Below are 72,089 nucleotides of genomic sequence, written 5' to 3'. Positions count from 1 at the left end.
ATCGTCAGATAAAATTTTACCGGAGGAGCCTTAGGGATTCGTCAAACCCGTTGGAGTTGCCTGAGGAATTGTAAGTTGGAATTGATTATTTGCAGTAGAATATCGAAAACTCTACTAGCGGAAAGCGTTTGTTATTTCATGTTGGGCGTAATTTATATAATTTTACAAGTAATGCTCATTATAGCGAATTACTGCGCTTTTATGTTACATACTAAGTGATAATTACGTTGCGCGCAAGAAGTTATTATAGTTTTCTAGTGCAGTGACAATTTTTATTATTAATAAGGAACGAATATGGTTCCAGGAACGACAGCAAAGTAAACATTCTTTGAAAGCCGTTCTAAAAATCAATCGATCAGAATAATCTAATGATAGGCATATTCTCCTATTCCAGATTTTTAAGACGTTATAGAGTAAATAAAGAAGTGTTTGTATATCTCCATACTCAGCTCCATTTGCCTAATGGAGCTAGATGTACTTTTATTCCTCCCATCCTACAATTGGCAACGACATTACAACTACTGGGCGGTGGATCATACCAGTGGCAAGTTGGAGTAGATTTTGTCGCTCCAATGAGTCAAAGTACCGTACATTATGTTACTACATCTGTTATTAAAGAAATGGAGAGCGCATTTTGCAAGAAATGGATTCGATTTAAAATTTCGAACGTAACTAAGCAATTTTTTTATGCGAAATATCGTATACCAAGCGGTAAGTATTGTTAATTTCTTTCTGGATATTGCTCGCAGGTTTAAAATGTATGTCTTAAATACTGTACTATTCCGGTTCATTTATTTACTCTGTGCGATATAATAAAATAATCCATTGTTATTCTATATCAACAGTTATCGGTTGTATTGACGGTACACACATTATGATGCTACGCCCCCAACAAAACGAGCATATGTTTTTCAATCGCAAGGGAAAGCATAGCATAAATGCTATGATTGTAAGTAAATCTTTCGTTTATAAGTCGTATAACTCATAATTGAATCCTTTTTTTTCTATAGATTTGTAATGAAACGCTGGAAATTATGTCTGTGAACGCTAAATATGGAGGCTGTGCTCATGACAGTTTTGTTTGGCAACAGAGTAAGGAGCGTGCTATGTTGGAAACTGAATACGATAAAGGAATGCGAAATTTTTGGCTTCTAGGTATGATCAAATGTTTACTCTGATAATTCGAAACTATTGATGAATATTTTCCAGGAGATAGTGGATATAAGCTGGAAAATTATTTACTTACGCCGTACCGGGTGTCTGAAGAAAACTCACCTGAACACGAATTTAACAAAACGCATTCGAAAGCTAGAAGCATCGTTGAACGAAGCATTGGTGTCTGGAAAAGTATTTCTCTAATGTTTAAAATTATTTGTTTCTAGAATTTCAAAATGTCTCTTTTAGGTCGATGGCGTATTGTACTGGAAGAAAGAAAATGCCGCTATACACCCCAGAAGTTAGCAACAATTATATACGTGACAGCAGCTCTGCACAACATATGTTGCCATTATCGCGTTGCTTTGCCAGAAAGAATAACCGAAAATACGGAGGAACGGTGGAATAATATTCCCATAACGCAGAACGCAGAATCTCAGACCGCGACATCGATTAGAGATCGAATTAGAGATGGATTGCTAGGGTTAAACTAGATAAATTAGACCTTTTTTTGTCTATTTAAGCATCATCGTTGGTACATTCGTTGGCTATTCTGGATAATAAAATTACCATGTAAGCAGTGTTTAAAATTTGTTTAAAGATTGAGTTCAAATATGTATTAACCATAGTCGACTACACCAACGTTCGAGAGGCAGCATCACAGACAAACAAACATAACACTGAGGAAAATCTTTAAAAAACTATCGATCCGCCAATTTAGTTAATACACTGCTCCACCTTTTATACACGAAACACTCATTTGCAAGAGTCTTATTCCTCATGCTCGGGAACAATTTTTCACTAGTGGCCTACTTACGTATATGTCTCGTGTATGCGACCACAGTACCAGCTAAAAATTTATCGATAATGGCCATTAGAGCAGACGAAAAATTATCTTCGAGTGTTATATCTGTTAGTCTGTGACAGTATGACGACAAGTTTGAGTCAAGAGTTCCGATATTATTTTTGCGTCATAAAATCCGAAAATGATACTGCATAATAACGTCGTGCAGCACAATAACCGTAATGTACCCTCTTTGGACCTCACGTTAACACCACAGTTCTTATATGTTATAATATCTGCGACTGAGTGCTCAATTCATCACGGAGTTTTTGTCACATCTCTGTGAGTAGTACATCATTCGGATGTTAGGACACAAGAATCATTTCAAATCTTTTTTGTATGTAATGTAATACCTCTTGTACGTTATATTTCCGACTTTGTGACGCACACTGCTTTGGCATTTTATGGCGTAGATCATATGCTACATAATATTCATGAGTGCATCAATGTCCTTAATCTATTGCGACAAAATATATCGAATGTGCATCGAAAGCCCCCTAGGACGCACCCCTATTTAAATATTGTAGGGCATGACGCGGTGTCGATTGCTCCTGATCCTCCAGTTGGCTAAAGTACCATTTTACACAAAATATTGCTTGTGAGTCTTCGCAGACCTAGTCACAGAAACAATCCTTCATGTACATAGTCATACGCACAAAAAACACAAGAAAATTAGCAATATTCACAGCTGCTTAATACAAAGTATAGCCAAACGTTGTTTTTCTATATTATTTCTATTCACAGTACATTTTAAGCCGTTTCTGTACCTATCTTAAGGCGCTTCAGCTCATTTGCAGCTTGTAGCACTTCAATGTTTATTTTTTGTAATTCCAATTTTCTTTTTGTTAACTCAAAGTTTTGTTGTTTCTCGTTTTCCAGCATATTGAGCTTCCTTTCTAGCAGCTTATTTCTCTCTGCTAGCAATACATTTTCCTTTTTCTTATTTCCGTTGAAATCGCGTAACTCGTACTTGATAGATTTCAGTTGCCTTTGCTGTTCCAGGGATGTGGACATGATAGAAGTTTGAAACATTTTCGTTTGTTCCATCATTTCCTTAGAGGCGTTAACGAATTGCTCAGTCAACTGCACCTGACGTCTTAACATCTGTGGTTGCGAAACTCTTCTTAACGATGTAACCGGTGTTACTAGAGGCGTTGGGTTTTCTGACTCATGAGTTACTGGAAATGCATTTCCAATCACATCTTCACATCCGAAGTGTTCCAAGCCAGCCGGTGGGTCATTTTCAATATCCATCTCAGATTCAGATCCATATTGATCAACACCGTATGAACCAACGTCGGAAATCCCAGATACAGTAGCTTCAAATCCACATGCGTCAATTACTGTTTCTTCGGCGGTTGTGAGCTGCTGAATATCATATGGACCGCCGCCAGTTTGCCGTATGGACCGTTTGTTTTCCGACAACTTTTTTTTGGCCTTGTACTTTCGAGTAGTCCAAACCTTTAACAAAAAATGAATTAATTGTCAGAATAAAGCCAAATTTACACCTTTCCGATCCATTTCAATGACGGTTCAGTACCGTGTACGGACACCAACATTCTTTCATACAATTCAAATGGGAAGTGTGAATACTCACATTTGATTTGCATGAAAGAATATTTGTGTCCGTGCACGGAACTGAACCGGCACTGAAACGGATCGGATAGGTGTAAATAGAGCGTAAAAGTACACAGATTTACTTACTCTTTTCCATTCTGCTACGGTTTTAATCGGTGGCCCAGCAGCATTAAGTTTTGCTTTAAGTTCCACCCAAAGTTTAGCGGCACAATCCCGACCATTTGCTGCTTTTAAAAATGATCCCTTGGCCAATGCACTATGTTTGGACATAAACTCGTCCAGCAGGTGCAATTGTGCCTGCGACGCATTATTACAAGCGCTGAAAGCAAATACATAATTTATAATAGTGAATAATTATTATAGATGAAAATTTTACGAAAACAAACCTTTTTTGCTTGCTAGCCATTTTTTCGCAACAAACGTTTAATGAACACGGCACCAAAGTGATAGCTTTTTTGTTGTCACCGATAAATTTGACAGCTTGGTGACGATAAGCGGTGACAATCACCTTATATGATTTCAATGTTGAGAGGGTGATAATTTGTTGGTGACAATCACCTTACGCGATTCCACTCCTGATCTGTAACTGATCTATTGGTCTTGATCTCACAGTTGTCTAATAACATCAATATCAAATACCTGCCTAAAAACATTCCAATAGAAACTCATTTCAGAGTTCTGAAATCAAACATATTCCTCAGATTTCCTATCATATTGAGTTCAGTTTTGAAAGGATGTACTGTAATATGGATTAGGGTCTTTTTTAATAGAAAGCGAAATTGGAATTGATTTAACCCATTATATCCTAGCGTATTTCATACGCAAAAACAACACATTTCAGGATCATACTTGTTATACGATAAAGGCGTTTTCAAACTTCTGGTCTTCTGAGAACGTTAATTAATACCCTATAGTTTATAATGTGTATGCTCAATAATCTATTTTATTAAAATTCCATTGTGTTTTCGAGTGTCAAAGTTGAACTAAATTCAAACCAAAATCTGAACAATACATATTATTAATTTTATCTTCTAAATCTCTAATTCTTGTTTCAGATTGTGAACGAATGGCCATGAGAGTTGTGAAAGATGTGGCTCAGTGCGAAAAAATGGAAGAAATTGGTGAAACAATTGCGAAAATTCTGCTGGTAGTTCAAGGTATGAAATTTCATACGCTAGGCTGAACCGATATCTTTTTTCCCAAGGCAAAATTATTTCCTCTTTAGGACCAGGAGGGGATTCACAACTTTCTCGCTGATTTTAACGTTGAATCAGTGCATTCAAGGCTAACAAATGCTTAATACGTAGCAAATCATACCTGGTTCCACCCAGAATATTTTTTATGTAAATTCTCGTAAGAAAATTATCTTTTTTCTTAAAATAATTACAAATTTTGAGGGAAAGGTGATTTGCACGAGAGAGGAGAAAAGTGTTAAAATCATTCAAAAAAGCTGCTAAATGAATGATCTCGCAAGGTTGAAGATATTATTCGATTTTATGCTGAATATAAAGATTTTAGCCAAATTTTCTATGTAATGATTTTTTGATACCCTATCAGCCCAGCGTATGAAATTTCATACGTTAGTTTTTTTCGCAACAGAAAGTTCCAAAGTGGATATTTTATTTTTCCCATACTTAATTCGCCATAATATGAGGGCTCACGAAGTATTTTATAAATTACCAAAAGTTTTAACATAGCTGGGTTATAATGGGTTAATGTCTACGAAACTTAGAACTGCTCACCAAAAAATTGGATAACTTTCAACATTTGCTGAAAATGTTTTTATTTTGGGAATGCGTCGAGTTGAGACAAAAACGTAATAGAATTAATAACGAGAATAACACTTTCCAAAAGTAGGGGAATTTATTAAAAATGGCGTTTTCCATTCGACTCTGGCAGGTGCTGATCGATTTTTGTTAACATTTGATTTTTGTTGTATAACCAGTCATATGAATAGGTAAAATAAATGTTCGAAAACAATAATTTAAGGTTAAGATCACATTATTTTGAAACCGCCAATTTCGCAGGTTAGTATCTGTTGCGTCCGCAAGATGAAAACTAGCATCCATGCTCATTCGATTCACCTTTCCGCCCACTAGCCATGTGAACGACACGCATGCCACGCCAAAAAGAAACAAATGGGGTTTTCGATTGATTGATACCGTTGTAGTGGAGTGCACTGAAACTGCACCGTTTTTGCACTTTCTATCAGAAGTGCAGAAAACTGGGTCCATTGACACTTCTGCTAGAAAGTGCAAAACCAGTGCAATCCACTACACCGGTGTCAATCAATCGAAAATCCCAGAAATAACATTTCCAATCCCCGCTAGCCATAGCGCTGCTGACCGAGTGAATGAGAGAGAGCGAAAGATTGCGAGACAGCGAGAATAAACAAGCGCACCGTCGCTACCGATGAGCACCCGACGTCATTACCATCATCAACATCATCACACGCACTGAATGATGACCGCGTGAGTTGCCGTGACACCAGTTTTGTGGAATATTCAGGAATGTTCCAATCAGAGTTAAAAATAATCGAAGTTCTTTTGTGACGGCTGAAAATGAACCTGTTGCGACTCGTGGTGAATAGAAAAAATATTCATTCAAATATCCATCTTATTCATTCAGTTGAATATCGTACAATATATTCATTACACTAGTTATCTAGGAAAATGTTCTCAAATGCCGATAAAGCATATGAAACAACAATCATCATCGCTTTCATTGTACCAGGGCCTACTTTGATGCGTTTGATTCGTTGCGGGACGGTCGCTTCGTGTAATAATCGGAGCCGAATGAAAATCTGCATGGATGAATGGCCGGTTTGTTCGTTTGACATTTTCAGCTGCGTCACTGAATATTGAAAATGAATGCGGCTGAATATGATCAATTTTCATTCAATGATTTTGAATATTTTTAACTCTGGTTCCAATTTTTGTCGTGCAACATTTTTCAGCGCTATATAAGAAATCGACTTCGGTTGATGGAAACAGTTTGTTTGAAGTTCCGATCTGGTAAAAGATCAAACGCTAAAAGTGAAGTGTTATCCGACAGTAGTGATTACGATACGATTGAAGTGTTATCCTACAGTAGTGATCCCGATTACGATTCCTCTCCGACGGTGTTACTACGAGGATTTTACTATTCCGACAGTGAAAGGAAAACAGCCGCACCGAACAACCGAAACAAGTGACAGTTAGGAATCCGTCCTGTACAGTTCAACCCAACAAAGTGCTTTTTAACCGAACAGTATCTCAGATGAATTTTACAAACGTTAACCTTCCCGAAATCGCGCTAGTGCACTGAGTGCACGCTGGTCCAAAGATCTAGCGAAAACGTCTTATGGCACTAGTGGCTGCTCGTTCAGTGGGCCATAAGCGCGACTTCTGGAGGGTTAAACAGCACATCATCTGATAAAATAATTTTATATCCTCCAAGAAGTATTTATGGAGAATTTACTCTTCGAACAAATCTATGACAAGTGGAGGAAAACAAACTGTTGAACACACTAATACCACAGATAACAGACATTTAGGCTAGAACAATTTTTTTTCAAAAACCTGTGTAAACTTTCAAATTGATAAACGTTGGAAATCTGTGTTTCACTATTGCCATCTGCGCAACTGTTTGCTATACGTGTTTGACAGCTGCACTCTAACTGCATTGTATCGATCACTGCGCCATCTACAAACGTTTGCCAAACGTGTTTCAGACGTCTGATTTATTCGGAATCTCAGTAGCGGGTATTTACACATGATTCAAATCGAGCATAAACGTCTGTTATCTGTGCTAATACAGTTACAGATTGTCAAGTACTCTATAAAGGGGTTCCATGAGAAACCGGCAGATCGCAAAATATGACCATCGTCGATTCCAACGAAACTTTACATTTGTGGTTTTCTCTGGTAATTCCATGGTTTTCTCTGGTAATTGCAGTATTCTAATACAAGGGCAATTTTTCAAAAGGGCGTAGACGTTTCTACGTGCAATCATTTCAAAATTTTTTGTGCGATTACACTATTTTATGCAGTAAAACTATCTGAGAACGAGTAACAAAGGAATGAATACTTGTGTACGAAAAAATATACACTAAAAAAATGTCATTTTTCACAAAAACAAAAATTTATGATAAAAATTCAAATTGCAAAAAAACGATTTTTTCTAATTTTTATATTTTGTCAACAAAAACCTAAGGAGAAAAGAAACATTTTGAATGTAATTTCATGATGGAGAAATTATCAGAAAAAAGTTTTTCTAGCAATAACTTTATACAGGTTTTTAAGTTTCATACTAATAGACATACAAAATTGTAATTTTATTATAGAATATAATTCTAAGTATCATTTTAAATCAAAATGCATTTAACAAATATCTTCCAAAATGCGATAGTTTTCGAGATATTTGGAATTTTGCTTCAACAAGAACAAATAATTCATGTAATTATTTCTTTTTTAAAAGTTATTCGCGTTACCCCATCATAAATTGTCAAAAGTCTAATGTTTATCGTTTTACAGACATAAAAGAAGCTTTTTCAATGTATTTGGATCATGGAGAAGCTTCAAATAAAAAAGTTTTCCTAGCAACAACTTTTGACAAATTTTCATAATTCATACTATTTGCAGTCAAAAGTAGAATTTTATTTTGAATATGATTCCAAACGCCATTTTAAATCGAAATTCTTATAACAAAATTTTTCTGAAATGTAGTTCCCGAGATATTTTAAATTTTGTTTTAACAACCCAATTATTTTGTTTTATTACCACCTTTTCAGAAGTTATTTGCATTTCTCCATCAACAGCAATTAGTTTTTCGTAAGGCCCATAACATTTCCTGTAACTTTCACATTGGCATGAGGGCGATATTGTAAACCATTTGAATGCTACATGAAAACAACCCGTAGTTTCATTCATCCCGTTCAATTTTACAAATCAAAAAGTGGACGAGTTCCTGGATCCAAAAAACCAAAAATTGTCCAAATCGGATAAAGGAAGCCATAGTTACGAGCATTTCAATTTGTGGGTACCCACGTTGGCCTGTTAAAGGTATTTTTTTTTGTTGGACACATAACAGTTAAAGGCGGTACGTTTAAGGAAGCTCAAGATGGTATGACCTCTAAATATTGACTATATTTAAATAAATTAGATAAATAAAAATTAATGTGATTTTTTTACTTCTCGGAAATTGAAAAACAAAAGTTGTACAGTATTTACGCATTACTAACTTCTTCTAAGAATTAAAAAATAGGCATTTTTACATTTTTAAGAAAGTAAAAACTATACATTTAACTTTGCAGGCATGAATATAAATTACCCATTTGATACTTTGTTGAAAGAAACTATGCATTTTTTACTTTGTTGTGTGGAGTAGAAAGTCTGCAGATTTTGACATGTACGTCTGTTTACACAAAAGAGAGTAAAAATAATATATTCATTTTGTGGGTAGTCCCAGTTTCCCATACGGTAATTACAACAAACTTTATTATAACTATGAAGTACGCATTCATTTTGATGGGAAATGCCTTTTCAGGGTTAAGAACACATGTGCCATGGTTTTGAATCGGACCCAGGTGAGCTGTGCTCAAAGCAAACAATTTACAAACTACGATATGACCGCGACTTTCAACAGATTTCGCAACAGACATTCAGTATATAGAACAATTACTACACATCGAAATGCGAAACACCAACTACGCTGCTGATAGTCCGATTTTAGCGATGGTTCGTCGCTTCAACGAGCTTGCCAACCACTTTGACCTCAATTATAATTCATCACAATTTCGTCACCGTACACCGTACATTTGTACCCCAGTGTACGGTTGCCGTTAGTGTTTCGTCAGGTTTTGTACTGTCAGTGGAAATGTGATTCGTGACAATACCAGTTTAAATACTGATTGTTTTACTACATAAGTAACAATTAGTATTATATAATCGTTTTTAATCATTTATTCAATTAATTTAAATTAATTTTGAAGCGGAACAAAAAATCGTTCTCTTTTTTGCTGATTTTTATTGTTGTATTGTTTATTTTTTTATAGTTTTTCAAAGCAATGCCTCGCAAGTATAATTTGCGCACAATTACTGCTGTAACAGTAACGTTGCGTTTTACCAATGCATTACTGGTCAGATATATTTTTTTCATTTCAATTTCCACCCCATTTCGTGGTATTTTCCAAAACCTGATTTTTAAACTTTCACTCTTTCAAATAATTGCACTTTTTTAAAAACATCGAGATTCCATTTTATAGCGTTTTAAGACCATTCTTTCAACTTTTAAAATCATTTGATTTTTTTCAAATCGATTGAAAATTCGCAGTTATAGTAATGTTTATGAAAAAAGACAAAACTGCGATTTTTTCAACTTTTATTTTGTTCAAACCAATTTATGTATCATTGATTTAATAAATTCCGTACTTTCACTTACACAGCTGTTTTCGCAATTAAAAAACCAAGAAAATGATGTATTATACATTTCCTGAATTGGGCTTCTGATTTGATGAAAACCGGTAATGTTACGGTTCTTGAAAGCTTCATATCTCCGGCCACAGTTGCGTGCGGTGAACAAATTTAATAGCGTCTTGATTTTTTGAGTTTTTCATAGCTTTTAATGTAAAACTCCTTATAGTTTTGCTGCGGCTTCTGAACTGGGCCTCTGATTCGATGGAAACCGGTAATGCTCCAGATTTTCAGATTATCTCCGGCCACAGTCGTTCGCGGTTAATATATGTCATTGAATATTATTTTTCAAAAAAATCAGCAACTTTTGGTACAGCAAATGTACAATATATTGTTATACCTTTCTAGTGGCTTCCAATTAAATGCCTTTTTGGTCGGATTTCTTCCACTTGTGTATTGTGTGACTGGAAGCGATTGTCAACTTGTGTTGAGAGATATTTGATATGGTACCAATATAACTGATATCACGGGTACCTCACTACATGAAACAAACGAAAGAAATATTTTTGCCTGACGTTGATATTTCCATGAACGCGTTGTAAAGAACGAGACCTGACTGCACAGGTCTATTTGTTTACAACAAACAACGTTAACGTACAAGACGAATGAAATGTCTCAGCTGTAGCAGCATATATTTAACGTTTCTCATATTTTATTCCAGGCTCTGTGGCGCCTTCCACGGGGATGCAAGATCAGCATTATAGCCCTATTCTTGCCCCAGTTATACTGGTTCCGCCTTATGATCAGAGGAGCGATAAAGGTAACAGTCGTAACGTAATTAGTTGCTACAAATAAATATATAATTACTTTACACTTTGTAGGTTTTTATTTCCAGCAAAAAATCACCTGTAAAAGGCGCAATGTCGAACGGCACAACGGGTAATGGAGTCGGGTTGAAACCAATACAATCCAAAGATAGCGAAATAAGATCGCTTATGTAAGCAGAAAAGTCCAGTGCTTTTTGTGTTTATTTTTATATATTTCATTATATTTCAACTTTGATGTCTCTGCAAAGTTTTAAGATGCAAAGTCAGGGTGAATGTTACGGCACAAGAGTCAGTCCCACCCTCCCTACTTCCGGTAGTTTCGTCGAAATTAATTTGCTTTAGAGAGAAAATTGCAGAATAATCCTCTAACGTCACATTATAAACATTACATTCTAGTTCACTTTTTAGTTCCCTTTTCACTCGCTAGTCATAGTTAGTATCGTGAAAAACCCTGCCTTTGGAAACCTTTTTCTGCATGTGACATAGTTTTATGAGCTTCTATAAAGAGCTAACGAATGCATAGAAATCAAGTTATGCTCGGAAGTTACAACCACAATAACCGTCCAGGTTTTATGAGTCACTTGAATGAGGAAGATCCTATAAACTCCGAAAGTGAACAACAAAACCTGAACTGTTATATTAGATGAAGTTTTCCAAGAACACTAGGTTTCCCATCTAGAGAAAAAGATAATTTAAGTTTCAGACGTGTAGCGGGCTAGTGGCGTAACTGTGAACAATCAGTATTCATGGGAAAATATAAAATTGATAATGCACATAATCTTATTGGTTGAGGATGTTGAAAGGTTTTTCAAACCTCTCACAAACAACCTTGGTTTTGGGTTTTTTTCATAAAATTTAACGCATCTATGTCGCGGTGATCATTGGTTCATTTACAAATAAAGAAAGGTGGGAATGTTAGGAACATAACAGAAGTGACGTAGAATACTCCTCATTCAAAGATTTTTTTTAAAAAATAGCACAAAAACTTTTGTTTGCATTGAAAAGGCTGCAAGCGACAGTAAAAGGTTTGCGTCAACTGTTGACGTAAGACTAAACTACTAAAATGTAAGCAATCATTCGGTAGTTGGGCGCTCGTTAACTGGTCTGCTTTTTAACTGGGCGTTCGGCAACTTGGCTGTAGCCCAGATAAAAAGTAGAAACAAGCCAAAGTATGAACGTCAAATGTAATTTGACATTTTGATGCTAAAACTAATCTAGGACAAGCAAATAGAAAATAATTTTGGTAAATAAATAACAGTAATATCAATTTAAATCGCATGTTAGTAAAGGAGTTATTGAGAAGCGTAATCAGTTGAATACATTTAAAAATTGGTTTAGGTAATAGTAAAGTTTTACCAGCTCATGTATTCAAAAACTAATTGTGTATTCTTCTCTCCTTCTAAATTGAAATATTATTGAAAAATGCTGAAATATCCATGAATTTCGAAAAAGACCAATAAGCCGACTTCTAAAGTACATTTGAGGGGGTATTGTGCAAAAATACATCCTGCTTCATTCTTGAAAACTTGAATTAGCCCTTGCTTGTTAGGTGTTCGTATTTACCCCTTCGCTGTTCGCTGAGCAAAAGTTGAAAAGTATTTGTCGATATTTTTCGGTAATCTATTAATTGACTACGTGACCATAACAATATTCTTTCAATAGCATCGATATCGCCCCTGGTGATTTTTACCATTTGACAGGGGGTGGCATTCGCTTACTGGGCTGCAGACTTAGCCCAGTTACCGAACAGTTGCTGTCTTCGGATTAATAATAAACGAAAAATATACTCAATTCGTTAATAAGAATCCCAATTGGTCGGTGTTAAGTCAGACCGGACTAAGCCACAAAACAAAAAAAATGAGATAATCACCCTTATTCTTGTTTACGACGAATGCGAGATTCGTTCGAAAGTGATTCGAACGAATAGTAAGCCCATTTGATTTTGCTGTCCTAAACGGGAATACAAACCACTTTCGAACGAATCTCACATTCGTCGTAAACAAGAATAAGGGCGAATTATAGCATTGGATAAAGAATTTCGTCGGCTATATTTCGACTCTTGCCAGATTTGAAATATGCAACAATAAACAAGAATTACGGCAAAAATTAATTTCCAATAATAATGTAAAGGATGCTGCGATTCAAACCTTAAACTCGTTTTTCTCGAAATCAATATTTTGTCACTTAGTCCGGTCTGACTTAACACCGACCAATTAGTGTAGGAAATTAATTTAATTACCAACAAAAACGGATGCGCATGGAGTTGAGGTTTATGGTTATCGCACAATTTTTCAACCAAATTGCTTTGACGCCGATAGATGAATTTGCATTCCTAAGAATTGCGGTACAACTCATCCACGATTCCCATACTATTTTAGGTGAAAATTAATTGGATGTTTTCCGCATCGCGATGCGTGCTTCTCAACAAACATGCCTCAATTTCAGACATGGAGTGGCGTTTCCACCACTCTTAGTTGCTATTTCCGACTAATAGTGCTACGCCAATTTCGCGGTTATGTCCCTGGCATTACTCACCTGTCTCTTCTAGTTTCTATTTTCGCGTAGTCGTAAGTAAATAATTTGATACAAAAAATATTGTTCAAAATCTTCGTAGTTACGTTGCCAGTTCGCTTATCGTCTCAATTCTTACTTCCATTATGCAGTGCATACTAAATAAATATGGCAAGAATGTATATTTCCTGCGGTACTAATATTTACAATGCAATAGGTGATAGATTTATTAAGCTTAAATACTGACACGAATCAAAGGTGTAGAAAGTTGGCAGGATGGCTAACTTAGACAAAACTGTTGCTAATTTGTTGAACAGCAAACTTGAAACACTGCTAGAAACAGTTGATAACATTCAAATGTTAGTTCAAGATGGTATGTGGCATCGGTTGGAATTTTTCAATCGAAAAAATATATATAAATGTCATGAGCTTTCATTTTTAGAAAATATACACGTATACAAAATGTTTGGAAATATTTTTAATCGTAAGTGTGCCACTTGAAACATGTTTCTTGCATATGATCATTATACTGAACGAAAAATAGAGTTGAATGTAGCCGTGAGTTGTACACATATTCAAAATCATGCTAGCCGTTGAACAAAACTTAATGCTATGAGAGGTAATCAAAGCCAAAAGACTATAGATATTTAGGTAATTGGAGTTCGTAACGTTACCGAAACTATGCAGTTATTGACAAAAAAGACACTTCTACGCTTGTAACGAAAAACACAAATTTGCAAAGTACGTACATGCTGTTCTTCATTGTTTAAAATATATTCATTGTTTGATGTTTCTTCCCAATGAGGTGAAATACGTGTGATATCCGGTCAACATAAGGTAAATTACAAACTGTAAAATGTGTTGCATAATGTGAATGTTTAACCGGAGCTCCGCAATGTTAAGCGTAAATTGCAAAGAAAATATAATAATGTAATATTTTGGATTTTTCAACAGGTTTAGTGATTATTGATGCGACACAAATGATAGTTGAAAGAGTGAAAAATCAAAACAACCCCGATGTTATGTGTAATACGCTGAAATTCGGCAATAAAACAAGCTTTCACAAATAAACAGTGTATATCAATTCTATATCCCTATAGTTTCCTTAAAGTATATTTGAGGTGTTGTTTGAAGTTTGAACTAGGTCGAATGAGCGCACGACCTTAACCTTTCTCGATTTGAACAAGGACTGTTTGCCGCTATAAGCATAATTGTCCCATGTGCTATGGGATTTCCTATACACATGGGACAGTTATGCGTATAGCGGCAGTGTATCGAAATTAAGTTATCCACACATTTCCAATCATTAAAACGATTTCTCCAAACTTAATTGATTGAACATTATGAAGACTAGATGAAAGTAATATTATTCCTGCGTGATAAGGTCATATTGACATATGTGAAGCAAAATTTTTTATTTACCGATTGGTGAGATCGCCATGGTCTGAATACAAGCGATTCACCGAATAGTAGGGGGAACTGGGCCAATTCGGACCTAGTACGGGTTTATGAGCTATAGAGCTGGAACGTGTCAACCGAATCGCATATGTTTTTTCCTAAAAGCCTGATCAATTGCGCACATTTTTTCTAAGGCGACTTTTTCCGATGTTCCACCGTATTGTGTATAAACGGTTCTGCGCAAAAGTATATGAAAGGTCCGAATTACCCCAAACCTGTTCCAATTCGGACCACCCATTTCTTATCGATTTCTTGCAATAGAAATGAATTCCTATTTTGGATTAAGTTATACCAGAGGGATTCCATGAGAAACCGGCCGACCGCAAAATATGACCATCGTCGATTCGAACGAAACTTTGCAGGTGTGTTCGCTGTATGAATCTCCATGATATTCTCTGGCAATTGGAATATTTTGATACAAGAGTAATTTTTCAAAACGGCGTACACGTTTCTATGTGTATGAATTTCAATTTTTTTTGTTCGATTACTGTATTTTATACAGCAAAACTATCTGAGAACAAGTTACAGGGAATGAATACTTCTGTCTGAAAAAAATATACACTGAAAAAAACGTTGCGTCATTTTTCAAAAAAACAAAAATTTATAATAAAAATTTAAATTGCGAAAAAACCCATTTTTTTAAATTTTTTATATTTTGTTACCAAAAACCTAAAGAGAAAAGAAATATTTTGATTGTGATTGCATGATGGAAAAAAAATCGGTAAAAAAGTTTTTCTAACAATAACTTCGTACATGTTTTTAAATTTCATACTAATTGACATACAAAATTGTAATTTTATTACAGAATATAATTCTAAGCACCATTTAAAATCAAAATGCATTTAACAAAAATCTTCCAAAATGCGATAGTTTTCGAGATATTTGAAATTTTGCTACTTCAAAAACAATTTTTAGTATTTAGTCTTGCATGACGGTGAAACGTGTAAAGTTTCATTGGAATCTAAGATGGTCGGTCACGATTTTGAAGATTTTCGGACGGATCTTCGTGGAATTCCTCACCAGTAGGGTGGATGTACCAATAGTCGCATGCTTAAGGAAAACTTTTGATAATTAATAGTTAATACATTAAACGAAAGCTTTCAGTCCCTACTTCATAGGAAAATATAAAGATGGCTTAGTAACCAATTTATGTATTCAAAACCGCTTGTACCACTATAGGAACACATGTACCAATACCCAGTTAAGCTCAGCCGGAATTGAACTGGAATTCTGGCTGGTTTCAGTTCGTACACGGGCTCCAGTGACACAACCGATTCTAACTAGAATCGGTTGTGTCACTGGAGCCGGAATGCGAACTGGAACCAGCCAGAATTCCGGTTCATTTCCGGCTGAGCTTAACAGGGTAGTGGTGCAATCGCTAATTTCGGTTCCTATTGTTGCAAATCCCATTGCTTTCTTATGGGACTTGCAACTATAGGTACACTACATCAACTATAGGTGCAAGGGAGCTCAAAATTCTAAGAAAATATTTTTTTTCAATAGTTATTTGAGCAAATTTCAAGGATAACAGTTTTATTGTCGCATAATTTTAGTGCGATGAATCGATAAAATATTTGTTGATGGTTGGTATCTTAGTTAGGCGTATAACCCACTACTGCAACTATTGGTACACCTCAACTATAGGAGCACCCACCCTAGTAGTTGATAGTCTGGCCCAAAATATTATATAAATAAAAGATATTATCTGGCAGATCAAAAATCACGATAATGCACTTACGCGGTTTTTCACGAGGTTTCTTTTACGCGGAAAATCCAATTAACGCGGTTTTTCCAAATAACGCAGTTTTTGCAAAAATATTCTAAGCCCTTTTGATTGCAAAAGACTTAGAAGATTTTCGGAAAGATGGAAGAGACGGGTCTGGAAGACTCCTTATGGCCCGCACCTCAACAACATGGGTATTTTCGGAATGGACTTGACGAGTAGCTGCCAGAAATAGATTTTTGACTCCATTTTGAAATGCAAGATGGCGAGTTCCGGTTTAGCGAAATTCGTTATAACCCAATCTATATGGGTATTTTCGGAATAGTCTTGAAGAGTTGGTGCCAGAAATTGATTTTTGACGCCATTTTGAAATCCAATATGGTGACTTCCGGTTTAGTGAAATCGCTATAGCCCAATCAATATGGGTATTTTCGGAATGGTGTTGAAGACTAGGTGCCAGAAATAGATTTTTGACGCCATTTTGAAATCATAGATGGAGACTTCCGGTTTAGTCAAACATGATGTCCCGTCCGAGCAGAAGTTCTGTTTATGCCGATAAGACACAGTGAAGCCGAAACTTGTCTTGGCTTAGTAGGCCTATGCGAAAGCACTATGCTGATTTTATTCTCCTTAGGGTGAAATATAGCATAGTAATAAATTTTTGTCAAACTTGTCTGAAAAACACATCCATTCCTCGGGGTTCATGTCTAAGCCCCCTACTCTACAATTTTTACGTGAATGATATTGATGAATGTTTTGTCAATTCCTGCACGCTAAGGCACCTTGCAGATAGCGGTGTGATCTCTATTCCAGATCCCAAAGCTGTCGATTGGAAAGGACCATTGAAAGATATTTTGAACAATTTGCTGGGTATCGAATTCTCCACGGCGAAAACTGAGCTAATCGTTTTTTCACGGAAATGTGAACCAGCACAACTGCAATTACAATTAAAGGGTCAAACTATAGCTCAGGTTTCAATATTCAAATATCTCGGGGTATGGTTCGAGTCGAAAGGAAATTGGGGAGGTCACATTAGGTATCCGAAATAGAAGTGCCTTGAAAGGATATTACTTTCTCCGCACACTAACTGGAACATGGTGAAATAGGTATTAAATATTCTTTTTCCAAGATTGCACTTGTTTTAACTCTTGCCAGCTAGATGTTCTCAGTGGCAAACACCAACACATTTGCAGTTGGATTTTGCTGTTGTTTATGTAGTTTATTATTGAAAACCATCGGATTGCGCTGGTGTTACTCCTCAGATCGTAGTTGAAAATGAGACACATCCAATGACCTGCTTTTGAGTCGAAATTGAGTGCTGTTCACGACAATGTAGTCTGGTTCGGAGCCGTGCGCAGGACACCGATGTTCTGTCGTGTCATCTGAGTGTGTGTGTGTGGAAGTATATGCTACCATTCGTGTTGCACGCGGAAGGAAAGGGGGGGGGGGCAAGTCATGCTTTGGGGTCCACTTACACGATCCGTCGGTCTCCTGCCACTGGTGCGATACGTTAACGGAAAGTCAAGATTGGTGGTACACGGTTCCTGTGGAGACGTTCGCGCGCACTATCGATGGGTGTTTAATGCATAAATTGTATTTATTATAGACATTGTTTGTTTATTGTATGCGGAGGTTACCAGCTATTTTTGAATTCATGCGTAGTAGTCTTAAGACTACAATTTGAATGTAACAAAGTTTTGGACTTTTGAATAATCGATTTTTAGATGAGGCAAAATGTTGTAAACGGGTGAGGATTAACTTGAATGAAGCTTACCGCTAGAATGTTTTAAGACCATAAAATATATGTATGAGTCTGTCAACTCTTCTTGCTGATTTTCATCGAGGTCGCGCAAAAAACTTTCAGATTTATGGACATTATAAAATGCTCCAGACTCGCACAAACAGACAAGGCATTTTCTTTCGCAACAAAAGTGCAATTTTGTACGTTTCTCAAATTTGTGTATTCTGATGAACATAATTTGATTAGTTATAGTTCGTATCTGTAATATTTCCGTTCCATTTTTCAAACAAACGAATATGCTTCTCCAGTGTTACTTGGTAGCAGTCTACGCCTAAGCGCATGTAATTTATACGCATCAGTAAATAAACTAAGAAATATAAATTCAGACAATTTATGGATTATACAAAGGATGAAAATATGCTGTGAAAGATTTTCTCGTGATATTGATCCCTCGAAGACGTTTCAAAATTCATAATAAAGATACATATTTAAATCAAAGCACTCAGCAGGGTTTGTCTTAACCAATAATGCTGCAAAAACGGAATAATACCAAATGGCCGTGGAATTGCGATTGGTTACTCTTAAAATTGACCGGGTTGTTCTATTCGGATCTATTTTCAGGCCGAAACTACTGCATTCAAATTTCTCTGGATGCTTCTTTAACGTTAGTGGTTTTGCTCTACATATTTTGATTGGTTTCTATAGTATTAAGCATCTGCTGTATTTGCAGTAATTTATTTGGTTTGTAGTTGAATTTATGGGTAAACGATAACATTTTAATTATTACAATTTTGAGTAGGGAATTAGCTGGTTTGATTGTGTATCATTTTATGCATTTAGATATCATCAATGTTGAGATCATCACCATCCTCTTCTTCGTCTGCTAGTTTAGTTGTTTTCTTCAACTCCGGTTTGGTCGGTTCTTTGCGCAGCGAGTCTGTTTTGGCACGGTCATCATACTCAATCTCCACTTCGGAATCATCTTCGTCCTCAGAGGATTCTTCTTCTTCCGCTTCCTGGAGCCATTTGACAAATGGATTGGCTTTCTCGTGAATTTGTGTAGCAACGTCTTTGGAAACGTATTTCTTGCTCACCTTCTGAGACCACTCCAGGATAGCTTTCTCCTCGAGAATGTCAGTGTCATAGAACAACTTCAGAATACCAGGAACCTTATCCATAAGCTTATCGGCGTGCAGAGAAATAATCTGTTCCAAACCACCAATAAAGTACTTTTGGGCTTTGACATCGTTGTGTGTGAAACGAAGTAATAATTTACGATGTTTGCGAGCTTCTTGAACAATGTTAGCTGTAAACAATAATTCTGCCAAAACAAGAGTAGACTTTGCTTGAATATCTAGACGACTGGCTTCAGTGGCAAGTTCCTTGTGGGTTTGTACGTTATCCAACTCGCCCGAATCACGTTTTTTCTTGACCAGCTCGTAGAAAATGTCCAAACGTTCCTTCTCGGTCTTGTCAAAGTCATCGGAAACTGTAATATTTTTTGCTCCATCGGTAAGATCTTGCATACGAGCCCGAACTGCCTCTTCCGAAGTGTCCACCGTCCAATTGACGTCATCGTCGCCATCACCTTCTCCGACCTGTGAATCGATTGTCTCATCTGCTGTACCCGTAGTATCCGCTTCGTTTACCGTACTATTATTGGCAGTTGAATCATCGCCATTTTCGCCGGCCTTCTTTGAGCGTGTTCTACGTTTTCCTTCAGTCAGTGAAGCTCCTTGACTGGCTGGGTTGACATTCGGGGGGTTCTTGATAATGAAAGTGTTTACCTTATGGTTGACCTCGAGAGGACCGTGGAATCCACACGCTTTACATCCTTGCGAGATGGTACCTTTCTTGGATGACACAAGCAATTCGGTTTCGGGATTATCACACTCTGGACACAGCACAAACTTTCGGATGAATCCGTCTAACAGGTCCTGCAGTTTATTCGCATCGTGAGAACCATTGACGATAAAGCGTTCATTCTGTAATATGTAATATACATTATAATGTAACCATGCACAACTTTATACAATTTTTACCTTATAATCGAATTGTGTTTGAGCTCCCAATTCACAACCAAAATACTTGGTCGGATACGTCGCTGGACGTCCGATAGCACGAGCAACTTCTGCCATGTTGACAATGACTGTTTTAATGCCGTTTCCCTTTCCTTCCACTTTAGCGTTGATTCTTGGCATCTTGTAACGGTAAAACACGTCGGTAACATTGCGATTCACGTTGACGGTACCCATGATGATGCTGTTATTGCTTCTCGAGCCACACAGATGAATTGACTATTGAGGAAAAAAAACTCAATTATTAATCTTATTTACAAAAGTTAAAAAATTTTGCAATCTCACATCTAATAAGAGCGCCTTCTTCTGTTTAGATTAATTGCCGTTTTAACAACTTATGAAGCGTGCGCGGATTGATTCCTCCTCGAAGTCTCAAGCACCCGTATATTCTGCTTCCTGCTAAATCACGGTCCGTCTGTCTGTCGGTCTGTTCACCGTCTAGTGATCTTAACTGTAAGCTAAATTCATCTGCTGCTGTTGGTGTGGAAGGTTCTGCGTGTGTTCCCAATGAACGCACTGTCCTTGTTTATGGTCGCAATTGTTGTGGTTTTCGATGCCGATATTGCTGGTAATTAAAACTCCGTCTTCGTTTTGTTGTGGTATCGCGGATGATATCAAAAGCATTTGTATATTGGTTATGGATTCGTGTCTTTCGCCGACGCGCAATGACGATAAGTTTGCACTCGCACAATCTACTGTGATTTGAGCGCTCCTCTTTTTAGTAGGAGTAGTATGGGTGTAATTCCGAGGAAGGATTTGGAACAATTTTAATGGTCACACTGCAGCGATGTCTGGAATCTGCATACAAGGGTGGGAAACGGGAACGAAACCAAAATAAAAAACAAAATGTGAAATGCTGATATTAAAAGATAAACTAATATTTCAAAAACATAAACAAATGAAACGAGAGAAGGTGCTGAATTAGCGAAATTATCGAATAGAAAACTTAAAAGTGAGCGACAGTTCTGGGGAAGCTAACCACGCAGTTCGCAGGTTTTAATGCTGTATACTGTGTTACAAACATACACGTACTGCTCTTTTTAGCGCAACGTGGCGCTATTAGGCAGCTGTCTAATCCACAAGCAATTTGATTGAGTTGGGTTTCAATAATGGTTGTAGCTACTACTGGTTTTTGTTGTAACAGTCGAATCAGTATGTATCAATATAATCACCTCTTGCTGAAATGCTAACGTAGACGGATATCGTTTTGGATGCTGAATTTTTAGACAAACTTTTTCGGTAAATGCAACGGGTTGTTCACGTTTCTCTAAACGGTTGCAATTTCCGATGTCTATTGCTGGAATACTTTGAAGTCCTGGAAACAGAAATAAAATAAGCAGATAATTATTTGCAGATAACCATTTGTTTCATGTTTTTTTTATTCTTTTTTACAAACCTGTGACTTATGCTACGCTGTCGAGAAATCATGCACAATGTATCACCTAAACTCCGTAAGAAGGGAGAAAGCGGTGCTCCTTTTAGTGCTGGTGTTTCTGTAACAAAAAATAAGAAATACAAATGAGTAGGAACTTGCGGTAGTTTAAAATTTATAGGAAATTTTTAGTGATTTTTCCCGGTTAAATTAAATATCGTGAGCGGATCTTCCAAGTATTTAGCTTGTACACGAGGGTGATATGCTGTCACACATATTCATAATTCACATATTCAGCCGATCGCACAGTGGTCCCAAAGAACAAAAAAGTGGTCTTTTGATTGTGACAAAATTGTTGACTTTAGCAATGTGGTGTTTCTTGGAATAAAACTCCCCTTCTTTCCGTCGTATTGGATTGATGATTAATCCCCCTAATAGTGAGTTCCGAAATTTATTTTTTTCAATAATTGATAGAAAAATACTTACTTCAACAAAGTAGTAAATAAACTCATTACAAACACTTTACCTGAAGACTTCAACTCTCTAGCTTTTATGCTTTTTGCGGATTATACGTGATTTCTCGGAATACCTTTTCCTGGAAAACCATTTTCCAGAAGGTACCATTTCTCAGAATGACATTTTCCGGAATGTATTTTTTCTTGGTAATTTTTAATACTATTGAAATCTTAAGTAAACATGGACTTAAACTTTGAGATACGTTGCACATAGAACTATTTTGAAAAAAAATAAGACATAATAAATTTTTGAAAAGGCCAATCCACGGCGATCCACCAGCCTGCTTCACCAATGTGCACAGGCTGTTGATTGACTGTTAGTTTGGGCTGGTGCGGAGTATGAAAAACATAAAAAGGCCCATAACCGCTTGCGGTCGCCCCGATGAACCACTATCGAGGCGTAATGCAATAACCATCTTAAAGCAGTTGTCTGTCAGGTGCTGCTTGATGATGTTTGCAATACCGTCAAACCCGTCAACCTAGAGGAGATATTAATAACAAGCAAATTTTCATAAATATTATCTGGGGGAGCGGGCATAGCGTAGTTGGTAAATCGATTTCTTTGTACGCAGCTCACCCGTCTTCAATTCCCAACGACGCACATAGGTTTGGAGATTATTCTAAAAATGTTTTTCTAACCCGATAAATGACGCGAATGACTCTAAGGTTAAAAAACCTCAACAATCGAAATAAAAAAATAATTAAAATCATTGTCAGTCTAGATAAATCGTTCAGCTCCCACCTTTGTGGGGGTATGGCGTGGGACCATCATTATCATCTTATTTAAACATTAAGAGTTTACATCACTGTAGAGTACGAAAAAATCTGCAAATTTCGGGGATACTTTCCTTGGCGTAGAAAAGAATCGAGATTCTGTGAAATGGGATTCAAAATACTATTTAAGAAGCAAATGAAAATAATATTTTTCAAGTATATGTTCGCGTTTTCCCACAAATTTATTTCTTAAAAATTCTAAAATGGTGTAACCACTTGGGATCAATAAAATTCCAAAAGTAAAATCAAACAACTTTTCATGTTCTAGAGTAGGTAATCTTTCAGAACGCAGTTAGCTACATAGCAGGTCTACACAAAATAAGGTTGATCTGCGAGGAATGTGGTTATTGGATTTTCCGGAATATGGACTTTCGGGAAATGATTTTTCGGGAAATTATACATACCGGGAAGCGGTTTTCCGGGAAATGGTATATTCCGGAAACTGGTACATTTCGGGAAATGGTACATTCCAGGAAATAGTTTTCCGGTAAGTGGTATTCCGGGAAATGACATACAAACCTTTTTTTATATATAAGGCATTATTTGTGAAAGGCCCCTCAAAAACAGTTTTCTTCTTGATTGTTTCCATGATATAAATGTTCTAGAACATTGTTTGGACTATTAAACTGCTTTACTTTGCCGAAGACGGAAACTCACTATCGCTAGTATGTGTATTCGGTTGTATACCATTCCCCAGAAAGCCATTTCCCAGAAAGCCAATCCCCAGAATTCCATCCCCCAGAATGTACCGTTCCCCAGAAAGACATTGCTCAGAATATACCATTCCCTAGAAAGCCATTATCCAGAATGCTCCATTCCCCAGAAAGTCATACCCCAGAATGCCCCATTCCCCAGAAAAGTTAATGTTTTTAATGATTTCTTTTTTGTGGTGAAGGGTTTGCGCATTACCAAATTCAAGGAACTGGTGCGGTGTAAAGCTGCTGAGGACATGCCGCCGAATGTGGCCGCCCCTCGCAAGCAAACCTGTTATCCACTTGTATAACCGGTTTACTCGATCATAGGGATTGGTTTCTTCTTTCAATCATGAGCAGTTTTTTGATTGTGTATGCCAAAAAATTCTTGCACGCAAATTTGTGATATTTTCCTTTGACCGGTTTATTCAATCATAGGTGTTGATTCCTTCTTTTGAACTTTCTTTGAATCTGTATTAAAGTCGAAATGAATGCTCATTTTGACAAATGGTTTGGTGTGTTTTTAAAGCATACGATTACGGCGTAAAATCCAACTGTCAAAATTCTCTTTGAAAGGAAATTCTTGACAAACCGTTATAGGCCACACACAGTTTACAGCTTTAAATGAAAGAGAAAATCTTTCTCTTTTGCTTACTACCCACATCTTTGGTTGGAGAGTAATGGTTTGTCCAGAATTTCCGCAAAAAATGAATTTTGACAGTTGGCTTTAACGCCGTAATCATATGTTTGTCGAGGTTTATCTTTCATTTGAATTGGAAATGTTTCCTATGCAAATGTACGATCTACCCGAAATACATTCGAAAATATTTTCGTAGCTTATGCCAAATGGTACTTATACCACAGACTAACAGATATCATACTCGACAACAATTCTTCGCCAATGTTAGCGGTCATTTTGAATATATTTTTAGTTGGGACAGTGATCGCATTTACGATTATAATCCATATGTGGCGCCACTGATATACGGGATAGACCACTAGTAAAAAAAGTTCCAGGGTCTGAGGGTTAACTAATTTGTAAATGAGTGGTTGGAACCGTGTATAGTGTTTGGCGGAAACACCCCAACCTTCGATCGATATTATTAAGGAATTAATCATAGTGTTATGTGTTAGGTCAAATGGCCAACTACTATATAATGTCTTATGTCAGACGATGTTGTGTCAAAAGACTTTATGCTGAACAGAATAGTCTTGCTCAAAAGTTGATCACAAGTTTGCGTGCAAGTCATTTGGCATGAAAATTCAATGAACTGCTCATATTTGAAAGAAGGAATCAATTTCTATGTTTGAGTAAATCGGGTAAGCGAATGGATAACTGGCTTACTTGCGAGGAGCCACCGCTTTCGGTAGCTCATACTCAGCAGCCATCATTTCAATTACTTCGATAAGTTTTGGTTTCACCATATAACCTTACTTACATAACAGTTTAATTTTTTTGAATCCTAGCAAGGGGCCCTACCGCTTACTATGATTGTTGCCAAATGTCTCTCAAAACACACCTGCATTAGATTTTGAAATTTGTTCTACATGTTTCTATATGACAATAGTTCTTTCTGGGGAAAACACTTCAGTGTTTTATTTTGTCTTCATCGCAATATTCAACACAACATGAATTGGCAAATAATGTCATCCTAACTTCAGGTTTCAACACAATGCAAATCATTTCAAATGTGCACGAATCGAAAGTGAAGAATGTCGTTTGATGGAAGTGGGAACAAATACAGTAGTGATTCGTTGGTTGGCCACAGTCTATGTCCAACTAAAGAATTTGATTCGTTAGTTGGACCGACCAGCGAATCACGACTGTAGCACGTTAAAAAGATCAAATCAATAAAAAAATAAAACTTCTGGGGAATAATTTTCTGGGAAATAGTGCATTCTGGGGGATGGAATTCTGGGGAATGGTACATTCTGGGAAACGACTTTCTGGGGAATAGTATATTCTGGGGGATGGTATTCTGGGGGATGGAATTCTGGGGAATGGCTTTCTGGGGAATGATTTTCGGGGGAATAGTATACAATCTGTGTATTCACGTTATCTGATTGAAAATAGATCTTTTTCCAATGTCGATAACTTTTAAACGGACATAAAGGGGAAAGCTAGAGTCTGTGGTATTATGTAGGGTGTTTGGTTCATGGTTACGAACGTCACGAGGGATGATTGACTGTCATATTTGGAGAAAAAAATTATTCTACACATACTATAAAATCTCAACCATTACTAAGTTTGTCAACAGTTGTTACGGCGTTTAATTAGCAAGGGACTGGAAGGTGAAGTATATTTTTCAATATTAAGAGCCATAGTACTCAAGAGAGAGCAAGGAGTTGAAGGGAGAAAATTTCCGACAGCATGAAGTAACAAGTTGCTTTACGCTTGTCCGGACATGCCGTAGACTCAGGCGATTCGCATTTCTAATGCCAAATGATCTAGACTCCTACGATAGCAGACAAAAAGTTTAGTTGCCGGTGAGCGAGCTCTAAGCTTGCATATATGATCCTTCCACGCTTTTCTAAACTTTCTCCCTTCAACTCCTTGCTCTCCCTAGAGTACTATGGCTCTTAATATTGAAAAATATGCTTCACCTTCCAGTCCCTTGCTTATTAAACGCCGTAACAACTGTTGACAAATTGACCCAAAAGGTCGTTAACAAAAAATGGTTAACAAAAAATGGTAAAAATAGACATTACTAAGTTATTGAACTTTTTGTGTTAAAAACTTAGTTGTCTTAAGATAGCTCTAACTCAAAAAGTAAATTTTGTATTTCATTTTTTTTTCAGATCCATTGGATTGGTGAGAAAATTTCCCATTGAATGATGTCCTCACATGTTTCAGTTAGTGAGGTTAAGTAACCTTTTAACAGAAATTTATTTAAAATTTAACAATTTTGATAGATTTTTGGTTCATTTCGCGAAAATTTTAATAGTCAACATCACCATTTTCATAATTCGGATTGTTAAGCTTGAAGAGCTGCATAATTTGTTCTTTGACATGATACACTTATCTTTTTTTTGTTTTCATGTGTTTGGGTTTTTGAACATGGATATTTTTATCTCATTTTTACTAACACTAGCTCTTATTGGAAAAATATGGCACTTATTGTACGTTATCTCATTTTTACTCGAAAGCCAGGAAAATTTTGCAGAGAAAAATGTATTAATACATTTCAGTTAAGCGAATTTGGTATTCTTTTAGAAGTTAATTAGTGTAAAGTTAATGTTATTATTAGCATCTTCGTTATTTTACTTAAAGTAGTAAATAATACACATTATTATCATGGAATAAATGCATCTCAGCAAGTTCTACAAATTTTTCTTTGACGCCATTCAATTATCTCTTTCAGTTTCGAAGCAAAATCATTTTTATCACCTCGTTATGCAAAAACAACGATTTAGAACCCACTATATTTGTGGTGAGCTCATGCTGTGTTAACTATTAAATTGCAGGGATAAAGTATCACATCCCTAGTAACAATTAAGGTTTTATGGTTGTTTTATAGCTACACATAAAACATAGATTCTATTTGTAGTGTGTTATAACACTGCAATTGTTACTTGGGATAACAAGTTATAGAGAATGTTAAGGGGCACCAAATAAACAATATTAACGATAAATTTATTTGATTAATAATTAGAATAATTACAAAACTCTCAAAAACGCTAATTTTGAGTTATTTTACTAGTAAAAAGTCATTTAGTACACGTAACTAAAAGATATTTGTACATACATCGAAAGGAAATTGTCTCAGCTTTCCAATAAAGTCTTAGAAATAATGATATAAAGCATATGTTTTAGATTAGAGTCTTCTAAGCACTTGCAAGTCGATTGCAGGAAAAGTTTCGTAATGAAATTACAAAGAAACTATAAGAGATAGGAATATGATGTTGAAGAACAAATTATGAATCGTTTTAAAATTCAACTTTTGGAGAATAGATATTGCTATAATCATAATTCATTATTTTGAGAAAATTAACAAAAACCTCATCAAAAGTACCAACTTTTAACTACTTTAAGCTAAAAGATAATTAAAACTAGTTAACTGAAAGATATGAGAACACCATTCGATAAGAAATTTTCTCACCTTTCTAATAAATCTAAAAGATTTAAAATGCAAAGCATACTTTTTGAGTTTGAAGTATTTTAAGATAAATAAGTTTTTCACACAAAAAGTTCAATAACTCTAAGATTTGATGGTATGTGTAGAACGATTTTTTCTTGAATATGACAGTCAATCACCCCTCGAAAGGTCATGAACCAAACACCCTGTAGAGTCCTGTACAGAGGAATGCGCAATACTGCCTAAAATGATGCCCTCTTCTTTGTTCCTGGCACCCACAGTTTTTGCTGTAACTTTAAGTGACTTCATACGAGTTACACAGTGGAGTGAATTGAAAACCTCCTGTTTCGTTTGCTTATAGCACTTTTTTCATAATACTGTTTCGTGTAATTTATTTTACATTGTTACAAAAAAATAAAATAAGCTGAATACAGTGTCTTGTTTAGGCAATTGAAATATTTCACCATGATCTGTACGAGCCTTTGTATAGCATAAACAACGTCTTTGGGGCAAACTACTCGGTTCGGTAAACAAATTAAATTGCAAGAAAAGCACAAAAATACTGGAAAATCCGATCTCCTCGAGGCGACCTTTTATGGAATAACTTGAGTTGAAGCTTGTCTCATTCTGTCATCAAGATGACATGACTGTGGGAATAGGGCCCATTCCCATGTACACGAACGATTGTATGTGGGACACAACTTTTTACACTAAAACTGTCATAACAAACGAAAAAATGTCAGTTGACATTATTTCATTTGATTTCAAAATATTCAGTCGATATCAATTTTTTGTGTAACATATTGACATACGGAATTGTTTTCTACTTCGAACTCTAATGTTACAGAAAAATGTTCACCCAGATGTTGACCTTAGTAGTGGATAATCTCAACTATCGGTACGCTCGTAGGAAGAGTTTGAAATCCTCAAGAAATGCACGAAAGACTTCAGTTCAAAATTACCATTTCTAGAAACTGGAAGGGAAATGCCTATGTGGTTGCACGAACTATTGACGTAGGACCACACCACTACATGTAAAATTTTCTGGTTAGTTTGTTAGTATGCTGATGTATAATGGTAAACGAATTACCAGCGACTTATAGGACTGCCTAGGACAATAGAAATAGGGAAAAATTACCTTACAAGCCAAACAGACTTGATTCTACAATGGACTTTTTTGTGCTGACCGTTTGTGGTGGTTCCCAAAGCTGAAAAATCAGTCTTCCTTTGGATAAATTTGCTCATAAAAACAAGATTTCATGTAAGCGTGCCTCAGTGTACATTAGAGTGACAAGAAAAGAAATGACCCGTATCGATCCAACCCTGAGACGATTCCTAGTACCAGCTGGAGTACTTTCTCCAAATTGGAAGCAATTCGGTCAATTCTAGCTACCAGGCCAACGTACCTGAACTTTGTATGGGATTTTTCGACAATTTACATGGAGAAAACCAACTAGCTCGCATTTGCGCCGCTAGATGGAACTGTATGCATCCAATTATTACTAGAAGTGAAGATGAAATGAAGAAAGATAATTTAATTATCTACAACTTTGTCAAATATTGACAATCCGGCTTTGTTAAAAGACTAAACTTTTATGGAGATGAAGTCTGAGTCAGTTTTGTATGGGGCCTACTGCCGCTCTACAATTATGCGTCTCATGTGTATATGGAATCGCATAGCATATGGGACAGTTCTGCGTTTTGCAGCCTACCAGTGTATGGTTTGTGTATCAGTAGTCTACTCGCATGAACTAAACAATTTTGTGAAAAAAATGGTTAAGTTTAGCTCAATAACATGTTTAGAAGAATTATAGTAAATAATAGTCATGCTTTGGTTAGAACATATTTATTTTAAAAAAAAACCTTGGTACCCCTGATTGCAAGGATAAGTTTGGTTTTTCGAGCCCCTAGTTTATCCCAGTTTTTTAAGTGAGATTCCAGTTTTTTTATGAAAACATTGTGCGACTCAAACATTGCACCCAGACATCCTTCAGCACACGGATGAAAGATACGCACACAGCAATCCACATCTACACTAGTGTGTGGAAAAAAAAGAGACAACTGGTACCACGAACCTGTGTACGTATACCTTGTACGCACATGAAGTTTGACGGTGCAAGTGAAATCGTGCATGTATTTTTGTACGAATTAGCATGTTCGAGTTTGTGTACAAAATGTGTATTTGAAACGAGCTCAGAACAAGAGAAGTATTCGATGTTTTTTTGGGAAGAGAAAGCCCCTGGATTTGCTGTTTGCACTGGTGCCGAATTTAGCGCGCAAACCCCGGTGTCAGGTACAGGTGTCGTGCTTCTGAGCAAGGTCTCACATGACAGTAGCGTTTTTATCCTTTGGAATCATATCTTAGAAGAATTTCTGAGCGCAACAAATTTCGAACATTAATTTTAAATGTCTGAATTATAAGCGTTCAAAGCCTAACCACTTTTCGTTACATATTGCATTCGTTGAATTTGCACCCTCATATCGAATACAAAGACGTCAAAAATTTGCAGCTGATCGGCAAAATATCTTTTGGACAATACCTAAAACACACATATTCACTATATACGACAATTATGCGTAGAGGGGGTGGGTATTGCGACCAAATATGACATATTGTGACATATAGTAGAGGGGAAGTAAGATAGAGCGTTACGTAACATGTTTTACTGAAGAAAATTTTTTGAAGATAATTACTATTTTGACCCAAACCAAACAAACGGACTGATTTAATTCGCAGACATAGCTTTTCCATGAAAGAACGTAACCAGATACATTTCAAATATTCCGCCAACAACCAGGGACCCAAAACAATTCTATTCCGCGAAGATACTTGATTTCCTGGAATACCATTTCCTGGAAAACCATTTCCCGGAAGGCCATTTCCCGGAATGTACCATTTCCAGGAATATCATTTTCCGGAATGTGCCATTTCCCGGAATATCGTTTCCCGGAATGTGCCATTTCCTGGAATACCATTTCCCGCAATGTATCATTTCCCGGAATGCCATTTTCTCGAAACGCATTTTTTCTCGGTAATTTGCTATATTATTGAAATCTGAAGTATTTTGAGAACATTTGTATTTAGAACTACGTTGCTTTCCTAATATTTGATTGGTTCCCTTCACAGCTTGTCTTTGTTCGGTGATCATGTTAATGATTATAAATCAATAAAATTATATATGCATGAGAATTAGGCATATGTAATTATATTTGAAATCATTATCAATCAATCAAAGGTCCAGAAAACAGATTATGCTAAAAAAAGGCGAAATCAAAGAAGGTCGTAATTTAATTTAAAATTAACAAAAATTCGAAAAAATTACCACGAAAATTTTAAAGAAGGCAAATCCATTTCATTGCATTTATTGTAATTGAATCAATGAAATTCCTTAAATTATTTCCATTGATTTGCTCTTGTTCCAAAGAAGGCTAAATCACATAGAAATTTTTAATACGAAGTGAAATATAAAATAACTGAAGGCGTTTTCAATGCACTGGCGCTGTAAAAAATATTAGTGAGAATAAAAATCAATAAACGTCCAAGAGTACTTTCAGAGAAACTTGGTATAGATTAAAATAACATTCTACAACTAATTACAAAGAAGAAAGTATATTTATAAGAAGGCAGCATCTCAGACAGATGCATTCACAATCTGTAAAATTTCAAAGGTTCCAGACAATATTAATGCCTAAATTTTAGGGAATGTTTATATTTTTTCGTTACCTTTTACTTAATCTTCATGAAAATCAATCAACGTATTCAGGGCATTTGTTAAAATGTTGCCAACGGCGTGGAAAACACTGCCTTTTCAATTTCAAAGATGGCCGCATTTCGCGGCGTTCTAAATTGAACGTTAAGGATTTACTCCATTCTATTGCTCGACATAAGCATATTTCAGAAATTTTTCTTTTCGTAATAAAGAGGTGAATGGGATTCATAATACGACTTATGCAGCACAAAAATATTAATTTCAAGTAATTTGTTCAGCATTTTCCCGCCAGCACGTTTTTTAAATCCGGGCCTGAAATCTATCTCCTGTAATGTACCAGTGCCAAAAACTCATTTTTTCCGATTCCTTAGAACGATAGCAACCGGCTTACGTAGGATTTTTTTTTCACTATTTTAATTATACGCGAAACGCTGAAATTATAATTAAAATCAACACCCCATATCCGTCTTTCAATTTCATTGCTTTCGTTTCTCTTAGCCTTAAATTTGCCAAAAATAGCCAACAAAATCGATATAGATATCATTTATTAAAAAAAAACTAAAATCTTTCATACGTCGCTGTAGAAAATAAATTTGAATATGCTGTGAATATTTCAAAATGATCAAAAAAGATTGGTTCGATGTACATTTCGGACCAGTTCGCCTTCCATTTTCTGTATCAATTTAATTTAATAACAAAATTTCGAAATCTTAAAAATTCTACAGTAGTGTATTATGCTTTTCACCGAAGATAACCACGCGACGGAATCGATTCAAAATAGTAAAAGCATTGAAAACGTACCATTTTGACTGAATCCGCAGAATTTGGAACAAATATCAGGTAAAATGTAGGGTCTGTTGGTCAAGAATTAGACATGCATGAATTTATTCACCCCTTCACTACCTGCGGTTGGAAAATTGGAAAGTATTTGTTACTATTTTAGTACCCATTTCATTTATTGATATCCCACCCATTGGGGTGCTTTTTATTCCCCACTCGATTATTTAAATCCTCCCAAGTTTCTTTTTGGTTCAAAACCAAAGCTGTTAATGATTAATTTAAATTATAATAGGTTAAATATTTAAAATGACATCATCGCAATCTTGTTCTTTGCTAATTTTCAGTAATAACCACTGTGGTTATTACTGAAAATTAACTGTGCTCTAGGAGATTTTACTTACTTTAGAACATGAAAAGTTATTTCAAAATATTTTTAAATTTATTTTGAGTGGTTACTGTAACCACTCAAAATAAATTTAAAAATATTTTGAAATAACTTTTCATGTTCTAAAGTAAGTAAAATCTCCTAGAGCACAGTTAGCTGCATATTAGGTCTTCTAACAATAATTTTGGTCGGTGAGGCACGAGTTTTTTTTATTTTCCGGGATATGGTATTTCGGAGAATGGTATTCTGGGAAATGACGTACAACCAATCAATGTTTATTAGATTTTGAATTGAGTTTGACGTTAGAAGTTTACTCTTCGCTGCGTTTTGATAGATGGTAGTCGAATCGAACGTTAGATCGCCAATAAAATAAGTCACTATAATATCGACTGTGAAGCGTAGGTATCCCAATTTATCATGAGAGCAAATGTCGACAAATATGATGGAGTTCAATGGTCGTTGTCAATACCATAATTACCGGCACTACAGATTTACTTAGCGCACCCTTTCTACGCTTTTAATTTGAACATCTTAAGTATACTAATTATACGCTAGCAGTTAATTTTGATTCTTATAGTGAATTTGATTATCGTTCATTCGGAATAACACACGAAACAACACGCTTTCAAACAATTTAGCGTGACTGGGCTCTATTTAATACTATTAGTGTCTGACACACAATCTATGCTTACGCGGCCCAAAATGGATGGATTGCACTTAAATTGGTATCAATATTTTTTGCTGTAATACTCGTCGTTTTTAAATTAAATAAAATTTATATGCGAATCAGTTCAAATTTTATCTTATTCTAACTAATGTATTCGAAGTAGTAGGATGAATATAAGAGTCTCTTATATGAACGAGGAATCAGGTATTCCAACATTTGAAAAATTGTTTTACCTCTGCAGAGGCCGGCCAATTCCGGCTGGAAAATCCCAATCATATGATATAGGGCTTCCTTGGGTGCTACCGACACGCTGAATCCTATTGTATCAACCACTAGCAAAGTAAAGAGCGCAAGCTGATTGAATCAAACTTCCACTGGAATGCTAATTGATGAAAATTTTTGCACAATTTTCGCACAAGGACAAACACGTCACCCGTCACGCAGGTAGGGAATTATTCAACTGCAGTATGATGGAGCAACGAGAAATATCACAGGTTAGCTAACGGTTTTGCTCTCGCTCCCGAAAGAAAATTTCTTATGGTGGCGAAAAGCATGACTCTCTACTAGTTATCATGAGATGAAGTAGTATGCTGCTCTCAACAAATCCTTGTACCTAAGGTGTAAGCTCCGGTGTCCTGGTTGCAAACTGTTATAAACTTTCGAATGAGCCATCCAAAAGAAAGATACAATGGTAATTTGTCACGACCAAATCTACAAAACTAAAAGTTTGCGATGTGGCACTTTTAATGTTCAGCACTGTTATGGAGAGGTAACGAAGAAAAATAGCTCGCAATGTGAATTAGTTTATAGAATTCCAAAGCAGAAGTGCACATCGAATTGCCATTGCGCAGGATCGTCAATTTCCATACGAGAGAGCTACCAAGAACTGCAGACGACGAAAAGTTTCCCTTGTCCAGCAATGAATAGCAGAAATATGCTGAGAGAGTGAATCTTCCAAAGAACCACGGAACACATTCTTACCGTGTGTTTCTTATTTTTCCGTCAACAAGAGTGACGTGTCGGCGAAGATGGGATCCTGGGTCATTGGTGTGAATTTGGTTTATTTTTAGACACATTGCACCCAGCTTCCAGTCAGTGGGTTCGGCGACATCGATCATTAGAGGAATTGTAATATAAAAACTTGTTTCCCGCTAGGCCTAATTGTCATTTGTCACATCTGTCAATCTAGTATTAAAATTTTGGATTGCACAATAATTACTTGTTGTACGTGATGAAACGTTCTATAATTTAGTATTTTCTCAGACTGATAACACATATAATACCTCACCAATCAATGTTCGATGATGGATTGATGAAAATTCGAAAAGTGAGCAACATTCGTGCAGGCGACAAATAAAAATGAAAAATGCTCGAAAAAATCATACATATGGATAATTATTTTTATAAATCTCCCGGATTATGAAAAAATAGTGACATCTTCAAATGATCCGGTTTTGAATTTTATATCACGTCCGAACATATTTAATGGACACGCAGGGGAGAATAAGGATTGATGAAACACGCGGATACTACGTCACATTCTAGTGATTTTTGTGCACACATTATTGGTGTTGCTGGCTCTTTCGGTAATCTAACCACAGACATGATTTGCGATATAGTGTCAAGGTTTGAAGTTACTTTAAAAAATATTTAAAATTTGAGCCAGTCATTTTGTACTTTATACTACAACATATGTACAAATTAAATGATATTTTGCACAGAACACAAAAAGAAATCAACAAGTTTTTTATACGTGTTCTTATAAAATCCAGGAGAATGGTTCAATTTTTCTTATGTGTTGGTTCATGTATCTCTAACCGCGAATATGCTTAAACCATTTTGACATTCATTATGTTTAAAGTAATAATTATGATAACACGTTACTTCTTATTTTGGATGGTACACCCAGGTTTTTTACGCGGGGGATACGTACCGCATAAAAACCGGGTTAATTGGAAAATCCGCGTAAAAACAACCGCGTTAATTCGAAAATCCGTGTAAAAAACTCTCAGCAAAAGACTTAGTGGCCATCGATATACCACGTGGACAATTCAGGGGAGGGTAGGGGTCACGAGAAAGTTCACGCTTGGCCATGGGGTGGGGGGTGGGGGTATGGGTCATGTCCACGAGGACTTTTTATCATATTTTCGTCTTTTATAAAAAAATGAAACAAATTTGTATTGTCATTGGTGTGAGCTTTCAAGATTTTGAAATAGTCCAAGTGCTTATAACAGCATAGTATGTGCGTGTGCATCACGTGTGAAATAGGGTATTGCAGAAAAAAAGTCTTTTTTTGAATTCTCAAGGGCCTCCCACTTATATTGTGATAAATGTCAAAGTAAGCTCAAATGCCAAATTTCACATCATTTGGACAATTCTGGACTCCCGCCCACTTCGGTTGAAATTTTTGAAACTGGTGCTATGGGAAAATAGGACGAAAAATGTATAAAATGCTATAACTTTTGAAGTAGCGATCAGAAAATTACAAATTATACTGCATTTTAAAGGAAATAACCTTAGTATTTGAATAAATATATTTCCGTTTCTATAAAAATACGGAAAAGTGGGTACTGAGTCATATTGGCTCCAAAATCCTCAATTTTTTAATAACTTCTGCTCCGTGATGCAAATCATACATATTTTGCAGTTTTTCTAATGTAAAAATATCTCAGAAATCGAGCGGAACCTTTTTGACCTTTGTCCAAATACGAGAAGTTGGGGTTATAGGACCTTTTGTCATTCATATTAAATTTTATCATTTTCTCGTACATATATCTCTATTATTCTTCATTCAATTTTAATCAACTATACCTTGATAAAGGGTGAAAATCCTTAGGAACAAAATAAAAATAGACTAGTAACCGGTAAAATTCAGAAACATCAAATTATCTGACATATAGTCTCGATTTCACATTTTTATCAAAAAATCGCACATATTAACTCTATTTAACCATAGAATTCTTATTCACTTTACTACTTTTAGTGTAAAATACGCTTAGGGATCACACGAGAAAAGTTTCATTCCTCAAAAAAATAAGTTGAGGTATTAGGACATTTAATGAAAAAAATGTGATTTGTAGAGTTAATGTAAAAAAATAATGTTTCTGAACTTTGCCGGTAACGAATCTATTTTTGTTTTGTTCCACGTTAAACAAGTTACATTTTATAAAAATTGATTGAAGAATAATAGAGATGTATGTACGAGAAAATGATAAAATTTAAAATGAATTGCTTCGCAATTAATAGCATTTAATATATTTTCCTCGCACAAATTTCCAATATTTCAAGCGAAGTGGGCGGGAGTCTAGAATTGTCAAAATGATGTAAAATTTGGCATCTAAGCTTACTTTGACATTTGTCACTATATGGTCTTTGAGAATTCAAAAAAAAATTGTAATGCCCTAGTGTGAAAATTGAAAACATCTATGACAATTATTATCAAAAAAATCTTAACAACTCGCACGAAAAAGAATTGGAGATTTTTTTTTTGTCTGAACCACTTGATGCAATCGACTGTAACTTGGTTTAATCCCATTATTTTGGCTTTCAAAGCTTGAGGTTGAAATTACGAACCAATTCAAGAATTCAAAGGTTACTTCAATTTTGTGATGAATCTTTGACGCGTAAATATAAGTCGTAGAGAAAAGAGATATCTTCATGAAAATTTCACAAACGACTAAAGATGTGTATGACATTCTGTGGCTGAAGTTTGAACGATTTTCATAAGGTACTTGTGCTTCATAGTATAGTCTCCACATTGGAAATTTTTCTAAATCCCATTTTTTTGAAAGTCCACGTATATATCGTAGGGAGGGGGTAGGGGTTTAGAAATTGTCCACGTTTGTCCACGAAGGGGGAGAAGGGGTCAGAAACGAAGATTTGTTTAGATTTCGCAATTAACACGCTTTTGCAAAAATATTCTAAGTCTTTTTGAATGCAAATATGGGCATTTTCGTTTGGATTTAGCAATAAACACGGTTTTTGCAAAAATATTCTAAGTCTTTTTGAATGCAAATATGGGCATTTTCGGAATGGTCTTGATAAGTAGGAGCTAGAAATTTATGTTTGACACCATTTTGAAATCCAAGATGGGGCCTCCGGTTTAGCGAAAATCGCTATAACCCAATCAATATGGATATTTTCTTAATAATCTTGAAGAGTAGGTGCCAGAAATTGATTATTGACGCCATTTTGAAATCAAAGATGGCGACTTCGGGTTTAGCAAAAATCGCTATAGCCCAATCAATATGGGTATTTTCGGAATGGTATTGACGAGTAGCTGCCAGAAATTTATGTTTGACGCCTGTTGCGACGTCCGGTTAGCGAAATTCGCTATAGCCCAATCAATATGCGTATTTTCGGAATGGTCCTGACGAGTAGGTGATAGAAATTTATGTTTGACGCTATTTTGAAATCCAAGTTGGCGACTTCCGGTTTAGCTTTCTGTGGTTCAACGTCTGGCTAAACAAATTGTGCATTCTCATAAAAAAATTCAAGTCAATTCGTTGATTAGTTTTTAAGTGATTGTGTTCGCAAATTTGAAAAAACGCGGTTTTGAGAAAAAACACTTTAAAAGTTATATTGAAATTTGCGTGTGTTACAGCAAATATGCGAGAGGAACGCATGGCTGTTTAAAACAAAAGAAGTTCAGTGAGGCTACCGACATAGCGGGAGACTATTCTAGAGGTTCAATACTGACAAATAGGCGAACATAAAAAGTCGATTTTTTATCCACTACACCAGACGCTCCCCTTAATCGTAAAAGGTCTAAAAAATGCTACAGTTAATAAAAAGTCGTTCGATTGGAGTTGTTGTCATTGCCACAATGGAAAAATTTGAGGAAAAAATGCATTGAATGCTATAACTTTTGAACCAGCTATCCCAAAATTATAGTTAATACCTATTTAAGGAAACGACCCTAGTATTCCATTAAAATATGATTGTAGTTGCCCTAAAGCAGTGGTTTTTAACCGGGGGTGAATTCACCCCCAGGGGTAAATTAGACTATTGTAGGGGGTAAATTATATGAGGTACGTTTAACTTTGATCCTAACGTTTCCGATATTTGTCTTTATATATTGTTGCTTATTGAGAGAGTTCAGGAACAAGTTTTTAATTGACAAAAAAATGGTTTTCATCCAATTACAAACCATTTTTTTCTTACAGGGTAATGATGGTGAGCAATTTCCCGGAAGGGATACATTATGGGCATTAATATTCGGAAAGGGAACTAAAGCGTAAAAAAATCAGGAATCAAACGGAATCTGCGATCCTAGTCATAATACAAGAAGACGGGGTCTTAGGCTATTTTGTCATTCTTATCAATTTTTATCATTTGCTTATGCATATACATATTAGTATGGGATAAAAATTAGATTCCTGCTCCGAGCAACTTTTAGGTACCATTTCGGTCCTAGAACAACTGTGCAAATTCTTAGCTCGATACCTGAAACTATATTTTTGCGCCCACTGTTTAAAGTTTACATGGGATTTTGTATGGGAAAGTTAACTTTCACAAAACAATTCCTCCAGAAGTCGCCCATTGCTTCCGAAAAATAAATCAATGTGCGGCTTTTACAGGAAATTTAACAAGGAACAAAGTCCCTAAGACCACGAAACGATCTGACGCTTGAGAAAAAAGTTATTAAGCAGAAACCGATTGATGATCTGACGATTGATTAAATATGATTTTTTTCTAGCACCACTGCTGTTGGTTGTCCAATTATAAATAATTTTGTTTTGATCTTCCCTTAATGTGTCTAAATCAATTTAATGCACCGTTTGGTCAATTCACAAGAGTTTTCAGGGATAAATTGAGGCTTCTTTTGTACAAAATAAGTGAAAGTTAAAATTTTCGTATATAATTTGACCGTCAGCAGCAGTGATGCTATGAAAATTGAAATTTTCAACAGCTTCAGAGAATCAGTCGGTTTTTGCTTAATAACTTTTTTCACAAGCGTCAAATCGTTTCACAGTTTTCGAGACTTTATTTCCTTGACAATGATTTCCTACAAAGATCAGACACCTATTTATTTTTAGGAGGTAACGGGCGACTCTTGGAAGAATTATTTTGCAAAAGATGATTTCCCTATACGAAATCCCATGTAAACTGTGAATTGTGGGTCACTTGGAGCAAAATTTTATTTTTTTCATATAACCGTGTCCCACTCTAATACATATCTCTCTATTATTCTTCAATCAATTTTATGCATTGCATTGTGCATTGTTGAAAGGATTGGTTCTTAACAAAGAAGCAAAGCTGTTGATGTAAATTTTTACGCATTCCATTGATTGTAGGCCGATAAATTAATGAATTAGTAATAGAGCTGTGCGCCGATGCATTTTTAATCGGCGGCGGCGTAAGCGACATTTTTCGCCGGCGGCGGCGGCGTCACGCCGTTGGACCCCATCGGCGGCGGCGGGCCGGTGTGTCGGCGTGACGAATATTGACGCCTAGGTAATTAAAAAAAATTCTTAACAGTACAATTCCTTTCTCAAATTTTCGGTTTCTATTGTAACAGACTTCACAGCACATACAAACAAACGTTACAGCTTAAAGAAAATCTAAAAAAATCATCGCCCACGATGTACTAGCGACATCTGTTGAACACATTGCACAAAATGTAATTCTCGCAACCATATCAAATTTTTTTTTCAGCTGAAGCTCCAATAGTGCCCACCCTGCTTATCAAACGCAACATAATAAATGAAAGGTGGAATTATTTTTACAGTTGTAAAATTTGAAGAACGAAATAGAAAAATTGTCGATGTCGCATACTACGACTTCGCATGAAATAATGATTGCAATTGACAAATGAAGAAGAATGCAGAGTAACGACTGTATTTCAATGACCCAAAATAATTATTTATTGTTCTATATTTGGGAAAATAAGCAACGGTAAAACAGTTTTTGTTTTGTTTGAGGAAATTAATTGTTGTTGTCGTTTCATTGTTCTTTGTTTCTTTGTTATCTTTACCGTAAGCCCGGGGACAATTGACAGCTCCCATATATTGAATTCATAAGCAAATTTTGGGGTGATTTGGTGATGTCATGGCGGCTCGAATGGAGCAAAATTTGAAAAAGGCGCATCTCATTTATTATTTTCCATATCTGTGGAAAATTTAAGCATTTCTACCATTTCTTTTTGCTGCAAGAATTCTGACGAAAACACAAATTTTATTCAAAACGAATTGTTAAGCTTGGTGGCGATGTACTTTCATTGGCCAAAATGTTTTTCATTTACATTTCTCGACGACGCAATACTCAACTGCATCTTTTGCCTTCCATTTGAGAATTGGTTTGAGAAAATCGGTTCAGTCATCACCGAAGAACCGATGTGACTTTAATTGTGGAATATGCCCGGAATTCCGGACTTTCGGAATCGTCGATAGTGGACAATATATTCAAAGAATGTTTGATTGGCAATCAGTGATCTAGATCTGCGATTAGAAGTAATTAAGTGACCATTTCAATAGTTTATTGTCTCCTCCATATTACGATTGTACCGGTTTTTATGGGAAATTCCAGTGTATGGTGGCCAATGTGGTCAAAGCTGCTTTAATTGATCATTAGTGATCCAGACCCGCAAACTAGAGTAATGTTACATCAATTTTAATATGTTTTACATCATTTTAACATCATGGTGGTACCAGTTTATATGGGAATTTGATGTGTGACCGCACTCTTCAACCCGTAACTCCGGAACCGGAAGTCGGATCAACTAAAAATTCAAATGCTGCCGTTCTACGCCCAATTGTCCCATGTTGCAAAACTGGCAACTGAGAAAAACGCGATTGAAGATGAAAATTGTATTAGCCATCTGGAGGGATACAGTGTAACAAATAAAGCTTTATTGTCCAAAATTACGTTCATGGCAATCGTTTTCATTATAATCAGTCCAGTTTTTTATTATAGAGATTCAATTAATGTTAGTTTTTAAGAAAAATGTTAAGTGGGACTGTTACGCCGAGAAATCGAGCGGAAACCGGAAAGTTCTACGCATATCAGTCCCATAACGATCTATGTAAATGATGCTCATAACTCATTTTTTTACAAAAGTGTATGTCGTGAGTTTTTCTGTTACTCGGGAGATTTGTGCTTTATCAAAATTGGACATAGGGTAAAGTACCTATTTTTACACTATTTAGAAGGGTACCTCACAAGATCATTAATTACTCTGCCTACACTCGATGGAGTGCATTAATTTGGCATTCACAACCTTGCTTCGTTCTTAAGAACCAATCTAATAACACAAATGGCCTAAAAACGATGAAATGCTAGTGTTTGATCGCAACTAAAGTTCCAATCGAGTGCTCCAATTGTCGCCCTACCATTTGATCCAGTTGAACAAAGATAGCAAACGCTGCACTAACCAATGGCTTCAAATGGGTAGCGTGATAATAGAAACATTGCGAAAATAGGCTCATTATCCTAGATGCGTTCGCCATGTTATGCAAGCGACGATAGTGATGAAGAGCTTTACAGGATTGTTCTCACTGCTGTGATTAATATTGCCACTGCCATTTTTAATGATCCTGTATTTTTCCATCCTTTTTTTCAGTGCCCGACATCTAGCGTAATGTACTTCTTAACTAAACGCTACGTAATTATTTTTTTTATTGCGCACTTTTTTGGGATTTTTGTTAGTGGGACAATTATGCGTAGAATATCAACAATGGGACAGACAGACTTGGTATTTTTTCACGAAGTCTTCGAACAAACTTTATGATTTGGATGTGTTTTCTGAAAATATACATCAAAAAGGACTGTTTGGTTAAAAAAAGTGAAAATGACCAAAAAGCAACATGGGACAATTATGCGTAGAACGGCAGTATGGGAGCGTTATACCTTTCAGATGAAATTAAGTTTGCGAAAATCGGTTCAGCCATCTCTGAGAAAATTGTGAGTTTAAATGACACACACACATACATACATACATACACACACAGACATTTGCCGATCTCGACGAACTGAATCGAATGGTGTATGACACTCGGCCCTCCGGGCCTCGGTTAAAAAGTCGATTTTTACAGTGATTACATAGCCTTTCTTTATATGAGAAAGGCAAAACCATACCCACATGCATACAAAATAATAAGCACAAGATTTTTAGCTTCCTCATTTTTTTTCCAAGTTATAGTGAAATTGTTTACTTTGTTTTTGATCCACAATTATTACATTTTATATTTTCTAGACTCCGACGAAAAATATGTGATGATCATCAAAGGAGATTGGAATATTCCGCAAAAAATCAGAAGCTTAAAGGCGGGCTAGAAAAAATTTCAGGATAATGCTAACGAATATATTAAGAAAGTTAATTTGGCAAACCCCTTGTTAATTTAATTAAAAGAAATTCCTTATATATAATATGTCTATACTATATTACTATTACTATAACGGTTCTATCACATTCGCCCGAATGACATTCGCCCGAAAGTCATTTACCCGAATGACGTTCGCCCGAAAACCATTTACCAGAATGGACCATTTACCCGAATGTCATTAACCCGAATGGACCATTTACCCGAATGCCATCAACCCGAATGGACTACTCGCCCGAATGTCATTAACCCGAATACCACATTCACTCAAGCATAATATAAAATCGGTAATTGTCTAGTTTAGTGACTTTAGTGAAGTCCGACTTTAATGCGGTTTTTTGCCAAAAGGATGTATTTTAACTCAATTAAACCAAATCCGTGCGGGAAATGTGAAATCTTTAACCAAAGTTTGATAAACTGAACAATAACAAGTGAGCTTATAGAGTGGAGCTAGTGTGATGCGGCTTGACCGCATATCCGAGGCCAAGGATCCGAAGCAACGCAAAGCCGTCCGTTGGACGAGGCGTTGATCCACCCATCGCCGGAGTTATAAGCAAACCTGTGATCCTCTTGTTTGCCCGGTTTACTCAAACATAGGAGCTATAGCCAGTTTAAAGCCGACTGAGCGGCAGCGAAGTCGGACAGTGCACCAGAAAGCGATGTGGCGTAGCCACATTAGTCAACCGTACACTGACCAATGTGGCTATGCGACATCGCTTTTGGGTGTACTATTCGACGTCACTGAGGTTCTGTTGCCAACGCCACAAATGCTCTTCAGGTGCAAACTGGTGCATATAAGACGCAGTTGTCAGCTCGAGCGGTGAAATCTTGTGATAAACCGGACAAAATAATAAGAAATCTTTCGGAAACACCATCGATCGAGGTAAATATATATTAAGATGTTCCGTTAACGAATTGAATCAATTAAATTAGTAATTATATCTTGCATGGTGGAAGTCCATTTGGCACAACAATGTTAGTAAATAGTAGCTCATAAATGTTATGTGGCGAAGCTAGTGTGATGCGGCTTTGCCACAATTACCGAGGTCGAGGAACTGAAGCGGAGGTCCCTACTCGGAAAACCTGTGATCCATTCGTATGCTTCGTTTACTGAAACATAGGGGTTGATTCCTTCTTTAAATATGAGCAGTTCTTTGAGTTTGTATACCAAATAGCCCTCGCAATCAAACCGGTGATCCACTCGTTTGCCCGGTTTACTCACACTTAGGGATTGATTCCTTCTTTTAAACATGAGCAGTTCTTTTCCCACAATTAGGGGTTGATTGCTTCTTTCAAACATGACACATCTTTGGATCTGCATGCCAAATAAGTTTGCAAAGAAACTGTTGATCCACTCGTCTGCCCGGTATACTCAAACATAAGGGTTGATTCCTTCTTTCAAAACAAGAGCAATTTCTTGAACCTATATACCAAATAGCTCTCTACGTAATATTGGATTTCGAGACAGGATGATTCTTCCACCTAATTCACGGATGAATCTTCCATCTAAACCAAAGAAAAATGAAACAACTTGGTCATCAGACAAAATATTCGGAAGATCACCGAATACAACTAATTTACAAACAAGTTATTGCTTTGGCTTTCTTGCCCCATCAAGGTATTCCAATGGAACTCGATGAATTGAGGAAAAGTTGTCCAAAGGCTCTCGACGATTTTTTGGATTACATTAGTAAAAATTGTATTTTTGGTAGGAAGGAAACTAATCAAAAAGTTTCTCGATAACCGTTCTTTGCCCCCCGCTTCGTGGTCAGTTTTCGAAATAGTAGACAAAGATTCCTAGAACCACCAATAATGTGGAAGACTAGCACAATAAATGGAACGGTTTGTTAACTCGTGGAAATTCTATGGTGTGTTGAAGCAGTTGCAGCTTGAAGAGAAAAATCATAGTACGTATGTTTTACGTACACTACAAGCGGTACCAACAGCTAAAAAGTCTAAAAATAACTCACGAAAGGACCTAAAACTGGAAACTTTAATTAAATCATACAAACCATTAACTATTTGACTGGTATAGCTTTAGTGTTAATTTCTTCATAGCATCAAATGTAATAAAATTTGTATTTCATCTTAATAAATTAATTTTTTTTCGATTGACATTTCGATGTTTTTCGGGTATATGGAATTCAGGCGAATGGCATTCGGGTTTATGTTGCGTTCGGGCGAATGTTTTTCGGGTGTTCGTGGCATTCGGGTGAATGACATTCGGGTTTATGTGACATTCGGGCAAATGTCTTTCGGGTAAATGGCTTTCGGGCGAATGTCATTCGGGCGAACGTGACAGAATCACTATAACTTGGTAAACAACAATGGTAATTTAAACTTGTTAGAAATTCTCAAAGCAACCATGTATATGGTAATTACGACAATTAGATTGTAGTTGGAGGTATAGTAAAGATTACCATTAATCTACCACGAAATAGTAAGAAATACCATGTCTTTATGTCGAAAAGGACATAGTACATATAACAGGAATGATATTCAAGTCAAGTATTATATATTGTCTACCAAGCCAGCCTTTTTAATTTAAACCTCTAATATAGTAGTTTTTACCATGGTACTCGTTTCAGTGTGCAAGTGCGGTGTTTCGTCTGCGTGCTTAACCCATTATAATCCAGCGTATAAAATTTCAAACACAGAAACACATGAAATTCGACTGTTTTTAAATGACAAAATTAGACAAAATGAAAATCAAAATATAAATAAAACATTTTATTAAATTTCTCTTATAAAATACTAATTCAAAACAATTGCGAAATAATTACAAAGCTTTAGGGGAAAGTTCAAGTCTAAGCTTTTATTGATGCAACAAACCTGTCATGAGACCAAACACCACGAAAGAGTGGAGTCTTAAAATATTTAAAAAAGCTTATATATGAGTGTTTTCGCAATGCTCAAGATACTATTCGATTTTATGCTAAATAGGGTAACGAGGGTATTTTGGACCAGTACCATATTTTGGACCACTTGACGATGATTTGTACTTTTTCCATTTAAAGCTCATAACAAATTGAAATATTGCTAATGTAACACTGAAATTATTATGCTAGAAAGCAACTCCCGTTGTATTCTGAGTCAGATTGTTTAATAGGAACCATTGAATTGAAAATGTTTAATCGTGTTTTCACATTTCAGCTTAACTGGTCCAAAATCAGGAGGAGGTGGCATTGTTGTCACCAACATGGAAGAGTTATTATTTATAAAGTGTATACATTTCAATCATGCAAATATCATTATTATGCTTATAAAATACATAAGAAATCGATTTTAGATTGAAAAAAGCAATCAGATGCATGAAAATTGTTTTTTGGGTATGTCCAAAATATGTTAGCTAATTCCAAAGGATAAGATATTATCGTCATGCTCCCAATTAACTCTGAAACCTCTTTGCATATCTACTCTGCATTAAAAAAAAGTTCACTTTTTGTTCCCAGAAAATCACTTCTTAGTCAATCATGTACAAATTCATTATACAAAGTAAGATAGGTGAACATTTAGATGGTCCAAAATCTGTTTCGAGATCGGTCCAAAATATGTTTACAGCAATGGTACAAAGGAAAATCGATGGTCCAAAATATGCTTTGTTTACGGTCCAAAATAAAGTTGGGGGGTCCAAAATAAGAAAAATGCGCTTTACCGATTAGTCATTTTTCCCAATTATTAAGGTTTATTTGACTATTTAGAACACTACATATCCAAAAAAAATGATAATGCCGTACATATTAGCCTATGAAATGATCCAGATTACGTAGCCAAACCGTATTTTTTCATATTTTTTCTCATGACTTCCTAAAGCGGTCCAAAATACCCCTGTTACCCTATAACCCCTAAGGCCTTATCTTCTCTGTAATGATTTTTTGATATCCTATTAGTCCATTTCATAAGTTATTTTTTCGCAACAAACATTTTAAAGTTGTTTATTTTCCCACACTTTTAGAGAATATCATGACGCTCACGAAGTATTGTCTAAATAATCAAAAAAAAAAAATACATAGCTGGGTTATAATGGGTTAAGGCAACGACTTGATCGACAAGAAAAAAGTGCACTGTCAACGTTAGTTGACCGAATAAGTTGATAGTGGCGTTGAATGCACTTCACATCCGCAACCAAATTGAGAGCCAATTGCTTGAAAGCGAATTTTCTACACATCAATGTTCTCGTAGAAACTGGACTTGCTTGGCACTAATTTTGACGTGGAAAATTATCACTTGTATAATAGTAGTATATATGCATCGTCAACTTATCCGGGAGCACGTCGTTTGGCATAAGTTCGTTTGGCATAAGTTCATTTGGCATAATGTTCATTTGGCATAACCGTAGGTGACACATACGGTCGTTTGGCATAATGTTCATTTGGCATAATGGTCATTTGGCATAATGGTCATTTGGCATAATGGTCGTTTGGCATAATGGTCATTTGGCATAATGGTCGTTTGGCATAATTTGAAATATACATTGAAATCTCTGTTATATTAGGCGTTGACGATGCCTAATGTGGCTACGCCACATCGCTTTAAACGCGGTGCTGTCCGACATCGCTCCGCTCCGTCGGACTTAAACTAGCTGATAGCCCCTATGTTTAAGTAATCCGGGCAAACGAGTGGATCACAGATTTGCTTGCAAGGGGCTGCCGTTCCGACGATGGTATACAGATTCAAAGAACTGCTCATGTTTGAAAGAAGGAGTCAACTCCTAAGTTTAAGTAATCCGGGAAAACGAGTGGATCACAGATTCCATACCCCCGTCGGAACGGCAGCCCCTTGCAAGCGAATCTGTGATCCACTCGTTTGCCCGGATTACTTAAACTTAGGAGTTGACTCCTTCTTTCAAACATGAGCAGTTCTTTGAATCTGTATACCCCCGTCGGAACGGCAGCCCCTTGCAAGCGAATCTGTGACCCACTCGTTTGCCTTGATTACTTAAACTTAGGAGTTGACTCCTTCTTTCAAACATGAGCAGTTCTTTGAATCTGTATACCCCCGTCGGAACGGCAGCCCCTTGCAAGCAAATCTGTGATCCACTCGTTTGCCCGGATTACTTAAACATAGGGGCTATCAGCTAGTTTAAGTTCGACGGAGCGGAGCGATGTCGGACAGCACCACGCTTAAAGCGATGTGGCGTAGCCACATTAGGCATCGTCAACGCCTAATATAACAGAGATTTCAATGTATATTTCAAATTATGCCAAACGACCATTATGCCAAATGACCATTATGCCAAACGACCATTATGCCAAATGACCATTATGCCAAATGAACATTATGCCAAACGACCGTATGTGTCACCTACGGTTATGCCAAATGAACATTATGCCAAATGAACTTATGCCAAATGAACTTATGCCAAACGAACTTATGCCAAACGACGTGTTCCCAACTTATCCGTCATTATTACGATTGCAAAAAGAAATCTGATGGCTGTTTTCCGGTCGCTATTAATAATTCTTTCTGCTGCTATCACATTGTCCAAGTGGCAATCAGCAACATGATTGTGTAGGTGGGCAATGGAGGTAAACTAAAAAAACTAAGGCGTAGAATGTATTTCTCGCTTTTTTGCATAAGGTAAATTTGAGTAACTTTTGATGTGCTTCTTTTTCTAAAATTACCCCTTTATCGTGTGCTGACCAATTAAAGGTGCTGGTTGAAATGATACATATTTTGTATTCAACTGCCTTTATAATTTGTTAGCAAATACATGCAAACCTACCTTGGATTCTTTCTAAAGTCATATAAAACGCTAGCGCCACTCGAGGCGATCCTTTCCTTCAATCAATGCACAGCTGTTTAACAACGATCAATATTTCAACTATACTAGATTAGAGATGAACGCTGAGTTCTGTATGTGGTATGGTTCGACTGCCAATCTTCTCTCATCAACCAATATAGTTGCCAGCTCACACTTCCGAAAACCACTCTGTAAAGGTAAAGCAATTAGAATTAAATTAGAACTACGACACAAAATATCGTTACTTTGGTATAACTCAATCATACTGACACAAAAAAACGTGGGAAACGTGCTATTTGAGACAGACGCTACTGATTCCTGAAAATTCACAATATACAGCCGCAAACATTTTTCTTGAAAAGGGCAGCCTAACAATCAGAACGGTTAGTGGGGCCCATAATTAGGCAATCCATTAGACGTTTATTTGACAATTCAGTGGTGGGTTCTGTCAACAAGTCTAATCCTGCGAACAGAAAAACTCGTCCGACAAGCATCTTTCGTTAGTCCGATTCGTTTGATGTTGGATCGAATCAACGATATTGTCGGACGTCGCACCCCTCGGAGTAACGTCAGAAGTAAACAAGAAATAATCAGCTGGTCAGAAACGTCTCATGGATTGCCTAATTTATATGCCCGCTGAGATGTTGACTTATCAGTTCAAAGCAAACGGGTTACGTGGTTCACATGGACTGAGAAAAATTCCTTGCGATTAACTACGAGGGAATCTAGTCTTCTTCTTCTTCCAATTTTGTTTATTTTCCGTCGGCCTATTTCCGCTACGAGGCCAAACACCGACGCCAGAGAGGTGACACTCCCACTATCTGGATTGGATATCGACCCATCAACTCATGGACCGGCGACCAACGGCTTTACTTCCCTTCCGAAGGAAGGCGTGACCTCAGATTTTTCTCACCTCTGAAAAATCTCAACAACCTCGACTGGGATTGAACCCAGACCAACTGGGGTGGGTGGCGGTCACGCTTACCACCCAACCATCGGGAATCTAGTCGTCCACAAAAATTTTCTAAGTCCATGTAAACAGTACTAGTGAACTGTCAAGAAAAGTAAGGTTAATTATCAGTTAAGAACCTAATAATGGTGTGAGATCCCAAACCAGAAATGATATCGACATGTAATGTTTCGATTTTGCGATTGACAGAATCGACATTGCGTGAATACGATGTCGCTTCCAAATAAAACAAATTATGAACATGAAATTATTTGAAAACAAATTGAGACTATAAAAAGTTAGCAATTTTAAGCTATGACTTTTTAACCCCTACACCTTATGCAAATTATCTGGAATCAGTTTTGTTCGTCAAATCTGACACTTTCAGCATTTTTACCCTTTGGGGCTGACCCTCGGTTTTAGGCACACCCTAGTTTTCGGCAAAAGAAACATGGCGGCGAACATTCGCGAAATAATTTGCACAATCGCATGACAAAACAGTTCAACGAAGCGCCAGTAATAAATTTATGCGAATATTATGAATATCTGCTGCATTCGAAGATATACAAATTTATTTTCAATCAACAATTGTGAACCCATAAAAGAAAAAAGTCCAGTAACCATCTTGCTTACGCAAGTGATTCTGATCATGACTGCAAGCAAATGTAGAATGAGGAACCACGTCGCATAAAAATTGAAACGTGGAAAACCATCATCGATGGTTCAAGTTTCAACATACTTTCAAAACGTTGTAGTACTTAGTACAATTAACTATGGCGGACTTACATTCCACAAGCAATCAACCGACACAAAAAAGACAAAACAGGAAAAATATCACAAAATGATTAAACTTACGATTTCCTTCTAGGAGGTGAAAAAGTCAAAAGTGAGTGTACGTACGACGTTTCTCGCGTTTTCCAATACGAATGTTTTGCTATCTCACTTTCACATCCATCATGAGGAACAGGGATGCCATCAGGCAAGACCAGAGATGCCAGGTACTGTTTTCAAATGTCTGCAGTAATAATTTTAAAAGTCTGGGAAGAACAAAAAATGTGAGGAAAGCTAGTGTAACCAAAAGCCTTTATATTCAAAAATCTGCAAATATCTGCAACCAAACTAAAAAATCTGCAAATATCTGCAACCAAACGGAAAAATCTGCAAATATCTGCGCCATCGAAAAAATCTGCAGCTTAAATTAAAAGTCTGCGAATTTGCAGACTTGTCTGCAAATCTGGCATCTCTGGGCAAGACGGTACTGGTCCCACAAGCCACCGAAAAACTACCTAAAATTGAGTACTTTTGACTAGAGCACTCTAGTTAGAGTGTGGCCAAGAGGCCACCCGGATAGAATTTTACAATAGCATTTACCCTACAAACAATCATTAAACAATAAATATTATAGTTATTACTGTTTCAACATTGTTCGATGCAAAGTTTTCACAGCAGATTTACAATAAAATTTTATGTAACAATAAATTTTACTGTTCAGCAAAAAACTGATACGGTAAATTCACATCGAATTTTACTGTTCTCGAAACAAAAATGTATGGAGAAAAATCGATTTTTTTAATGTTAAGATACATAACCACCCCCCTTTTTCACTGTAAAAGTCTATTTTACATTGTAATTTACTGTAAAAACATTAAAGTTTATTGTTTTTGTATTGTAGCATAACACTAAAACTCACTGTAAATTATTGTAAAATTACTGTACTGTCACAGTGAAAATTATGGTTTTGTTACTGTACATTTCTATTCGGGCATGACTAGAAAAACTCATAGTAAGCGAACTGCGGAGAAAAAAACAGCATTTTTGGCAACGTATGCCCCGGCATTGTATGGCCACACGTCCAATGTTATAAGGATAGGCTAGAGTCTGTATACAATATACAGAGTTTTTAATAGTAGAGTTTTTAAATTTTGGCAACCTTTTATTTTTAGTTAAATTTCAAATGACTTCACCCGAACGCTTCAGTTAGAAGTTAACTTTGTGCATTTAAAATTAAGTGTTTAGTTTTATTTTGGAAAAATCAGTACGATAGATAACATCGCATAAAGAATTTAAGCTTTTTCCGGTTCTCAACTGATCCGCAACTAAGAAGGAAATGCATTGATTTTTGCCGCTTGCCGTCTGATTGGGGTGTGACAAAAAACAGTCGAATTTGCAGCGTAAGATAAATTTGAATAAGTACATAATAAGTGGAATGCATACACAAATTTGTCAAAATTTTAGCTGCACTTTAGCTATGAGAAATACCTTCATATTTCCACTGTCGGTGGAAGATTATTAAAACTACCCAGAGCTTTTCCGGTGTTAGAAATAGTGCCAAATTTGAATATCAGTGAACATATATTTTTTAATAATTGTCATTAAGCGAAATATTCCTGGTTTTAAATCTCGACAAACATATGATTACGGCCTAAAAGCCAACTGTCAAAATCCACTTTGAATGGAAATTCCGGACAAACCGTTACTAGCTCAACACAGTTCACAACAGTTTATGAAAGAGAAAACTTTTCTCTTTCGTTTACTACCAACATCTGTGATTGGCGTGTAACGTTTTGTCCGGAATTTCCATTCAAAGTTCATTTTGACAGTTGGCTTTTAGGCCGTAATCATATGTTTGTCGAGAAATAATGTTAATATTACATCATTGAATTTTCTCATGATTATAAACACATAATGACGATACTCCCCACGCATTCGAGCATTGTTATTCTTCGTGTCCAATAGGTAGACGTTTTGAGTGTTCAATAGGTAGATTTGCTTCAGTCTTTGCGCAACTGTTCTTTATAAACTGTGACAATATAGAGTCCCGTACAGAGGAATGCGCAACACTGCGTAGAATACAGACTATTTATTTTTTTTCTGGCAACCGAAATATTTGCTGTAACTTTGAGTGACTTTGATCAAAATTTGATTTAATCACAAAATAAAATCATACTGAATGAAAAATTAAGCAACTTTATCGTGGCAAACGGAACATCCCAGCGAAAACCATTTCAAACATTATTTCATCTGATTTACTGAGTGCTATTTAATCAATGAATAACGTGTTTAAATTTATTCAAAGAATTCGAGTAAACGCAGGACTCAGATTATTTTATATCTTCATATCTGAAATTCATTCATCATCTTATAAAGAAGACGATATAAAATGGTTAATGAACTTAACCGAAGGCATCCGTAAATCAAACAAATCAAATCAGATCAGATCAAAAAGAGTACAGTGAACAGATGGAAGAAAAAGTAAACCAGGTGGCATCAAATATAGTCTTGGTCTAAAATGTCTTCCTTTTTTCAGGTGGATCTTGTGGAGTTAAAGAATTCTGAAGATTTTTGACGATAGCGTGCTCGATAACTCGGCAATGATTGGGCAGTGCGTAAGCCTCTTGTACCTGGAGGCATAAAATAGACCCCACTTGCGGTCCTTAGCTTCCTGCCCAGTAACTTCTAGCCCTGGCCTCCTCGTGGCGTCGACTGGGATACGAGTAACCTTAGTGAAGATCGGGTAACCAACCCCGGTGGGAACTTTGGTCGTATGCTGGCAGGGAAGGGGAGGTTACCCTTCTTCGGAAGGTGTAAGCCTGTCCTGGTGTCCAGGTGGGACCTTAAGCAGTCCTGGCACGATGGCCCACCGGCGAGACAGGTGGTTGGCGTAAGCCCTATAAGCCGCCCCTTAAAAAACCCACATAACGAACAATACAGAAGAGAATACGACCCAGAACAATCGGCAACGACCCAGGCGACGAATAAAGGATCACGATTGGAAACTCGGAACATGGAACTGCAGATCGCTTGGCTTCGCAGGATGTGACAGGATAATCTACGACGGCGGTCCCTTCGCAGGCTGCGTGGCTGGCGACGCGCGGCCATGGACCGAGTGGAATGGAGGAATCTTTTGTATGCGGCACAGGCCACTTCGGCCTTAATCTGTTAATAAATAAATAAGTGTTCGATAACTCAGAACGTAATCTAGTGTACCATATTGCAGGATACATTCTTAAGAGTGTCCCGAAAAACTATACTGTTTGTGGGGCATGCTTTACACCATGTATTAGTACAACCTCATTTTAAAACTATTTACAAAGTATACTATACTTATAGATTTTAGTGAAGAAAATATTTCGAGACGACACGAGTCTCGTCACTTGTAATGAAAACGTTCATCAAACCTGGCAACACTCATGAAATCACTTACCATCAGGGATGCCAAGTGTTTTTCCAACAAAGCTGTAATATTTTTTGAAAAAATCTGGAATTGTGTGGATGGCCTGAATTTTTGTGGGAGAGTTATAAATGGTGCAATTTATTAATGAATCACATTTGTATGTTATCAAATATATCGCAGCTTATTGAAAATTCGATGATTGCGCCACCAATCTGACCAATCCAAACGCTTCATTTTCAGCATAGAGCATATGGATTAAAATTGCGTCTTTGAGCCTACAGTATCTTGGATTGTTGGAACTTCTAGCTGATGAAAATTCGACAAAATTTGTCCACTTTTAGCGAAAAAACTAGGGTATGGTGTGCTTTCAGCTTTTCTATAAAATTTTGTTTTGATAAGTTGTAGCTCAAAAGGAGGTTCAAGAATCAACTATGCGTTCTTGTAACTTATTTTCTCATTTTTCAAATTGTCTGGATAAATCTGGAAATTTTTTTCGGAATCTGGATCGTACAAACCTAAATCTGTCACCCTTATTCTTGATAACGTCGTATTTGAAACTCGTTCGAAGGCATGTTTTCGAACGAGTTCGAAAATCCAATTATTAGTTTCGTTCGAGTCGCGCGATTCGATCGACTTGGCTCGAGAATGGTGTTACCAGATGAATCAAAACTCGAACATCGTAACTGACATACGTCAACACGAAAATGTTTTGGTGTGTGTTCAAATCGTTAAACTGTCATTTACAAAAGCAAAACAAACCGGAATTACAAGGATTTGCTCAAAGATTTTCGTATTAATTAATTTTGTATTATTGGCCGTAAATTCATCAATTTTAATTCATATTTGTAATTAGTGTGCCGTATTGTTTGTATCCGTAAGTACCGTAGGAATTAACGTCAGAATTTAACGTGTTATCTTGCTCCAGCTAGCGGAATAATTTTTATATGAAGTTGAAATTTGTCCTCCTGTACTCCTGTTAGTGATTCGGTCGTTAAGTTCCGTGTGCAGTTTCACTTGTCATAGCGGTTGTAGTTTTTATTCATTCAGTAAATAATTTGGTCAACAGTAATTCTGAAGCATATTTTATATTATAAATATCGTGTTCGTGGCAGAGATTTTACTACGAGATTGCATTGTATAATACGAGGTGGTGGTCCAATATTTATATCGCTTCCAGAGTCGCTTTGTGTCCGTGGCGGGAATCATATGTGAACCTTTGAGGTTTTTGCGAAAAGTGCAATTGAGCTGAACTTACTAATGCTAACTTCGTTTTTGGAACCAGAACAGTGCATATGTTTTTTGTATGGATTTTACAATCATTGGAGAAAATTCAAAAACGAAATCTACAAAAGATTGCCAACTAGACATCGTGAATAACTTAGGTTAAAGAGAATTTAAATTCATCAACTTCGCCTTCTATTCAAAAGGACTTCCCGGTCAATTCAATAATACGCAGGACAATTATAATTGTATAAGTATACTTGGCAAGTGATTCTATTGACACAAAGAATCCTTCCTGATCGGGCTTTCGCTTATGATGAGCAATCTCCAAATTGTAAAGTTAACATCAGTAAAAATGTCAACTTCGTACAATGTATTAAACTTTCTCGATTATTTGTTGGCATGATAATTCATATCATATTTCGTTCAATTTCTCTATAAGGGACAATTCATAAATTATGTAAAGCGTTTAGGGGGTGGGGGAGTAAGCTAGATGTAAGCTACTTAACATGTTTTTACTGAACAAAAAAAAATTTCGAAGAATTTGTTACGTAATAGGGGAGGGGGGATAGAGAAATTTGTGACAATTTGTTACATGGGGAGGGAGGAGTCAATTTTGGGCAATCTTCGCCTTACGTAATTTGTTAATGGTCCCTAAGTATGTTTGGCCGCACATAGTAATGTTTTTCAACAATAAGGGCTGATTTCTTCACCCTCGCTTTACTTTTAAACCAGGTTCACCAGTACGCTCAAACCTGGTTTAAGCGATAAGCGAGGGTGAAGAAATCGGCCCTGAATCCATCATAGTAAAGTTTACGTCGTTTAACATGTATACCATAAATTTATCTTATCAACAGTTTGCACAATTCGGGAGAGCAGTTTAATCAAAGACAAATAAATTAATCGAGCCAAGTCAAGACTGATACTATCGTTTGAAAGAAACTAAAGAAGTAAAATGGAATCAGTGATGTTGGGATGTTTGGCCGAGGAAGAGGCGCCAATACGATTGATACGACGAAATTTAAGAAATAATTTGAAATTAATGGATCTTCCTGACCAGTTGTGAGTATACTGTAAACTTAAATACCAATAGCAATACAGTCATGGTTCGCTGGTTGAACCTATAGATTCTATGGGTTTTCCGTAACAACAAGCTTTTTAAATATTATCCATTAAATTTCTCACCACGTAACTGATAATTTTCAATTTAATTTCAGATTTGTGAAGCATTTTCGTTTATCTAAAAGCGCGTTTCAATACGTCCTTCGAGAAATTGAAAACGATTTCCCGTCTACTAGAAAAACTGGTCTCTCTCCAATGGAAAAATTAGCCGCAACTCTTCGGTTTTTAGCAGAGGGTAGCTATCAGCACGGAACTGGACAAGACTTCAACGTGGCTCTGTCGCAGTCAACATTCTCTAAAGTTCTTGCTGAAACGCTCTTAATAATGGAACATAGACTCTGCCCAGCATGGATATCGCTTGAGATGACGGAAGAAGAGAAACGCCAAGCAAAAATCTATTTCTATGAAAAATCTGAAATTCCAGGCATCATTATGTGCGTGGATGGAACACACGTAAAAATAATTCCCCCGGCGAAAGATAGAAATTTATATTACAATAGGAAAGGATATTATAGTTTAAACGCATTAGTCGTAAGTATGACGTAAAGTTGATAGAGAATTACAGTCGAGTGAGCAGCCAATATATGCAGAATTGTCCAATATTCTATTTAATTTTCTTTATGCATAGGGTCCCAGTTAAGCTCAGCCGGAAATGAACCGGAACTCCGGCTGGCTCCAGTTCGTATTCCGACTACAGTGACACAACCGATTCTAGTTAGAATCGGTTGTGTCGCTGGAGCCGGAATACTGTTGAAAAAGAATATTTCGCAGTGATATACGTACGAAATATTCTTTGTATATAAACAATTTGCCATTCACGGGACGGCAGTTGACAGTAAGAACTGTCATACGGAACGTGCTATAAAAAGCTCTGAGATGTCATCTGACAGAACGTCATGTGACAAAAGCTTCAAGTGGGTAACTTGAGCTTTTGCATATGGACGCCGCGCATGGATGTGTTGTTTACTATAGGCAGAGGGTATGACAGGGTATGGCAGTCAATAAGGGACTGTGATAAACAGTGCATGAAATATCAATCGATATCGAACTATGTTAGCATTATATAACTTGACGAACAAGAATCAAATAAAGTTATCTCAAACCTACCTACAGAAATACTTCGTGTTTTCTTACGGTATTATCAACAGGTTATGGGCCCAGTAGTTAACTGGAACTAGCCACCTGGACTATTGTAAAATAGTTGTTTTGGAAGATACACGTTTCGGGTAGAAACGGCCAGCGAGAACCATCGTTTCGGACAGAAGCGACATCCGGCGAGGACCAGCGTTTCGGGAAGAAACGGCATCCAGCGAGCACCAGCGTTTCGGGAGCAAGCAGAGGATGGCGACCCAGCAGCAAGCTGGAGGATCTGCCGAGAGGATGGCAACCCAGCAGCAAGCTGGAGGATCTGCCGAGAGGGTTACTCTCGAGGACAGAAGAGGTGGTGGCTACGAGAGGGGAACTCTCGAGCGCACCGTGCCGACGACGGCATACTTCGGTAGCGTCAACCGCGAATCGATATTCGACGGTTCGGAGTTGCGGTTCCCAGCCTGGAAATGGCGAATGGAACATCATCTTATAAAGATGAAACTCCAGCACACGTTGCTACGAACGCCCGAAGAAGAGGACTTCTACGAACCAGTAGTAGGTGCCTCGGAAGAGCTAGAAACAGCCAGGAAGGCTAAGCTCAGAAAACGGCTTGATGACGACGTCGAAGCATTGGACGAGATTGTCATGATGGTCAACAATGATGTTTTGAATAAACTCATTGGGCTCAACTATGCGAAAGAAGCCATGGATACTCTGGTCAGAACGTACCAAAAGGGCGGTACAGCCGCTATGGTTAATATGCGGGACCGGTTGTATACCATCAAACAAAGACATCACGACAAATTGTCCATGATTTTTGATGAGTACGATCTGATTATTCGCGAGCTAGATCGTATGGGTTCAAAAATGACAGCATCGGAAAAAGTTCATGCTCTACTGATCTCCATGCCAGACAAGTACCGACACGTCAAAGGCGCTCTGATGGTACTGACGAATGAAGAACTGTGTGCCAAGCCGATCATGGAGATCAAACGAATGTTTATTGATGCTGAAGCTGGGGAAGAGAAGCAGACAGAAACGAAAAACGTTGCGCTGTCTTCAAAGTACAAGCCAAGGAGAGAGGTAACCCGATGCTTCGGTTGCAACGAAACTGGGCATTTTAAAAATAAATGCCCACTAATGAAAAAGTTTAACGCGAAGGAGAAAGATAAGTTCAAGAAGCAGCAAAAGATGGAGCCTAAAAAGAGCTTTGCAATGATGACCAAAGCGGATCGTGGTAGGAGAGTCAGATTCGTAATTGACTCAGGAGCAAGCGACCATATGGTTAATGACGAGAAGCTGCTGGAAGATGTCCAAGAATTAGAGAAGCCAATCACCATTTCGACGGCGAAAGCGGGCCAGAATTTACGGGCAACAAAAGTTGGAAAAATGCGATTAAAGAGTGTTGTGGGTAACAATACAATAAAAGAATTGAAATTGTACAACGTTCTTTTTACTCCGGGTCTTGAAGAAAATCTCCTTTCGGTTAGAAGGATTAGCAAAAATGGTAAAAGGGTTACTTTTACGGATGAAGAGGTTATCTTTGAATTTGAAGATGAAGTAATTGCTTCAGGAATCTTCGTTGATGGTTTATTCCACCTTGATCTATTTCGGGAAGAAAAGTCGGCGGAAGATGGAACAAACTTAGCATTGTTCGGAAAGAAGGTGAGTTTGGAAACATGGCATAAAAGACTTGGCCATATCAGTGATACGAGTTTGGAGAAACTAATTAAGAAGGGAATGGTTGAGGGTATCAATCTAACTTCTGGAAATATTAGTGAAACAAATGTATGTGATGGTTGTATGGCGGGGAAGCAGGCTGCATCCAAATTTAAACACTTGCAGCTGCCAAGATCAAAACGACCACTGGAACTCATACATTCGGATGTTTGTGGAAGCATGGAGCAGGAAACCTATGATGGCTATCGTTACTTTGTAACCTTTATAGATGATTATACGCACTTTCTCGTGGTTTACCTCATGAAACAGAAATCGGAGGTTTTCGAGAAATTTAAAGAATTCGAAGCAATGGCGACAGCATTCTTCGAAAGACGTATTTCAATGCTAAGGTGTGATAATGGAGGGGAATATACAAGTAACGAATTTCAAGCTCATTGCAAAAGAAATGGTGTTAGAATGACGTTCACTGTTCCATACACACCGCAGCAAAATGGTGTAAGTGAACGTATGAACAGATCTTTAATGGAAAAGGTCAGAGCTTTGCTTTACGAAAGTGGATTAGCGAAAGATATGTGGGGAGAAGCATTATATGCAGCAACATATCTAATCAATAGATCTCCAACAAGTGGGATAGAAGAGGACAAAACTCCGTATGAAAAATGGTTCAAAAAGCGACCAAACTTGAATCATTTAAGAGTTTTTGGGTGTAAAGCATTTAAACAAATACCTAAAGAGAGGCGTCAGAAATTAGATTTCAAAACAAAACCTTTGATATTTGTGGGGTACGCAAATAATGGTTTTAGATTATGGAACAAGGATACGCGTTCAATAGAAATTGGCAGAAATGTAGTATTCAATGAATCTACCAGAGCCAATCAAGATATTGACCACACAAACATGGATTTCGTAGAATCATCTGGTCAAGATTTAATTAGATGTACACGCTTAAACCAAGGAGAACAGAACGAAGACGAGGATGATGCTATCCTTCCTTCTGATGATGAACAGCATGAAGAATGCACACTCATCGAAACAGAGCAAGATAATCTAGATTCACTTGAAGAATCAGTTGGCGAAACTGACTATGAAAGTACAAATGAAAATCCAACAGACGAAAGAGAGGACGTCGATGATGGTCAATCATTGCGTCGAAGCAAGAGGGAGAGAAAGATACCGGGTTGGTATTCCGATTATACAGCAAAAACAGCAATGATTTTCAACGAAGAGATTCCGCAAACTATTGAGGAATTGAGGAAAGTTTCTGATTGGCAAGAATGGAAGCATGCTATTCAAGAAGAGTTTGATGCATTACATCAAAATGGCACTTGGACAGTGGTTACCTGTTTGCCAAAAGGAGTTAAACCAATTAACTCAAAATGGGTTTTCTCAATGAAAGAAGATGGAAGATATAAAGCACGATTAGTGGCAAAAGGGTGTTCACAGCGTCCTGGATTCGATTACTGTGAAACATTTGCACCAGTCGCCAAACTAGAGAGTGTTCGGTTAGCACTAGCCCTTGCTAACGAGCGTAAATTGTTAGTACATCAAATGGATGTCAAAACTGCATTCTACATGGGAAGTTAGAAGAAGAAATATACATGAAACTTCCACCAAACGTAAATGGGCAAAGACAAACTGTTCGTCTACACAAATGTTTGTATGGATTGAAACAGGCAAGCAGATCTTGGAATAAACATTTTGATGATGCAATGAAAACACTAGGTCTTGTCCCTCTCAAAAATGACAACTGCATCTATAAGTCAAAATCTAGAGGCATCATAGTAATACTATATGTAGACGACATTTTACTACTTGCCAAAAACATCGAAGCAATTACGTGGATTAAAAAGAAACTTGGAAGGTTATTCCAAATGAAAGACATGTTAGAGATTAAGCACTTCCTGGGAATGGAGATAAATCGTGATTTGGAAAGCCAGACTATTGAAATTTCTCAAACAATATACGTGGAGAAACTTCTTAGTAGATTTGGGATGGCTGATTGTAAACCAGTGGGGACACCATTGGATATCAACACGAAATGGTCAAAATCTGAGGCAAAAATCACTGAAGAGCCATACAGAGAACTGCTGGGATGCCTACAATATCTTTCACTAACTTCTAGACCTGATATTTGCTCTGCGGTAAACACCCTAAGCAAATATGCTAACTGCGCCACCGATTGGCACTGGTCAGGATTAAAACGAATATTGCGATATTTGAGGGGAACGAGCAACACAAAAATAATTTATTCATCAAATAGCGAATATCCAGCTTTAGTAGGATTTGCCGATGCAGATTTTGCAAATGATCCTGATGATAGGAAATCAATTTCAGGATACGCATTTCTACTATACGGTAATCTTATTTCGTGGTCAACGAAACGACAACCGACTGTAAGCTTATCAACAAGTGAAGCAGAACTGATAGCACTTTGCGCTGCTACGAAAGAAGGAGTGTGGTTAACACAACTTCTCAATGAATTGGATGTAAACATAACACCATTCATCATAATGGAAGATAGCATCCCATGTATCAACATAGCACAGGAGCCAAGATCACATCAACGGATGAAACACTTGGATATCAAATACCTTTTCATCCGGGATATCATCAAAAATGGTAGAGTAAAACTACAGTTCATCCCAAAAACGATCAACCTGCAGATGCCTTCACTAAGGGGTTACCTAAAAATATACACAGAAAGTTATTCGGTGTATTGAATGTGCAAATTGTGGGGAAGTGTTGAAAAAGAATATTTCGCAGTGATATACGTACGAAATATTCTTTGTATATAAACAATTTGCCATTCACGGGACGGCAGTTGACAGTAAGAACTGTCATACGGAACGTGCTATAAAAAGCTCTGAGATGTCATCTGACAGAACGTCATGTGACAAAAGCTTCAAGTGGGTAACTTGAGCTTTTGCATATGGACGCCGCGCATGGATGTGTTGTTTACTATAGGCAGAGGGTATGACAGGGTATGGCAGTCAATAAGGGACTGTGATAAACAGTGCATGAAATATCAATCAATATCGAACTATGTTAGCATTATATAACTTGACGAACAAGAATCAAATAAAGTTATCTCAAACCTACCTACAGAAATACTTCGTGTTTTCTTACGGTATTATCAACAAATACGAACTGGAGCCAGCCGGAATTCCAATTCATTTCCGCCTGAGCTTAACTGGGGTAGATAGGCTCCATATGTTACAATAGTATGACCTTAACAATTGATTGTTCTCATTTGCTTAATAGATTTGTGATCACGAACAAAAAATCCGATTCATCGATGCCACGTTTCAAGGATCCAATCACGACTCCCATATCTGGAGAGTAAGTTCTGCTCGTCAATTTTTCGAGAATAATTATAAAAACGGAGATACTAGTACTAAAATTCTAGGTATATTATGCTGTTGCGAAACTTGTTCAATCTTTTAATACAAATTTGTTTCAGGCGACGCAGGTTATCCGGCCGAGCCCTGGTTGGTCACGCCGTACCGCGCTGCAGAAGAAGGTAGCTATGAAAGCGAATATAACGTGAAGCACAGCATTGCAAGAAACATAATTGAAAGGACTATTGGTGTTCTAAAAAACCGGTTTCGATGTACACTAGGTGCAAGACAACTACACTATTCTCCTGCAAAAGCAGCCAGAATTGTAAATGTTGCATGTGCGTTGCATAACATTTGTCTGCAGTACAATCAATAGTAAAACACTAAAAAAGGACGTGTTAGAACCACAAAGCTCTTCATTTAGCTGAATGACCAATTTATTATTCTAATGAAGTAAAAATATTTAATAAAAACTTTATTTTAATTCACCGAACAGTGTCATTGTGCCTTTCTCATCTATATATGCTATTACAACCATGACCATTTATATTCAATATAAATTATAGTAGCTCAGAACAAGAACAGCTTTCTCATTATTTTTTTCTTCGAGATAGGGTAATAATGCTATATTGATACTGGGTATAGAAGTATTTTCATCTCATTTTCTGACATTTCTATAACAGGCCAGAACAGTTATAGCATTCGACTTCGTCAAGTTCGGCAAATGTGTGCGTGTGTGTATGTTCATGTGTGTATGCAACCAACAATCGCACATCAATTACTAGGAGCTACATTAACTGAGAAGTATGATATAGTAAATACCCCTATAAACTGGTACCACCATGGTTTCTAGATGATGCAAAACATTTAAAAATTGATGTTGAACTACTTAGATTAGCAGGCCCGTAGTCACTTTGATCACATTGGCAAACTAAGACGGTCTTGATGCCCCGGAGAACTTTCCAATTTCAGAGTTAATTTCAGATCTATTCCTCAGAAAATTCTTGACCGCTTTCCACCATCTTCCAAATTTGAAATAATTGATGCAATTGCTTCAAATCGCTGTCGCTCCGTCGGACTTAAATTAATGTATAGCCCCTATGCTTGAGTGATCCGGGCAAACGAGTGGATCAAAGGTTTGCTTGCGAGGGGCCGCCGCTTCCGACGGCGGGTCGGCGGCCACCTCGGATCCTTGGTCCGGGTTATGCGGCAAAGCCGCATTGCATTCGCTTCGCCTCAAGTGCTAGAGCAGTGTAACAATCGACGATTGAATATATGTAAGTCCATTCAATAAATCATCGTTTGAAAAACATGACGAAATCCACAAATGATAAAGTAAATAATTCGAAAGAATAGCTCATGATATAAAGAAAGATAATAAGAATAATTTTAATTCTTGTATGGATGTGATGTGATGTGTGTTTTACTACCACCTATTGTAGCAGGACCACCGCCCATAGCACTGAGCAGTCCTAACACAACAATTTGATCAAGCATTACTCACTGACCCTAATCAGCATGTTACTGTATGAAGGGCCAAAAGGGAGTTGGGTGGTCGGTAAACAACTTCGCTTACATGTACCACGGGAGTGTTCGAGAATCTCCTTCCAATAACAAGATCATATAAGTCAATCGCAATGCAAGCCATTGTAGTGATAGGTAGCCCCAATCTGTTGATAATACCGTAAGAAAACACGAAGTATTTCTGTAGGTTGGTTTGAGATAACTTTATTTGATTCTTGTTCGTCAAGTTATATAATGCTAACATAGTTCGATATCGATTGATATTTCATGCACTGTTTATCACAGTCCCTTATTGACTGCCATACCCTGTCATACCCTCTGCCTATAGTAAACAACACATCCATGCGCGGCGTCCATATGCAAAAGCTCAAGTTACCCACTTGAAGCTTTTGTCACATGACGTTCTGTCAGATGACATCTCAGAGCTTTTTATAGCACGTTCCGTATGACAGTTCTTACTGTCAACTGCCGTCCCGTGAATGGCAAATTGTTTATATACAAAGAATATTTCGTACGTATATCACTGCGAAATATTCTTTTTCAACACTTCCCCACAATTTGCACATTCAATACACCGAATAACTTTCTGTGTATATTTTTAGGTAACCCCTTAGTGAAGGCATCTGCAGGTTGATCGACGCTTGGGATGAACTGTAGTTTTACTCTACCATTTTTGATGATATCCCGGATGAAAAGGTATTTGATATCCAAGTGTTTCATCCGTTGATGTGATCTTGGCTCCTGTGCTATGTTGATACATGGGATGCTATCTTCCATTATGATGAATGGTGTTATGTTTACATCCAATTCATTGAGAAGTTGTGTTAACCACACTCCTTCTTTCGTAGCAGCGCAAAGTGCTATCAGTTCTGCTTCACTTGTTGATAAGCTTACAGTCGGTTGTCGTTTCGTTGACCACGAAATAAGATTACCGTATAGTAGAAATGCGTATCCTGAAATTGATTTCCTATCATCAGGATCATTTGCAAAATCTGCATCGGCAAATCCTACTAAAGCTGGATATTCGCTATTTGATGAATAAATTATTTTTGTGTTGCTCGTTCCCCTCAAATATCGCAATATTCGTTTTAATCCTGACCAGTGCCAATCGGTGGCGCAGTTAGCATATTTGCTTAGGGTGTTTACCGCAGAGCAAATATCAGGTCTAGAAGTTAGTGAAAGATATTGTAGGCATCCCAGCAGTTCTCTGTATGGCTCTTCAGTGATTTTTGCCTCAGATTTTGACCATTTCGTGTTGATATCCAATGGTGTCCCCACTGGTTTACAATCAGCCATCCCAAATCTACTAAGAAGTTTCTCCACGTATATTGTTTGAGAAATTTCAATAGTCTGGCTTTCCAAATCACGATTTATCTCCATTCCCAGGAAGTGCTTAATCTCTAACATGTCTTTCATTTGGAATAACCTTCCAAGTTTCTTTTTAATCCACGTAATTGCTTCGATGTTTTTGGCAAGTAGTAAAATGTCGTCTACATATAGTATTACTATGATGCCTCTAGATTTTGACTTATAGATGCAGTTGTCATTTTTGAGAGGGACAAGACCTAGTGTTTTCATTGCATCATCAAAATGTTTATTCCAAGATCTGCTTGCCTGTTTCAATCCATACAAACATTTGTGTAGACGAACAGTTTGTCTTTGCCCATTTACGTTTGGTGGAAGTTTCATGTATATTTCTTCTTCTAACTTCCCATGTAGAATGCAGTTTTGACATCCATTTGATGTACTAACAATTTACGCTCGTTAGCAAGGGCTAGTGCTAACCGAACACTCTCTAGTTTGGCGACTGGTGCAAATGTTTCACAGTAATCGAATCCAGGACGCTGTGAACACCCTTTTGCCACTAATCGTGCTTTATATCTTCCATCTTCTTTCATTGAGAAAACCCATTTTGAGTTAATTGGTTTAACTCCTTTTGGCAAACAGTTAACCACTGTCCAAGTGCCATTTTGATGTAATGCATCAAACTCTTCTTGAATAGCATGCTTCCATTCTTGCCAATCAGAAACTTTCCTCAATTCCTCAATAGTTTGCGGAATCTCTTCGTTGAAAATCATTGCTGTTTTTGCTGTATAATCGGAATACCAACCCGGTATCTTTCTCTCCCTCTTGCTTCGACGCAATGATTGACCATCATCGACGTCCTCTCTTTCGTCTGTTGGATTTTCATTTGTACTTTCATAGTCAGTTTCGCCAACTGATTCTTCAAGTGAATCTAGATTATCTTGCTCTGTTTCGATGAGTGTGCATTCTTCATGCTGTTCTTCATCAGAAGGAAGGATAGCATCATCCTCGTCTTCGTTCTGTTCTCCTTGGTTTAAGCGTGTACATCTAATTAAATCTTGACCAGATGATTCTACGAAATCCATGTTTGTGTGGTCAATATCTTGATTGGCTCTGGTAGATTCATTGAATACTACATTTCTGCCAATTTCTATTGAACGCGTATCCTTGTTCCATAATCTAAAACCATTATTTGCGTACCCCACAAATATCAAAGGTTTTGTTTTGAAATCTAATTTCTGACGCCTCTCTTTAGGTATTTGTTTAAATGCTTTACACCCAAAAACTCTTAAATGATTCAAGTTTGGTCGCTTTTTGAACCATTTTTCATACGGAGTTTTGTCCTCTTCTATCCCACTTGTTGGAGATCTATTGATTAGATATGTTGCTGCATATAATGCTTCTCCCCACATATCTTTCGCTAATCCACTTTCGTAAAGCAAAGCTCTGACCTTTTCCATTAAAGATCTGTTCATACGTTCACTTACACCATTTTGCTGCGGTGTGTATGGAACAGTGAACGTCATTCTAACACCATTTCTTTTGCAATGAGCTTGAAATTCGTTACTTGTATATTCCCCTCCATTATCACACCTTAGCATTGAAATACGTCTTTCGAAGAATGCTGTCGCCATTGCTTCGAATTCTTTAAATTTCTCGAAAACCTCCGATTTCTGTTTCATGAGGTAAACCACGAGAAAGTGCGTATAATCATCTATAAAGGTTACAAAGTAACGATAGCCATCATAGGTTTCCTGCTCCATGCTTCCACAAACATCCGAATGTATGAGTTCCAGTGGTCGTTTTGATCTTGGCAGCTGCAAGTGTTTAAATTTGGATGCAGCCTGCTTCCCCGCCATACAACCATCACATACATTTGTTTCACTAATATTTCCAGAAGTTAGATTGATACCCTCAACCATTCCCTTCTTAATTAGTTTCTCCAAACTCGTATCACTGATATGGCCAAGTCTTTTATGCCATGTTTCCAAACTCACCTTCTTTCCGAACAATGCTAAGTTTGTTCCATCTTCCGCCGACTTTTCTTCCCGAAATAGATCAAGGTGGAATAAACCATCAACGAAGATTCCTGAAGCAATTACTTCATCTTCAAATTCAAAGATAACCTCTTCATCCGTAAAAGTAACCCTTTTACCATTTTTGCTAACCCTTCTAACCGAAAGGAGATTTTCTTCAAGACCCGGAGTAAAAAGAACGTTGTACAATTTCAATTCTTTTATTGTATTGTTACCCACAACACTCTTTAATCGCATTTTTCCAAATTTTGTTGCCCGTAAATTCTGGCCCGCTTTCGCTGTCGAAATGGTGATTGGCTTCTCTAATTCTTGGACATCTTCCAGCAGCTTCTCGTCATTAACCATATGGTCGCTTGCTCCTGAGTCAATTACGAATCTGACTCTCCTACCACGATCCGCTTTGGTCATCATTGCAAAGCTCTTTTTAGGCTCCATCTTTTGCTGCTTCTTGAACTTATCTTTCTCCTTCGCGTTAAACTTTTTCATTAGTGGGCATTTATTTTTAAAATGCCCAGTTTCGTTGCAACCGAAGCATCGGGTTACCTCTCTCCTTGGCTTGTACTTTGAAGACAGCGCAACGTTTTTCGTTTCTGTCTGCTTCTCTTCCCCAGCTTCAGCATCAATAAACATTCGTTTGATCTCCATGATCGGCTTGGCACACAGTTCTTCATTCGTCAGTACCATCAGAGCGCCTTTGACGTGTCGGTACTTGTCTGGCATGGCGATCAGTAGAGCATGAACTTTTTCCGATGCTGTCATTTTTGAACCCATACGATCTAGCTCGCGAATAATCAGATCGTACTCATCAAAAATCATGGACAATTTGTCGTGATGTCTTTGTTTGATGGTATACAACCGGTCCCGCATATTAACCATAGCGGCTGTACCGCCCTTTTGGTACGTTCTGACCAGAGTATCCATGGCTTCTTTCGCATAGTTGAGCCCAATGAGTTTATTCAAAACATCATTGTTGACCATCATGACAATCTCGTCCAATGCTTCGACGTCGTCATCAAGCTGTTTTCTGAGCTTAGCCTTCCTGGCTGTTTCTAGCTCTTCCGAGGCACCTACTACTGGTTCGTAGAAGTCCTCTTCTTCGGGCGTTCGTAGCAACGTGTGCTGGAGTTTCATCTTTATAAGATGATGTTCCATTCGCCATTTCCAGGCTGGGAACCGCAACTCCGACCCGTCGAATATCGATTCGCGGTTGACGCTACCGAAGTATGCCGTCGTCGGCACGGTGCGCTCGAGAGTTCCCCTCTCGTAGCCACCACCTCTTCTGTCCTCGAGAGTAACCCTCTCGGCAGATCCTCCAGCTTGCTGCTGGGTTGCCATCCTCTCGGCAGATCCTCCAGCTTGCTGCTGGGTTGCCATCCTCTACTTGCTCCTGAAACGCTGGTGCTCGCTGGATGCCGTTTCTTCCCGAAACGCTGGTCCTCGCCGGATGTCGCTTCTGTCCGAAACGATGGTTCTCGCTGGCCGTTTCTACCCGAAACGCTGGTCCTCGCCGGATGCCGTTTCTGCCCGAAACGCTGGTCGTCGCTGGATGCCGCTGCTACCGGAACGATGGTTCTCGCCGGCCGTTTCTACCCGAAACGTGTATCTTCCAAAACAACTATTTTACAATAGTCCAGGTGGCTAGTTCCAGTTAACTACTGGGCCCATAACCTGTTGATAATACCGTAAGAAAACACGAAGTATTTCTGTAGGTTGGTTTGAGATAACTTTATTTGATTCTTGTTCGTCAAGTTATATAATGCTAACATAGTTCGATATCGATTGATATTTCATGCACTGTTTATCACAGTCCCTTATTGACTGCCATACCCTGTCATACCCTCTGCCTATAGTAAACAACACATCCATGCGCGGCGTCCATATGCAAAAGCTCAAGTTACCCACTTGAAGCTTTTGTCACATGACGTTCTGTCAGATGACATCTCAGAGCTTTTTATAGCACGTTCCGTATGACAGTTCTTACTGTCAACTGCCGTCCCGTGAATGGCAAATTGTTTATATACAAAGAATATTTCGTACGTATATCACTGCGAAATATTCTTTTTCAACACAATCTCCACGAAAAGTTAGCAACAGGAAGCTGGCTTCTCCACTCTTCCTGTCCAAATCGCTTCAATCAGGTGCCCTGATGGTCCCTCCTAATTCCCATGCATTTTATATATTTAGTTGTATGTGGTTATATAACGAAAAAATATATGAATAATGAATAATAATACAACGTAATCAATAAGATATGTATATGTAGGTATTATAAATTACGGTACCGCTTCAGTTAAGAAAATATGTTTGCATAACATAAAAGGATTTATTTAGGCAGCAACTATTCGCAGTACTTACCAAGCTTTCTACGGGATGATTTGTTTGAAGAAGGGCACGTGAAATTATACAACTATACTCTGACGCATTCTCCTCACCCAGTTAATAATAAAAATATATAATGAAAATAATGCATGCAATTTAAATAACGATTAAGGAATATAATTTATATAATACAATATAATATAATATAATATAATATAATATAATATAATATAATATAATATAATATAATATAATATAATATAATATAATATAATATAATATAATATAATATAATATAATATAATATAATATAATATAATATAATATAATATAATATAATATAATATAATATAATATAATATAATATAATATAATATAATATAATATAATATAATATAATATAATATAATATAATATAATATAATATAATATAATATAATATAATATAATATAATATAATATAATATAATATAATATAATATAATATAATATAATATAATATAATAGCCAAAATAAAACGTCGGGTGGATCGCAGTTCTATACTATACTATACTAAAACGTATGGCAGAGGAAAGAATCGATAATTGCAAAAATGAACAAGCACAAAAATTTCAAAAATGAAACTCAAAAGCTCATACAGTCGTGATTCACTGGTTGGACACTCTTTAACTGGACCGCTTTTTAGTTGGACCTTCGCTAGTTAGAACATTGTCCAACTAAAAAGCATCTGAATGTCAAAATCTCATGTCAAATTTACTTTGACAATCTATTGAACAATCTTTTGCACTACTAACGTCTTCTTTGGAGAGTTTTTGACATTTGTCAGTCGGTCCAACTAGCGAATGTTATGTTATGCCAAATGACTTTCAGTGAGATCACTTAGCAAAACTATGCCAAATGTCCATTATGCCAAATGTCTGTTATGCCAAATGACCTTCAGTGTGATCAATCCTCAAAATTATGCCAAATGTCCGTTAAGCCAAGTAACCTTCAGTGTAATCAATTCTCAAAATTATGCCAAATGACCATTATGCCAAATAACCGTTATGCCAAATCGTCGCTGTTGTGCTATTTTATGACAAACGCCATTTTGGGGTAAACTGAGTTAGATATGCCACATTACTCGTCTAACGAATCTCTACAAGATAGCGTTTACAGAATTTTGAAATTTTACTTGGTTACTGAAATATAGTGAGAAAAGTGATTAGAAATTGTGAGTTTTTTGCTTCAAATCATTATATCTTGGGATTGGCTCAAGTTATAATAAAATTTTAATTGCTTTTATGTGTAAAAATGTCGTAGGAACACAATGGCATAATAATTTTCAAAAGAATTGTATGTATTGGGAGAAAAACGCAGTTTTAGCTTTAAACTGGAAATATTGCCTATTTGGCAACACCGTAACTAAAAATAAATACTTTTTCTAGATTTCCTGACTCATTTCCTTCAAAATGCATCTAACTGATTGTTTATAGACCAAATGAAGCCAAAGATATGAATAAAAGTTAATAATTGATGGTTTTTTCTATAGAAAATTTTCCATGCACAGCTATGACACGCCATACAAATTTTGTCATAAATACACACCTATGACACGTGTGAGTGCGACTTTTGTTTATATTTTTAGTGAAAACTCGCAACATAGTCAACCGATCTTCGTAATATTTGAGAGATTAGTACAGAATAGGTAGAATCATCAATTGTCTTCTCTGAATTGTTTCTACCATTTATAAGTTTCATGATATTCAATCTTAAACTTTAGAAATCGTTTTTCTCGAAATGTGCAAAATGGCGCTTGTCATAAGATAGCACAACAGCGACGAAATGTCAATTATGCCAAATGACTTTATCCCAAATGGCCCGCTCCCGTTACTCGGAGATGGTCGAACCGATTTTACCAAACTTAGCCTCAAATGAAAGGTACAACGTTCCCATAGGCTCTTATTGAATTTCCGACTTCCGCTTCCGGAGTTACGGGTTGATGAGTGCGGTTACGCATGAAATTCCCAAATAAATCAAAATCAGTAAGAGGCAAAATGTTCTAAATTGCTTGAATTTATAGCTTCAGCTCACTGAAGCCTAATCAAACCCACATTGACCACTTTGGACACCTTCGGCGGAACGAGAAGCTTCAGGAAAGTGGTGAGAGAAACTTAATGGTATTCATATCTGCTTCTCAGAAATGTCTGATTCGATTTTCACAAAATTAGCCTGTCAAAAGAAAGCTACAGCATCCCTATTGACTGTTATAAAATTCCATTGTCATCGGAATTCTGGTTCCTGAGTTACAGGTTGGAGTATGCGAAATTCCCATATAAACCGACAAAGCCGTTATATCTAAATAATGCAAAGCTAACTGAGATAAGTTTTGTATTGCTTGAAATTGTTGGTCCTGATCGCTAATTGCAAACAGCAAGAAGACAACATTGAACTAATGCTAATTAAGCTATTTAAGTGTGTTTAAATAGTGATCCCCTTACGCACATAAGATAAGCTTTTCTAGGCAATACTCCCACGGTCGGCGGTGTAGAGTTCAAATTGCTTTTGAATAGACAACATAGAATATACTCGGTAGCCGGCTACCCCGAGTTTAAAAAGAACCAAAAACTAAACAAGATCTATTCTTTTTCGAGTGATCATGTACTCAAAGACTAGCTAAACAAATACCTAATAAACTATGCTTTACAGATCGCATCGCTAGCTTGGAGCGAATCCTAGATCTTACACCCATCCAAACTACCACTCCGCAACACCTATGGAAGAGCCTGATGAATCGTCTACCTTCCGTTAAGTAGGTAGAGCATCAACACTTTCCGTCTACCTTATCCTTTATCCTTGTCCATGAACGATGGAGATGGGGGCGGCCGGCAATGATGGCTATCATACTGTTGAGGTTTTAATATGGGTCGGATTGGTATGCATTCCTACATACCACTTCCAAAGCAACTCTTATTAGGAAATCAGCAGTCAAACATGATGAAGTTAGTGTGC

At 37.0% G+C, this 72,089-nt stretch overlaps 3 protein-coding genes across 9 annotated transcripts in view; 2 read left to right on the top strand and 1 right to left on the bottom strand.

Moving 5' to 3' along the window:
* LOC131694331 (putative nuclease HARBI1) overlaps positions 1 to 2,305 on the top strand; it is a 2,453-nt gene extending 148 nt beyond the window's left edge. The window contains exons 1-6 of the mRNA XM_058982988.1: positions 1 to 70; positions 395 to 711; positions 846 to 949; positions 1,011 to 1,155; positions 1,210 to 1,347; positions 1,405 to 2,305. The exon at positions 1 to 70 is cut by the window's left edge and continues 148 nt beyond it. Of these exons, the coding sequence (XP_058838971.1) occupies positions 1 to 70; positions 395 to 711; positions 846 to 949; positions 1,011 to 1,155; positions 1,210 to 1,347; positions 1,405 to 1,649 (1,019 nt within the window). The 3' untranslated portion in view covers positions 1,650 to 2,305. The remainder of the gene's footprint in view (positions 71 to 394; positions 712 to 845; positions 950 to 1,010; positions 1,156 to 1,209; positions 1,348 to 1,404) is intronic.
* Positions 1 to 14,378, top strand: part of LOC131694330 (TLC domain-containing protein 3A) — a 25,052-nt gene extending 10,674 nt beyond the window's left edge. For 2 of the 3 annotated variants that reach the window (XM_058982986.1, XM_058982985.1), the window contains exons 5-6: positions 10,691 to 10,789; positions 10,851 to 14,378. In XM_058982986.1, coding sequence (XP_058838969.1) covers positions 10,691 to 10,789; positions 10,851 to 10,970 — 219 coding nt within the window. In that variant the 3' untranslated portion in view covers positions 10,971 to 14,378. Of the gene's footprint in view, positions 1 to 4,632; positions 5,787 to 10,690; positions 10,790 to 10,850 lie in introns of those variants that run through there. The other variant, XM_058982987.1, reaches the window with a different exon arrangement.
* A 4,047-nt stretch (positions 14,379 to 18,425) lies between these two features.
* LOC131687048 (eukaryotic translation initiation factor 5) lies at positions 18,426 to 50,276 on the bottom strand. Of its 5 annotated transcripts, none has more exons than XM_058971084.1 (7): positions 50,077 to 50,217; positions 48,324 to 48,530; positions 21,704 to 21,800; positions 21,480 to 21,622; positions 20,593 to 21,105; positions 20,272 to 20,526; positions 18,426 to 20,214 (listed from the first exon to the last, which is right to left on the bottom strand). In XM_058971084.1, the coding sequence occupies exons 6-7, from the start codon at positions 20,482 to 20,484 to the stop codon at positions 19,066 to 19,068; spliced, it is 1,362 nt and encodes a 453-aa protein (XP_058827067.1). In that variant the 5' UTR covers positions 20,485 to 20,526; positions 20,593 to 21,105; positions 21,480 to 21,622; positions 21,704 to 21,800; positions 48,324 to 48,530; positions 50,077 to 50,217; the 3' UTR covers positions 18,426 to 19,065. The 5 variants fall into 5 exon arrangements, with proteins under 5 accessions (XP_058827067.1, XP_058827072.1, XP_058827068.1 ...); XM_058971089.1 differs by having other exon boundaries at positions 20,593 to 20,891; XM_058971085.1 differs by having other exon boundaries at positions 20,593 to 21,622; positions 50,146 to 50,276.
* Positions 50,277 to 72,089: the final 21,813 nt, after the last annotated feature.

This window comes from Topomyia yanbarensis, chromosome 3, assembly GCF_030247195.1.
Source record: "Topomyia yanbarensis strain Yona2022 chromosome 3, ASM3024719v1, whole genome shotgun sequence".
NCBI classification, from domain to species: Eukaryota; Metazoa; Arthropoda; class Insecta; order Diptera; family Culicidae; genus Topomyia; species Topomyia yanbarensis.
This window is presented reverse-complemented; position numbering and strand designations above follow the sequence as displayed.

Excerpts from the sequence above, each read along its gene's own strand:
- LOC131687048 (XM_058971085.1), bottom strand. The coding sequence starts at position 20,484 with ATGGGTACCGTCAACGTGAATCGCAATGTTACCGACGTGTTTTACCGT. Across the intron at positions 20,215-20,271 it reads AAACACAATTCGATTATAAG|AATGAACGCTTTATCGTCAA; the intron begins GTAAAAATTGTA and ends TACATATTACAG.